We start from the raw sequence: 72,089 nt of genomic DNA, 5'->3' as shown, positions 1-72,089 counted from the left end.
CTCCATTTGCTGCCAGCATAACCTTAACACCTCTTACGCTTGCGAATCTCTCTTTATAACAAAGGGTCTCAGGCTCAGAGACTTACAGATGCAACAGTATCCACCTAGCACTGAACATTTTTGTTTGTATTGTGCCGATTTTGGGTCCCTTTAATTATGGCAAATGATACCAGCTTTTACTTATAGTGCTGATGAAAGATTTCCTTATTAAACTTTTTTTAAAGAAAAAAGTCAGTGTCCATTTAAAGGAAATTATTATATAAATAATAGTGCAGGTGGTTCATGGATACGGCAGAAGTCATCAGTGTAGGATGTGAATGATGGGAGTTGGAGACTCAGTGCTCTATTCCAGGGGTAAAACGGGCTGCAGCATCTGGGCTGGGGCTGAACCTGCAGGGGAGAGTTAAACGGAGGCTCAGTTGCTGACACATTGGAAAGGGAGGGGGAAAGGTCTTGAGAATGACCTGGGCATTGGAATCCTGGCTTCTTGTCCTGGGTTGGCCACTTACCAACTGTACGGCTTGGAGCGTTCTCTTCCCTTTCAGGACTTGCAGGGTCCCCATGGTAAAATGAAGAGTTTGGACTTGATCATCTCTAGTGTTCCCTTCAACCCTGACTTTCTATGACTCTGTGAATGAGGCAGGCATGATAAAGTCTCGATAATTTTGATTCACATTTCAGTATGTTGCTATGAAAAAAAATATCTCCATAGCTGATCACTGACAGCAGGGTTTCTCAAATGCTGCATTATTGACATTTGAAGCAAAATAATTCCCTGTTGTGGCGACTGCCCTATGCATTGTAGGATGTTTAACAGCACGCTTAAACTCTACCCACAGACGCCAGGAGCAATATCCCAGTGTGATAACCAGAAATATTTCCAGACATTGTCAAATATCCCCTAGGAGAGCAAACTCGCCCTAGTTGGGAATCACTGATTTAGGGAAAACTCATCTGTTTTTGTGTGATCTATGTTTCATTGGTTCTAACAGCAAAATGTTACTCAGACTTTCCAGCAGTATTTTTTGCCTTCCACGGAGCAATAGAAGACACTAGGTCACTGGATCAATTGATTGATCCATTGATTAATTCACCTGCTAATCATTTACTGAGCATGATCATACTAAACACCAGGCGTACAATGGTGAACAAGAACATTTAAGAACTTGCAATTGGCCACCATTGACTTATGCATCATTTCTTACAAACTGTATTAATTAAGCTATTGCTTACATGCTTATTCTTCATCTCATGAATACTTTTTGCATGTGTAGTTTTGTTAGCTCTATGCTGAAGCACAGAGCGGTGAGAAAGACAGACGGGCTACCACTCCTTAAGGAGGTTCCAGAATGCAAGGCACTTTGCTAAGCATTGTTGGGCACTCAAAGTTGACCATGATGAATGAATATGAATATAATGAATGGAGGTTGCCTCAGGTAAGCTCAATTTAATGAGGACAATGAGACACTTACCTAATAGAGTCTATCAGAAAACAAGAAGGGAGAGATTCCCTCTGGCTGGGAAGATTATACCAATCTTCATGAATGCATTTGAACCGGATAACTAAAAACAACATTTATTAAGAATTACAATGTACCCATTTTAGAGATGGGAAAAATCCTTCAGAAGGCTGAGAAATTTACCCAAGTGGAATGCAGTAGATGGAGGGAAGATGCAGAAGGAACTTGAATCCACGCATAGATGTCTGGCAACAGAGCCCCATGAACTTGTCTACTTTCCCAGGCTCATACTAAAGGGTGTTGAGAGATTTCTCAGATGGAGAGAGAAGTTATAGAAGGGTGACAGAACAAGGGTAGCAAAAGATTTGCAGACCATCATCTGTAAGATAGCTGCATAACAGTGAACGTATGACCTTTTTGTCCCGGAATTCGAGGCTCTCTGAAGAATCTATTCCCAGTGGGAAAGAGATGCGGTAGCTCAGAGAGAGAGAGAGAAAGAGAGAGAGAATATGGTGGCCACATCCAGAAAGCTGAGCACAGCTTGAAAGAATAAAATTTAGTGGCCAAATTCAAAATGAGCTACACAGAATATGGTATTCTCTCGTTTTCATTGTTTAGACCTTTGAATCTTTATAGGATGTGCCATCAGAGAATGGCTTCTTCTTAAGGAAACTTATTAAAGGAAGCCTCTCTTCATCCTGACTTTTAGTCTTGGTTTTCTCCTAAAATTTTCTTGCAAGACAAACCTGAACCTTAAAGACTTCACCTATTACCGGAGACAGAAATCTCTGCAGGTTCTAAAGATTACTAGTTTCACTACTGAGTGAACTGTATTACCAGAGATATCATTTTACATGTTCGACTAGGGAATAGGGGAATATTTTCAGTACGTGTTGTACATAACATCAGCGTGTGTTCCTGTAACATGCTTTCATCTCTATTTGCTGCCCCCTACCCCTGTGATTTGTGATTTGTTCATAAATAATACAAAATCTGAGAACAAATAGAGGAATTTTATCTTCTTCCATTAAAAGAATTTCTGTTGGAGTGGGGAAATTTTTTTTTTTTTTTTTTGCTAATGGTCTTTAAATGTCTTGAAAGACTAGTTGTGTCTAGCACAAATGCCTTCATGTTGAAAAACAAAATTAACCAAGAACTCTATTAGAATGTGAGTCTTGAAAATGTAGTAAGGTAGAACATTTAGAGTAGATGATATTATAGCTGCATTATTACAAATTGGCAGCCTAGCAATCTCTGAGAATTAAACCTTTATGCGAAGCTCATTGTATTTACCTTGATGGGTTCCAAATAACAGTAAACACCAAAGCTGATGCATATTTCTTTTGAATTGATCAAAGTTAATATGTCTGTGTCTCCACTAGATTATAGGCTCACTGAGGTCAGGGAGAGGGGCTTTGTATCTTTCACAGCACAAGGCACAGTGGTTTGCAAAATGGGGTGCTGGAACTGATTTGTCCTGGTTTATGCAAGCTTTGGAAATTTTGCGAGTCAATTGTAAAACCCAGGGTAGATTGAAATTGGCTGTAGTGGGAATATTTACTCCATGGAAATTGACCAACACAACAAATCAGGGTTTTGTTTTGTTTTGTTGAGCGCTGGTTTTCCAGGAAATGTTTGCTCATCTAGAATTTGGGAGCCTCTATTTTGAGGAAATAACAACAACAAATCCTAAACTAAAGCTTTATGATCGAGTTGGAATTTCTTCCTTTGTTGACTGGAGCTCACTCTGGACTCTGTCTATCCCTCAATAATAGTATTTCATAATATGCATGAAGAGACCAGGGTAGAACATGTCCTAATTTTCCAAGCATAAATAGATCCTAGTCATATAGGCTATATCTATACAAAGAAAGCATTTCCAACTTTATTTTGTGGTACACTCTTTTCATACTGCCTTCCTTCTTTAAATTAATACTCTGACACTGAACACTTTAGAACTAACACTCTGATATCCATTTTGGGACCCTACAGCGCACAAGGCACTTTGCCAGGGACTATGGGGCACTCAATGTGACTAAGAGCTACTTCATGCTGTCTGATATTGTTCTTCTGATAGGAGGAGGAGGAGAGTATAATATACAGAGAACTTGGGCAGGGCCATTCTGTCTTGTTACTGTGATGTGCGGCGCTAATATCCATAGGACGTGATAGGTCAGAGCCAGTGTTACCCACTTAACTAGAGCTAGGACAGAAAAAGGGACAAGGTTTAAAGTCAAGGAAGGTGTGGATCGAGAAAAGTCAATGTAAGAGGAGGTCTAGTGGGGATGATGGGAAGCTGAGACTAGATATTCTAGAATTGAAGTCTGAGCAATGGCATAATTCGGGAATTGCATGGTGGGTGTGGGAATTTCTATATTTCGAATCTGGTGACTGCAGGCATGAGTGTGCTGAGACCATGGAAAGAGACTTTAACGGAGCCTAGGATCGCAGTGAGATGGCGGATGACTTAAAGAGTCACTAAACACGCAGGAGAATGGAGTTCATGACGAAGTCAGAGGAAGCGAGTGTTAAGTAAGTGGCATGGATTGAAGTTTAGCACATCTCTGGATGGAAGGGTGATTGTGACTGAGCACAGGGCCCCGTTCGACTGTCCATGTCACACACCTATGAAGCCAGCCTTGCATTTATGTTTCTCCAATTTGCCTAATGACGAGAATTACCTTGGGGAGGTGTATAGATTTTACAGATTTTTCTGTCTCTCCCCTGAAGAATCCAATACATGGGTTTGGGGTGGAGCCCGGGAATCTGAATTTTAACTGGGGAAATTGCAATGGGCTGTGCATCCTGGCTTTTCTGGAGGACCTGCTCTGTGCTTAGCACTTTGTGTATGTGTTGGGAGAGAGGGAGAGGGAACAGCAGGTATTTTGTGGGGAGTCAACTGTATGACTTTTGCAGAATCCCCATCTTGCAAACTTGCTCCCTTCAGCACCAGGAATGGGCTCCTTTATTCCCCTGAGTTGGAACTGCCTGAATTTTAAAGCACGGCACGATTTATTCAGAGGAAGTCTTTCAAGACGGAGTGGGAGCTAGGCCGCAGGATTCTAATCTTGAATATTCAGGGAAAGCAGCATGTCCTATTCAACACGGCTGATCAATAATGAGTGCATTCACACTCTAAATGTGTGCATTATGTACAGATACAAAATATACAATGCCCCCAAAACGGGGAAAGACATTTCTGATTGAATTTTTTTGTTTGGGTTTATAAAAATAACTTGTGGTGCATCAATTACTCTCCATTTCCATGGATACAGGCAATACTTTATTATGTAACTCTACAGCTGTGCTGGTTTTTAATATAAAACCCAGATTTTTTCATCTATTTCTCTTTCATACTTACTGAACTGAGATAATAACATCTTTTACCTATGAATGTATTCAATTCCCTTTTTTTTTTTTCACCATCCTGCAAACTCTTATTGATTAGAATTTCATTTTGTGGCTTTTGTAATAAAATCTCCAGTACATGTTACCATTGCAGGCAGTGGAAGGGCGGAATGGGAAAGGAGGTCATTCTTTATGTATATTGTGTGTAAATATGTATGTAAAGAGACTACAGTGTGTGTGTGCACATTGCTTCCAGCTCCAACAAGTGAAGTCTGGACATTGTACTGGTTTCCAGTTTCTTCTAGGGCAGTTTTCAAATGACCGCTTATGACACGTTGAGAAAATATTCCTTTACTTTTTTCTTTAGAGAACCCACCACCCTCTTTTCTGAGAACAAAACTCTATCCCTGTACTTCTACAATTCATAATTCAGTGTCATTGTTTGAACTCCCTGGTGATGTTCAAAGTTGATGAAACCATGTAGTTCTTTCCAGGTGTTCCTGCATGGAAATGGCCTCCCATCTTCCCAGTGGGGTTGGAGTACTGAGTGATAGGAAGGGGGAAGGAAGAGAGGATGGGGCATACAAATCCAGGGCAGACTGACAAGGGGGCAGATTAGGAGAATGGAGCTGGATTAGATGTGAGGGGCTACTGGGAGGATTCTGCCCCACAGATTATCATCAGCCATTTGGAACACTTTCACTAGCTATTCAAATTCTTTGGTAAACAGGGTTAAATTAGGGGACTGGAATGGGCCGGAAGGGTCTACAAACTCCTTGAGATTTTATGTGAAAAACTGCATGTATATGAGTATGTGCGTTTTTGGAGGAAAGGGTCCGTTATAGGTAGATTTGGGGGTGGCTGCCTGGCTTAAAACAATCGTTGGAGAGGTCACTCCCTCTTTTGATGACAGAGCCCTCAAAGAGAGTGGGGCGTAGCTAAACCGTCCATCACCATCCTGGTCACAGTGAGTGACCTAAGAGGTGGGCACCTGACCTGGGCTGGGCTAATTAAGAGTCCTTCCCTTGGAGTTTTCCAACTCAGCTGGGAGGAAAGAGCTCACTTCCCTCTCTGGGTGATGGTGTGAGGATTCAGCCATGATCTCCACCATAGGGCAAAAATCCATCTGCAATGGGAGGGGATATTTAAAAATGATTAATTAATTCACAAGATCACCATGGAACAGAAAAGAATGACAGGATATCATGGGATACTCAGTGTTGGGCCTTTCCCCACACCTCTGTGGTCTTCCTTCTTAAGAGGAGTCAGATGCACAGGAATTCTGGTTCCACAGCTTTTCATTTCCCCCTCATTCTCCCCCATCTATCAAATGGTCATAATAATTTCAGCCCTACCTACTTCATCCAGGTGTTGTGAGGACCCAATGAGATCTTTAAAATTAAATGTTGTTTGTATACTCCCAGGAGTTGTATCTGGACCTATGTTGACCTGTATTGGTCTGAGATGGCAAAGATGCACGAGTGATGTCAATGCTCTCTTTCTCTGCCTGTGGCAGACATCACCAATTGATCCTAGCATTCTTTCTGGCTCAACCCAGATATGACTCTACAATCTTTTTTCAACACAACTCTCCATGCAGCCTCCAAGACTGATCAGAGTTGGCGTGTAAAGTGAAACCCCTTTGTGGTCTCTGATCTAGGTTCTTGAATGGGCTGATACTAGGGTTGCAAGCTGGGGATCAATGTCCCACTTAATCATGGGGGAGGGATAAAGATATAACAATATCTTACCACCGTTTTGAAAAGGACAAAATGGTGTAACTGTTAGAAAAACATAAACAGGAATTTGGGGGTTAGGAGAAAGGGATTGTTGTCTTAGTTAGTTAAACATCTCTGTTATCATTAATAACAGAGAGCAGGAAGGTTAGCCAAAATCACTCTAATTACTTTCCCGCAGCATCCCAGGCTGTGAGCCTAAAACTGAACAATTTGACAAGTCAAAACAGGACACAGCGTAAGTAAGTCATTATTACTTTTTGCTTCTGGGAATTTAAGAATGTGAGGCTATAAGAACAGAAACAAAAATGAACAAAAGATTCACTTAAAAATAACTTTTGAGTAGTTGCAGAGAGCAGCATTGGTATTCCTGTTGGTATGTTTACCCAGAAGTGAGCAACCCTATGCAAAACCATAGTTCCATCAACAACTGATTAGAAGACACAAGTGGCCTCTAGGCAGGGGCCTGAAGCAAGGAGCAAGTCACAGGCCCATAGCAACTCCATTACCTCAGGCTCTCCCCACCTTGCCGGTGGCTTTGCTGAGTCCGCTGGACAGAGATAATTGCCTAGGTTTCCCGGTGGCTTCTAGGCCACTAGCAAACTCCCTCCAAGGCTTGGGCTCAGTATCTTCGGGGTGCCTGCACACAAAGGTCCACACCCCACCTGGCCATGGCTGGCTGAGTCAGCTAGTTTCCTCACGCAAGATGGGCCAATAGGATTTTCTTTCCCCACTTTTAGAATTAAATTAATGGATCTCTAGTAGATATCATTGGACCTAGCAGGGCATTTAGATGCGAGGGGTAAGAGTTCCAGGCAATTGCGATGGGCTGCTTGCAGGCAGAGCAGAGCAGCCTTCTGGAGAAGGGTGTGGTGGAGGCTTTGGCTCTGCTTTCTTAAAATAAAGCCCTTGTCATTCCAGCTAGCTTAACTGGGCTTCCGTTCTCTGCCAGCAACCTTGTCCTGACCCAAACGGCTCCCCCAAATCTGGGATGTCTACCTCCGTGGTGCACAAGCTGCTATTTATGTGGCAGGAGAGATGATTTTCCGTGGTGCACTGTTACAGACTTTTAAAACATCACCATCGATCTCCATCATGAGGAGGAAATTCCCTTTCAGCCCTTTTGATTATCTCAGTTCTGTGCTTGTCTTTAACACCTAAGACTTGTTAATTTCCTATTTCAACTAAGAGAGGATAGGACTTAAGCTAAGAGCCTTCAGCAATCAACGTTATCTTGGTAGAATTTAATAATATTATCTTGCATTTAGTTTTAGGTTGCTTTCTTTTATGGCAGGTGATCTTACTTTTCCATTGCCCTCATTCAGACCCACAGAAGCTGTGAGAGATATTAAAAAGACTGCTGTTGTTTAAAGCCAGTAAGTTTAGAGGTGGTTTGTTACACAGCAATAGATAATGGGAACAGAATCCATGCCAGATAACTCAGTAGAGGGCAACTAACGTAGAGAACCGATTAGAAAAATGTTGGAAGAGCTCAAAGGGCTGATAAGGAATGGTACAGCCACCCAGGGTTAGCAGTGGCAGGAAGTCACTTCTGCTCATAGGACTGGAGGGACCCAGAGGGTAGGAGGTGTTACCTGTGCCCAGGAGCCAGGGCCACCTGGCAGGAGCTGGAGCCATGGTGGAGATATCTGGTGGGAGAGGGAACTTTAGCTACTGCCAAAGACAGAGTCCAAAGTGGGGGGCGGTATAAATATTTTAGCTTCTTCCCTGCTCCCATCATCCAATCTCCTGATGGGGCTTCTCATGAGACTCTTACCAGAATCCTGTTGCTAAGGAAGCATGAGTGCCATAATTTGCAGGGGTCAGTCCCCTGGGATACAGAAGAGGGCAGGACAGGGGGTCTAAGCATAAATGGGGCAAGTGACAAGCACTCAGGGTCATGTGACCAGCACTCAGGGTCACGTGACACAAACCAAGGCAAAGTACTTCCAAGGAACTGCTGTGACCATGTGGCTCAGAATGGAATTGAGGGCATGAAAGGCACATGAAGTGTCACAGATTGCCCTTCAACCAGTTCATATGCCACCGGCCCTGTAGCCATCCCTGATTCCTCGAGGTCTGACTTAATCCTTTCCACATTGTACTAGTAGCAAACAGGACCCTTATCAGTTGCAAGTGATTCACTTTCCTGAAATGTCCAGGGTGAAAAGGCTTCAGGCCCAGGTGGGTGCAGATATTCAACCGTGTTGAATTCAGGTGACTTCCTCTGTCCATCTCTCAACTCTCTGCTCCTCTGTCTTTATTCTCAGGGGCAGCTCTGGACTTGCATCCATTGGCCAAGCAGCCCTAGTGAAAACTCAGCACCTCTTTCTCAACCCTTCCAGCCAAAGTTCCAGAGTGGAGTTTCATTGGCCTGGCTTGGGTCAAATGTCCATGACTACACTGACCTCTAGGGCCAGGAAAGTGGAATATTCTGGTCGTGTCCATCAAGGTGTCCATCAGTGGAGGCAGGAAACCAAGTTGGATGAGTAAGGCAGGGAAAATTTGCTTAAATTATGGTGCTTGTCCCCAAAAGAGGGGATGCTGGGTGGGCATAAATAATCGATGTCTCCTTGAACCCTTCCAGCACTTCTACCATCTGCCTTGTTCCTAGTTCCCTGTGTCCCTACTATTCAGGCAAATGTTATGCCTTATTCATCTCTATATCCCAACAATGTCTGTCATGGTACCGGGGACCAAGTAAGCGCTCAGTAAATGTTTATGGAATTGGATTGAGGTATAAACACTTGCATTATGCATTTATTTCTAGAGCACAATGGGCATTTCCCATACCCTGGGTGCAGGGGTGGGGCAGACTGGATTGCCTGTATTTTCCTTGTGGTGGGTGGGTGATAGGCAGAATAGAGGGGAGCACTGCTGGCCCAAATGCAGCCCTGCTCCCATCCTGAAATCTTTTCCCTGCTGCCAGGTCTCTTGGAGACCCTGGCCAACCCAGATGAGAGCTCATCTCCATTTGCTACAAATTAGAAAACCAGCATTTTCCTTTCAGTTGGCCTGAGGCACAAGCTTTCCCTTCCAATTTGAACTGCATATATAAGTACGATTTCCTCCTGTTGGATGTTTAAGGACAATCTGACACTTCAGTAGTTTTTCCTCATCTTTCAGATTTAAAAGAGAAAACACATTTTACAGCCCTGGTTGTTAGCCTAGCCCCTTTGAAAAAGTACTGTCAGCATCACACTGCAAAACCAAAGTTCTTCAATTACTCTGCACAAATTAACTTCAGGTTAGTCTTTGCACAGGGCCACCACATAAGCCCAGACTCCTTTAGTCACTGGCCCCAAGCCAATCTCCCACTAAACAGAACCATTATGGGGCCTGTTTATAACAGTGCCATTAAAAATGAAGAGCTGTCAAGAATCCCTTATAATGATATTGGAAACTGTATTCACAAAGATTTTTTTTTAATGACTGGATGGTTTTTAAAAAGGCAATGAAACACTGTTAAGGAACTATAATGTAATAAATCAATCGTGGTCCCTCTGACTTGACTACACTGTCTTCATATTTATTGCAGCATATGGAAAACCACACTTAATTCTTTCCTGCATTCCCCACCCCCGACCCTGGCAAAACTTAAGGAGGCATCTAAGTAGAGCATATTTATATTTTAAGAGACCTATATTTGCTTTTAGTATTATTTTTTAATTTAATTTTTATTTTATATTGGAGTATATTTGATTTACAATGTTGCGTTAGTCTCAGGTGTACAGCAAAGTGGTTCAGTTATATATATATATAATATGTCCATTCTTTTTCAGATTCTTTTCCCACATAGGTTATTACAGGATATTGAGTAGGCCCTTGTTGACTATCTATTTTATATATAGTAGTGTGTATATGTTAATCCTAAACTCCTACCAAATCTACACTTCCAAGTATTTACTGGAACATGGGCTCTTTTAAATTTTATTTTCAAAGTTTCTTCCTTTGAGGGGATGGTTTTAGTTAGGGTTCCTTGATTGTAGGCAACAGAAGCTGACTCCAGTTAACTGAAGAAGAGGAAATTCATTGGAAGGATATCAGGAGCTCGCAGAATTGTTGAGAGCCTTGAGTTTGAATGAGAATGGGCAGGAGCCAGGGCAACTCTGAAGGGCTGGAAAATAGGACTTAAAGTAAGTCTCTTGTAGCAGAAGAGTGTGGCCAGAGTGCTGCCACCACCTCCAACCATGAAAGTACCTCTCCCTTTATTTCACTCTCTCCAAGGACAGGACATCTGACTAACTGAGCTTAAGCCATGTCTCTGTTCCCTGGCTGTACTAAAGGAGGAGAGAGAAAAGGTAGTCTCTTCAGACTTTCCGTAGTGGGGAATGGGCACCCAATTTGCTGTGCCATCCAGGTGACACATAATGGAAGAAGTAATTTCCTGAAAGGAAATCATGAAGCTGTTCGAAAGTGATAGTCATTGGGATAATGCCAGCTGCTATAACAGATAATATTCCTAATTCTGTTTATTGGCTTAACACAGTAAAAGTTTATTTCTCCATTACATAATAGTCCACTTTAGTTTTCCTAATTGGATTTTTCCTTTTTAAGGTATTTTATTGAAGTATGATTGACATTTAAAAAGCTGTACATATTTAATGTATACAACTCGAGTTTGGACATAATACACACCCATGAAGACATCACTACCATCAACATCATAAACATATCCATCACCTCCCAAAGTTTCCTCTTCCTCTTATTATTATTATTATTATTAGTAGTAGTAGTAGCAGTAAATACGCAACATAAGATCTACCCTCTTAGCAACTCTCAAGTGTACAACACAGAATCATTAACTATAGGCACTATGCTGTATAGTAGATCTACAGAACTTATTTACCTTGCATTACTGAAACTATGTGTCCTTTAACCATCACCTCTCTATTTCTCCCTCCTCCTAGTCTCTGGTAACCACTATTCCACTCTCTGCTTCTATGAGTTCAACTGTTTCAGATTCCACATATAAGTGAGATCATACAGTATTTATCTTTCTGTGCTTGGCTTATTTCACTTAGCATAACACCCTCTAGGTTCATCCATGTTGTTGTAAATGACAGGATTTCCTTTTTTAAGGCTGAATGATATTCCATTGTATGTCTATACCACATTTTCTTTATCCATTCATCCATCAACAAACACTTAGGTTGTTTCCAACTCTTTTTTTCTTCCCAGTTTTACTGAGAAATAATTGACATACATCACTGAATAAGTTTAAAGTGTACAGCATGATGATCTGATTTACATATATTGTGTAATGATTATCGTAATAGGTTCGAATAACACTCATCATCTCATACAGGTACAATATAAAGAAAAGAAAGAAGAAAAGAGAAAAAAAGAAAAAATAATTTTTCCTTGTGTTGAGAACTCTTAGGATTTACTTTCTTAACAACTTTCCTATATATCATACAGCAGTGTTAACTATAGTCGCTATGTTGTACATTTATATCCCTAGTACTTATTTATCTTATAACTGGAAATTTGTACCTTTTGACCACATTCCTCCAATTCCCCCTTCCCCAGCACTTCAAATATGGTAACCATATGTTTTATTTCTTTTTCTATGAGAGTTTTTTTTTTTTTTTAGATTCCACATGTAAGTGTCTGACTTATTTCACTTAACATAATGCCTTCAAGGTCCATCCATGTTGTTGCATATAGTAGGATTTCCTCATTTTTAAAAGATTGAATAATATTCCATTGTATAAATATATACAACTTCTTTATCCATTTATCCATCAGTGAACACTTAGTTTCTATGTCTTGGCTATGATAAATAATACTGCAATGAACATGAGGGTGCAGATATCTTTTTGAGTTAGTGTTTTCATTTCCTTTGGATATATTTCCAGAAGTGGAATTGCTGGATCATATGGTAGTTCTATTTTTAATTTTTTGAGGAATCACCGTTTGCTGTTTGCCATAGTGACTATGCCAATTTAAAATCCCATCAGCAGTTCATAAAGGGTTCCCTTTTTTCCCACAGCCACACCAGCATCTGTTATCTCTTGTCTTTTTATCATGGCCATTCTAACAGCACTAGGTGATATTTAATTTATTTTATTTTATTTTTATTTATTTTTGGCCGTGTTGGGTCTTTGTTGCTGTGCGTGGGCTTTCTCTAGTTGTGGCCAGCAGGGGCTACTCTTTGTTGTGGTGTGCGGGCTTCTCATTGCGGTGGCTTCTCTTGTTGAGCTGTAGGAATGCAAGCTTCAGTAGTTGTGGCACGTGGGCTCCGTAGTTGTGGCTCGCAGGCTCTAGAGCACAAGCTCAGTAGTTGCAGTGCACGGGTTTAGCTGCTCCGCAGCATGTGGAATCTTCCCGGACCAGGGATGGAACTCATGTCCCCTGCCTTGGCAGGCGGATTCTTAACCACTGCTCCACCAGGGAAGCCCTCTCATTGTGGTTTTAGTTTATATTTCTTTAATGATTAGTGATGTTGAGCATTTTTTCATGTACCCATTGGCCTTTCAAACATCTTTAGAAATTTTGGATGGTAACCCCTTATCAGATAAGGGGCTGCAAATATTTTTTAGTTTGATGTTTGTCAAGTTGTCCCACTAGTTTACTTTTTATTTTGTTGCTTGTGTTTTAGGTGTCATATCCAAAAAAAAAAAAAAAAATCATTTCCAAGGCCCATGTGAAAGAGCTTTATTCCTATGTTTTCTTCTACAGGTTTCATGGTTTCAAGTCTTACATTTAATTCTTTAATCCAGTTTGAGTTAATTCTTGTGAGTGGTGTAAGATAGGGGTCCAGTTTCATTCTTTTACATGTGAATATCCAATTATTCCAGCACCACTTATTGAAGAGACTTGTCTTTTCTCCACTGAGTATTCCTGGCTCCCTTGTCAAATATTATTTGGTCATATATGCTTGGGTTTATTTCTGGGTATTTGGATTCTGTTCTATTGGTCTATTTGTCTATTTTTATTCTAGTACCATACTGTATTGATTACCATAGCTTTATAGTATAGTTTGAAATCAAGGAATGTGATGTATCCTGTTTTGTTCCTTTTTCTCAAGATTTCTTTGACTATTTGGTGCTTCTGTGGTTCCATATAAATTTTAAGAGTGTTTTTTCTACTTCTGTAAAAACTGCATTAGATTTTTGATAGGGATTGCACAGAATCTATAGATGGCTTTTGGTACTCCTGACATTTCAACAATATTAATTCTTCCAATCCATGAACATGGGATACCTTTCCATTTATTTATGTCTTCTCCAATATCTCTCACTGTTAGTGTATACAAATGCTAATGATTTTTGTATGTGAATTTTCTATCTTGCCACTTTACTCAATTTATTGATTGGATCTCACAGTTTTCTTGTTGAGTCTTTAGGATTTTCTATGTAGGAAATCATGTCATCTGCAAATAGAGACAATTTTACTTCTTCCTTTACAATTCTGACAACTTTTATTTCTTTTTCTTGCCTGATTGCTCTAGCTAGGACTTCCAATACTATGCTGAATGGGAGGGCTGAGAGTGGGCACACTTGTCTTGTTCCTGATCTTTCAACCTCTCACCCTTGAGTATGATGTTATCTATGGGCTTGTCATATATAGTCTTTATTATGTTGACATATGTTCCTTTTATGCCTAATTTGTTAATAGTTTTTAATCATGAATTGATGTTAACTTTTTTTTTTAATTATGCCTTTTTTTAAAAAAATAATCTATATATAGAATTTCATAGTCACTTGAATCTACTGATTTTTTTTTTTAATTTTATAGCTACTTTATTTATTTATTTATTTATTTATTTATTTTTGGCTGTGTTGGGTCTTCGGTTCGTGCGAGGGCTTTCTCTAGTTGCGGCAAGCGGGGGCCACTCTTCACTGCGGTGCGGGGACCGCTCTTCATCGCAGTGCGTGGGCCTTTCACTATCGCGGCCCCTCCCGTTGCGGGGCACAGGCTCCAGACGCGCAAGCTCAGTAGTTGTGGCTCACGGGCCCAGCTGCTCCGTGGCATGTGGGATCTTCCCAGACCAGGGCTCGAACCCATGTTCCCTGCATTAGCAGGCAGATTCTCAACCACTGCGCCACCAGGGAAGCCCGATGTTAACTTTTGTCAAATGCTTTTTCTGTATCTATTAAGATGATCATATGATTCTTTTCTTTCACTCTATTAATATGATGTATTACACTGATTGATTTGTGTATGTTGAACCATCCTTGCAACTCAGGGATAAATCCCACTTGATCATGGTGAATGATCCTTTTAATGTGCTGCTGAATTCAGTTTGTTAGTATTTTATTGAGAATTTTTGCATCTATATTCATCAGGGATACAGGCCTGTAGTTTCCTTTTTTAGCAGTGCCCTTTTCTGGTATTGGGATCAGGATAATGCTAGTTAGCCTTGTAAAAAGAGCTTCGGAGTGTTCCCTCTGCTTTGAATTTTTGGAAGAGTTTGAGAAGGATTGGTGTTAATTCTTTAAATATTTGGTAAAATTCACCAGTGAATCCATCTGGTCCTGGGCTTTTCTTCATTGGGAGATTTTTGATACTGAAGCAATCTCCTTACTAGTAATTGGTCTATTCAGATTTTCTATTTCTTCCTGATTCAGTCTTGGTAACCTGTATGTTTCTAAGAATTTTTCCATTGTTTCTAGGTTGTTCAGTTTGTTCGTATATAGTTGTTCATAATGGTCTCTTATGATCCTCTATATTTCTGTGGTATCAGCTGTAATGTCTTCTTTTTCGTTTATAATGAATCATACCTCTGTGGTGTCTAGAGGAGTTTGCATGTATGCATTCTTCAGGGGAGCATGGTGCACTGGCCACAAGGTGGGTGGACATTGGGGACTGCTGCGAGCATGAATTGGCTAGCTGTGGGAGTTCCCTAGCTGGTTAGTAGGGCCTATGGTCAGTTGTTGAGATCCACATTCTGGTTGCTCTGAACCATCACCTCTTTTCTCTGTTCCTAGTTGTCCCCAGACTATTCAGCCATGCCAATCCCCTTAATGTTCTGGGTAGGGCAAGAGACAAATAGGCCTCTTGGGCATGTTCTGCAAGGCTGGGGAAGCCAGGTGCTCACTTCACTCTCATTTTCCCTGGTGGGAGAAATTGTGGACCTAGAGGGTCTCTTTGGCTCTGAGCTGTGCCGCCTTGGGGGAGGAACAACAAGGGTAAAGTGAAACTGGTCTTAACTGCTTCAATGCATCTATTCTTGGATTTTTTGCTACATCGAGGTGTTGGAACCTCTTAGCTATACTCCTGGGCTCCCATAAAGGTATTCTTCTTCACAGATGATTGTTAAAATCAATATTTCTATTGGGGTATGAGGGCTAGAATCTCCTATTTGGCCATCTGATTGATATCCTCTGGTTGTTCCCGACTGAGAGGCTCACTTCCAAGGAGGGATTCAGGGATCTAGGTTCCTTCCATCTTGTAGCCCTGCATCTTCAATATGTGGCCCCTAAACTCACTCTGTAGGTGTTCTATATTTCAGAGAAGAAGAGTATGGAAGATTGCCCTACCCCTTTTTAATGGGCCACATCGGGGAGTAGTGGGCATCATTTCTGCTCAGATTCCATTGGCTAGAAGTCAGTCTTATGGTCCCATTGAATTTCTAAGGGGAGTTGGAAAATATAAATCCCAGCAGGGTAATTACTTCCCAGCAGTGCTCTGCACCATGGAAGGAAAGCATAAACCTTTGGAGGATAGAGAGAAGCCTTTGCCATGGAAGGGGAAATGAGGGACAGCCTCCCCCAATAAATAAAGATCCACTCTTGAGTTTGGGCAGGTGTTAGATTTCTTTAATTTGACTATGACTGATTGCAGAAGTGAGACTTTTTCTAGTTTTGCCACTATACCTTTTCCCCCCATAATTGGTTTCTGATCTAAAAGTTCCTAGTGAGACTGGAAAGGTATTGCTATCTCAATTTTGCAACTGGGAAATTTGAGAATTAAGGAAAATAAGAGCATGCATTTAGTGCTTTTTGACTCCTCAGAAAATGATCCTTTCACTACACAACCTTGTATCCATAGTATGTTGACATCTTGTTGTTTCCTTGAGCAAAACAGGAAGTTCCATACTAACATTGGAACCAAAACTAAACCCTATTCTCCACTCTGATGTAAAAGGTTGCTGTGTACTTTTCATACCTTGAAGTAAACAAACCCTCCCTCATTTTCCTCTCCACTTAGCCCCCATTTAACCCAACTCCCCAATTCAATTCTCTGTTTGGGCTTGTTTCACAGGTTTATTTTTTCCCAGAGATGAAAGTTTCTTACAACAACCCTAAGTATTTTAAAACAAAGATCTTAGTTGTTATGCAAACACAGTCTCATTTCCACAAAAGAGCATTTCAAAAAAGAAAAATAAATGCACATTTCAAAATGTCAGTTAAAGAAATGGAAAAAAATGAAAAAGAATGTAAACCTACCAGGGAAAAGATGCAATATAATGCCAAGTTGCCTGAAGAGTTTTCCCATGTCATTAAGGTAAGTGAAAGTGACTGGCTTAGGAACAGGAATTTTTTGACAATTTTAGAAGTGTGTATATGTGAGTGTATAATATAATATAATATAATATAATATAATATAATAATATATATAATTTAAACCAACGCAGTATATTGGTTAAAAGAGTAGACTGGCATCAGTAAACACAGCTTTACTACCTTAATTTCTTGCTTCTGTATCATGGGTCTTTAGCATTAAATTCACATTAAATACACTTTTAAGCAAAGTAATAAGCTAGAGATGTAATTCTGATCAATGCTGTGTCATTTCATGGTGAGGTGGGGAAGGTCATTCATCTTGAGGCTACATTGTACTAGAGTGGGTTCTGCCTTAGGTTTAAGGTTGGAAGAGCTGGGTTCAAGCCAGAGCTTTGCTTGGGACTGTGGGCACTGATCTTCCCATGTGCTCTTGAACCCCTCTAGTGAATTTTTCAGGTTAGTTATTGTATTCTTTGCTCCCTAATTTCTGTTTGGTACTTTCTTATATTTCTATTTCTTTGTTGAAATTCTCACTTTGCTCATGTATTGTTTCTGGTGAGCATCTTTATTATGGTTATTTTGAATTCTCTTTCAAGTAAATCATATAACTCCATTTCATTAGGGGGATTTCTGGGGATTTATCTTGTTTTTTATTTGGAACATATTTCCCTGCTTCTTCATTTTCTTTGACTCTCTGTGTTGGTGTCTGTGTCCTAGACAACAAACAGCCATCCCTGTATGACACCAGATTCTGGGGACTTCTCTAAATTTAGTGCTAGTCTAATCTGTTTCTTTGTTCTTAGCTGCCCCCAGACATCTGGAGTATACTAGATCTTGTCAGCTCTCCAAGACAAATGAGACTAAAGCCCATTCCTCAGGCAGCCCCCAGAAAAGTTGGATCATTAGATGCTCTTTTCAACTCTTTCTTTCCCCAAGAAGAAGCTGGGGTCTGGAGTTATTCACCTATTTGCACTATGCTTAACCAGGGAAGAGGCTATGGTAACTAGTTGTGTGCTAGTACCATATCTGTTCTCACTGGCCCCCAGGAGGCTAGATTATTCTGGGCTCTGTCAACACCCCGAGAGAGGCTTGATGGAAGCAAGTCCTCTGAGTAGCCGCTGGAAAAGTTGGGGGTGTTGGATGTGTCTACCTCTTTCCCTCCCCAGGGAGAAGCTGAGAACTGAAGAGTTTTCTCTCAATACTGTAACACTGTGCCAGAGGTACGGATTATGGCCAGAGGGCATCTTGAATTTCCCTACCAGCCTCTATGTGGATAGTTTCATGCTCTCCCAGGGTGCAGGAGCCTCCAACTGACTTCTGGATTTCTCACAAGGGAATTTGGCTGTAAATTGTTGTTGACTTGGTGTGTGTGTAGTGGGGAGGAGGGTCCAGGGCTCCTTAGTCCACCGTCCCCCCTCCTTTCATTAAATGAAGGGGTTAAAAGAGATGATTTTGGCAGCCCCTTCCAGTTACAAACTGTGGAAAAGCAAGTATATTGTCCTTCTTCCAAATCATAACTTTCCACATAAACTTACTTACATCTCTCTTCATTTCCTCTTGCCATGAGTCTTCCTATTAACTCAGTGATATCAGGTAGACTATCATTGACGTTAGTGCAGCAACAAATTGATGCACCTCATTAGATTTGCTTGGCCCTACCTGCCTATCTGGTCCAAGACCCTCATCATGAGACGGGATCTCCAGCACTACCCGTATGGTTTCTCACTCTCCAAAAGAAGGAACAGACGTGAAGCATCTGCTCGGATCCACAGAACTTCAGCATGCAATGGGGTCTCCTGCATTGCTTACCTCACCTTGTCACTATAGAGAAGAAGAAGTAGAGATGTCTCAGCCACCACCACCATCCCCTTATCTCTTAACGTTGGTGACCTCATGCTCTCCTGAGAATGAAGCTGCCTTTCAGCGTGGCCTCCATCGTGCTCACTCTAGTAGCTGCGGTGCCCAGGTCTAACCAGATTGGACCCACAGCGTCCAAAGATGCAGCCCAAACCAGAAGGGTTGATGAGTTTGTGAAGCAAACTCCATCCAATGAGAGAAAAAGGATAGCGAAGAATCTGCGGATAAATTCCTCATCTTTCCTTCTTCCAATAGATAGTTCTGAGTTGCAATGATTTCATAGTTTCTCCAGGGATGTCCGACATGACCAAGAAATTGTGTTTCTTTTGAGGCTGTGGCCAGCTCAGTGATGCACCCACTTGTATTTGCTTCTCCTTCATCACTGCCTTGCAACTTTTTTCCCTCACTCTTGATGCCCTGGTATTGTACATTCTCATAAAGCCCTGGTGGGCAAACTTTGCCTCAGGCTGTTCTCTAAGGAACTGTGCTAAGACAACATCTTTCAACAGCATTTCCCCCAATACCGGACAATCAGCACTTGCATTTGGGAGATTATTTTAGGGGTCCCCCACTGATACAACACTGAATCCTTTGATGAGACAGTTACTTCTCTATCAATTTGCTTTCAGTCCTTTTAATTACCCCATGGAGAAAATTTCTATTTGGAGTGACTTTTCTTAAATAACTCTCCACAATTCAATACATTCCCTCTCAGCAGAGACCAGATTGAAGGCACAAAATCTTCAGCAGAAATTGTAATCACATCATTTCATATCCAGTGTATTTATTCTGTTTAGTTTCTCTTTATGGTAAATGACACTCATTTTCCAATTACACTAGTGATATACATTTCCCTTTTAAATAAAATGAACAGAAGAAGTCAATTAAAAATAAATAAGCAGATAAAACAAGGAGGTGATCTGAGATAGAGGAGAAGCACACACATGGTACATAGCACAGGGATTTGGCCCAAATGATGAAAATGGAACATGGTCAGCTGAAATTTGGGAAACTGCCTTGTAACAAAGGCTTTTGCTTGGCACTATGGGGGCAACGAAAACCTGTCTCAACCTCAATTTCAAAATCCTCTTTGTTCCTTGCTAACATTTCCCTGAGATCCTCTTATGCTCTATAGCCCCTTTCTTCCCCAGGGTATAGAGGTCTCCTAGTCTTCAAGTGGATTTTGGCAACTGTGTTTGATTCAGTGCAGCAATAAGATTCCTACTTCCTGCTGTCTATAACTAAAAGCACGGACATGAATAACAAGAATGCCAAAGAAAAAAGAACCCCCCAGATCCACCCATGAGACCCATCCTTTCATCCCCCCAACCACAGTGAGGTCTCTAAACCTGGTCTGGTTGCTGCTGTGGCCCCAGCCTTATCATCTCTTGGCTCAAACTGCAAGAGCTTCTGGAAGCCACTCATCATCTTCATTCCAGTTTAATACACCTAGTCTTGGCACCAAAGAATGCCATTATGTTCCCATAATCTCCGTTGCCCCCCATTGTTTGAAATGGCAATGGTATACCTATTACTTACATAACTATACTATACCTATCTAACTTCAAGATTGCCCTCCTGCCAGCTTGCTTCTCCTAGTCCCCTCCTGTCTAGAAATTCTTGCTGTTTCCACGGAATTCTTCCCTTCCTCCTTTGTAGCTTAGTTGCTGTAGCTCATCTTCACTGCCTGCCATTTCTTGTTTCTTTCTCTTCCCTCCCTCTCCCATTCCAGGCTTCTATCACTTGGTTTTCTTCTTTTATGTTCTCTGGTCCTCCTTTCAGGCTTACTCACTGAAAACGCAGTGTTTAAATGTCACCCTTCTTCCATAATTCATGGAGAGAAGTTTCTCAAGGTTTAGGAAATGCCATTGCAAGACACCAAGTCCCCTCTCTAGAACCCATCACCCTCTTCTCCTGGCACTCACACATTGAACCAGATACGGAGTTCCCCTTTGCAATTTGGTATTCATTTCTAGGACAAAGGGCCCAGGAGCACAGGACCTTTACCCTCAAGCAATTCTTTCTATGTCAGAACCAGGAGAGGACTGCGGTCAGGAGGGCAGTGCAGTCTCGTTTTCTGCTCCTGTGCTCTCAGGACTGAGGCCTCCCTAGACCCGCGGTCCAGCCAGCTCTCAACACAGAAGGAGTTAAGGTGATCCACAGTGGGGATGCGCAGCTAAGAGCCACAGGCCTTGTTCATCATTTGGAGGAGGTTCCCAGGAGAGTCCTGAGGACATAGAGCTCCCGTCCTGGGCCCCCCTCTCCCAACCTCCTTAAGTCAAAAGAGAAAAGAAAGGAAAGGAAAAGAGAGAAAAGAAGGGAAGCAGGAAGGGAGGGTGGGAGGGGAAGAAAGAGCAGAAAAAGTAAAGGAGGCTTTGAGCTTGGTGCTGAGTATGTGAAAGGCAGGTCTTGGATCTAACGTGCAACAAAGTAGAGCTCTGTCTCTACCCCCACTGCCTCTAGGGATTGAGGGAACATGGCATCAAATTCTACCCTAAACTCAAGGGGAAATGACCTCGGTGGAAATTTGCTGAGGCCTCTGTGGAAATTAGAACAGCAACCTTGAACTCCAGGTTTGGAAAGAATTAAGACTTCCTGTCCTGGGATGGGCTCCTCAAAGAGATGAGGGCAAGAGTTGGGGGCAACGCCCCCTCTCCTCCATACTTATACACCCAACAGTCTCAAAGGAATGGAGCTATTTTTCTGTATCTCCTTGTGATGCAGCCCTAGCCCCACCACCTCCTGGAAGCCTTCCTGGATTACTATCCTGTCTTTCTGTTAGGGACATTGCCTTGTTTTCCTTCCCTTCTTGTTTTTCAAACCTGCCCTCCAAATGGTGTCTCACAGAGATGCCCATAGGAGGTGCTCAGTAATTACTACTTGTTGAGTGAATAAGTGAGTGATGTACTGTGGTCCAGGTAGGAAAGAATGCAGGAATCTTTGGAATTCTGAATCCATTTCCAGCTGCACCATTAATTTATCTGTATGGTTCTGGGCAAGTCTCTCCAATTCTCTGACCCAGAGTTTCCTCATGTGTAAAATGGGGATAATAATACCTGCCTTACAAAGAAGTTCAACATTTACAGGTTGTGGTAGGCAGAATTATGTCTCCCCCCACAAAGATGTCTACATTCTAACCCCTGGAACTTGTGAATATGTTATGTTATACAACGAAGGGGAATCAAACCTGCAGATGGAATTAAGGATGTTAATCAGCTGATCTTAAAATAAGGAGATTATCTTGGATTATCTGGATGGGCCCAATGTAATCACAAGGGTCTTTAATAATGGAAGAGGGATGCAGACGTGAACCAAAGAGATGGTGCTGAGAGAAATACTCAGCCTCAGGTCGCAGGCTGTGGAGATGGAGGAAGAGGCTAAGAGCCCAGGAATGCAGGCAACCACTAGAAATTGTAAAAAAACAAGGAAATGGATTCTCCTTCCCCTAGAGCACCCAGGAGGAATGCAACCTGTGGATGCCTTGCTTTTAAGCCAGCGAGACCCATTTCAGATTGCTGATCTCCAGCACTGTGAGAGAATATGTTGCTTTAAGCCACTGTGTGGTAATTTGTTACAGCAGCAAGAGGAAACTAATGCACAGGTGTTGTGTGTAAAGTCCCTGGCACACACTGGGTACTTTAATGGCTGACATCAGAGAATGACTGACTGACTGAATGAATGAATATTAGTGTGTCCCACTAGACTATCAGCAAAGTGAGGTGAGTGTTTCTTCTCTTATATTCCACCCAGCATCTAACAGAGTATTGCGCACACACCAATGCTCAAAAAGGCTTCTAGACTCAGCCTGAATTTCACCTTTGGGGATTGAGCTATGCCAGAAGAAGAGATGGGATAGAGACTCAGCACAGAAGAGGATGTAGGAGCTTATAAAAGGCAAATTGACTTCTTGCCTGAAGTGTCGGGGTGGTGAGCGCAGGTTACCTCCAAAAGCACATAACACAGAAGCCAGGTTTTAACGCCACCTTGCTGGGAGTCTCCAGGCGAAGATGCTGGAGAAGATGGGAGAGAGGACTCTTAACTCATCTCCAAGACACAGAAGAGGCTGTTTCTCTGTATGAGAGATGCTATTCATCGGGTGGAAATGCTCATTATGAGCAAGCCCGTTTCTATTTACAACACTGTTTGCTGAGGCATGAGGCTGAATTCACCCAGGGTATCCAAAGAGCCAAGCCCTGATGCAGGCAAAGACAGGGAAGGCCATTGCAGAGCCGGATTTTGCAAATTTCCTTCATGCACTTGGGCCCTCCTGGGAGTCCAGGTTCCAAACAGGAAATCTTGCTTATAGGGGTCCCGCTGATCGATTATCAGTCTGACGCTGCTGCAAATCACGGAATGTCTTCCTCCATTTAAAAGAAAGGAAAAAATTTGGTTTCAGTTCTGAAAGCACAGGGTAAGAAACCCAGAGGTCACTTTCTCTTTCTTTCGAGCTCTCTCTCACTCTCTTAAATAAGGAGAAAGGCTATATTTTTCCATGGATTAAGTCCAACACAGAGAAGACTGTCACTGCGAAAACAATAGAATTTATCTCCACTGATATAGCTTGACACTGGGACAAGTGCCTGAATTGTTGCCATAGCAATAAATGTGTCGGACTTATGCATGCGTTTTCTACTATAGGATTTTGATTAATGGCATTGACTAAATGGTGTAAAGGGGGAGAGACCATGCAGAAGGCCCGAGGAGAGAGAGCCAGGCTGCAGAGGGTCTGCCACAGCCCACTACAGATGGGTGGCAAGTGGAGTTGACCAGAAACCAGTTAAACGGGAGGTGGAATCTCTTCAGTGGAGCAGCATCTGCACACCGGCCGCAGCGCCTTGTCTCAGGGGTCTGAGAGCCGGAGGGGAGGATGCATGACAGTGAAGCCAGAGCTCCATCAGGGCCAGAGAGCTAATGAAATCTCACTTCCATTGAGTGCTTCCTGTGTGCCTGTGTGCTTGGGGTTTGATGTGTCTCAGTTTATTAATTCCTTACATGAACTCTATGAGGCAGCTATTGTTGTTTTTTCTGATAAAGAAACTGAGGCACAGAGAAGTTAATCAACTTGCAAAAGTCACACAGCTAGTGAGTGGCAGAATCGGGATTCAGACCCTCAGGCTGCCTGGCTTTGGACGCCGAGCTTTACCACTGCATTGTGCTTTGCTCCAGGAACAGGTACCGCCCTCCTGATTTTGCCTATCAATACTGGCAATGAGCGTGGAAGAGGGGGGGTGGCGGGGGAGAGAGGGGATGTCTCAGTGAAAGACATCCCCACCTCTGGAAAATCAAGGCAAAGTGCTCAGAGCTCTCTGCAGGAAGGGGGCACATCTTACTCGTTACTAACATCATAGGCACCAGTAAGTGGCCTTTGGCGTGCTACCTATCAGTATGTACTGAGCACTTCACATTCACCAAAAGGCAGGGTGGGACAGTTAGTTGAATGAGGCCTGGAAGCCAGAAAGGTTTGACCCCTGACAGTGTCAGTGTGACCCTGGACTTCTCACTGGATCTCTCCAGGCCTCCATTTCCTCATCTGTGAAAGGCATAGAATACAAGTACCATCTCGTCTGCGGTTGTAAGGATTCAATGAGAGGGTGTATTGCAAACACTGAACAGAGTGATTGGCGTACTCACTCAAGTAACTCCTCAGATTAAGTTAAATTTTTCAAAAGACTCACTTTTCTAATTTGCCTGGTGTTCAGAAAACCCCTTCTGTTTTCAGATTTGTTCTTTCCTTTAGTTCAAACAAGTTTTCTACTGTCATTTTCCTGGACTTTTGCTTCTGTTCCTCTTATTCTTTCCTTTTGATATTTTTTTTGACTTGTAAATTGGGTCTCCTGAGTATGCCTGCCCACTTTCCTTCCCTCCTCTTTTCATTTCTAAGGTCTATTGTCCTTTGAGATCAGGCTGAAATAATCAAGTTTGTCTTCCACCTCACTCATTTGATATTTTTCTTCAGTATTCATTCTATGGTACACTCCTCTGAAATGGCTCCTACTTTTAAATTATTCCTTTATGACAATCTAGTCTAATTCTACAGATGCAATGTTATATTAAATATTTTTGAAATCACTCTTCAGAATTCTTTTAATTTTTTTTTTTCAGTTTTCAGCAATAAATCTATGTGAGAAAGGCTGTTTCTCCAAGGTGTCCCTGTTCTGCTGGGCCACAATGTTACTGGTCTGATTTCATTCATTCATTCACTCAAGAGTCATTGAGTGTCTACTATATACCTATATCATTCATCACATCAGATGGTCATAGGAAAGGAAAATATAGCAGGGTGTTGGGGAACTGAGAGTGGCAGGGGTAGCTATTGTTTATAGCATTGTCAGGGAAGGCCTCTCCGCAAAGGCAATATTTGAGCAGAGTCCCGAAGAAATTAAGGGAGCAAGAGATGTGGCTATCTAGGGGAAGAACCTTCTAGCAGAGGGAATAGCCAGTGCAAAGGCCCTATTCCATTTGCAGAAACAAGCCTGTTTTCTGTAGAAGACAGCTTAAGTGGGAAACTCCACAGAGATGGCTGTCACCAGGGTACCTCTTTCTGCCTCAAGCCTAGCCTACGCCATAGGATAATTTTTGGAGGGTTTTCTCTAATTCCCAGAAATAGAGGGTTTTTTTCCCCCAGGAGAGGAAATTTTGAGTCGGTCCATGATGTCTCCGTCAATAAAATGCTGCTTGCATTCTAGCAGAAATCCTTTGAGCTTTGAGAGGTGTCTGACACTTATCCTAGTTTCAGGGATTGCTGCTGGTATGATGGAGGCTTGGAAGGAAGGATGTACCCCATACTCCACTGCAGGAGACTAAGGAAAACAAATACATACCGCAAGTGCCCCGATCCCATGGCAGGTAGTACTTGTTGATCATGGTGCTCTTTCTTGCTGAGATTAGATGCCACTTCAGAATCCTTCTTAACACTCCAAGTTAGTCATAATAGCGCTCAAAATGAAACCTGTCCATCATCTTTGATGATGGTTTCTGATAATATGCATATAAATGGAATTTTTGTATTAGGTCAAACCATATGAAATTGCTATTAGGTAACTTTTTAAAAAAAATGACAATTTCATGTGGTTCAATCTAGTCCATTGAATTAAATACAGCTCTGTTCAATGGACGTTTGTTGAGAAATCTTTTGCTAAGCAAAGGTTTCTTGCTCTCTGTGAACACTTCAACCTGAATATACCTGCAACTTTTCATACATTAAATATTCTTAAAGCGGGACCCAGCTGTATTGATTAATATCCTAACACAACTACCTTGGAACCAGCTTCATTTCCAGCCTTTGTCTAATTTTTTTTCACCTTCTGGGACCATGAGGTGGCTGAACCTAAAATAAAGAGCCCCCCAAAGACATGCCAATAAGCCATCATTTTCCCTCTAACCTCTATGTGGTAGCTTGTGTTATTGTTCTCATTCATTCACTCCCTCCCTGTAAGAGGTTTATAGTTTCCTCATGCATTGCCAACTTGCAGTGCTTCCCTGTGAGAGACGTGTACTTCCTGCCCCCTTGACTTCAGACTTGGTCATGTGACTTGTTTTGGCCAATGGAATGTGATGTATGGTACTCTAGGCAGAAGCTTTCAAAGACACTGCATGGTTCAGTCATGGTGCTTCTTTTCCTTCTGCTACGAGTCCTGGATATCGGGTTTGGAAGACACATGGAACAGAATTGTAAAGCCTCAGCTTTTCTGTAGCAATATATAGAATGAGTGAGAAATAAACCTTTGAAAGCCACTGAAATGTTGGGGGTTATTTGTTACTGTAGCTGTACCTGGCCAAGGCTGACTAATAAACTTTGTCAGCATTAAATACCATGTTAAGAAATAACTTTCCCAGGGCTTGCCCAGGGTAAGTGTCATGTAGCTATAGAGCTTTTGGTTTACATAAGCTGTTGATATCAATGGTGTGGAGGGTGTAAGACCATCCAGCCTTTCTAGACACAACCTATGATAGATGTGCCAGAAACTTTAGAAGAATGTGTCCAAACCACATGATCATAGGTGTTTTGTGGAAAAAAAAGAGACTTGGACTTCAAATATGTTTGGAAACCCTGGGTTATATGAAGTTAAACAGGATTCTTTCCAGCCAGACTTCTCAGAGTCTTTAATATGCTGAGGTGCATTGTGAGTCTCCTAGGGAAGAGGGTGATACAGAATTCATTGTTTTCCAAAGTTGTTTGATCATGGGATTTTTTTTTTCATAGATTATTACATGGGCTTAATGCTCTGCAAAAAAACTCAGCAAATGCTGCCTTTGGTGGCAGCAGAATTTGCATTTTTCTCCGAAATTTCCCATCTCTTCCAGCCACTGATCTATTTCACTGTTTGTCTTCACTCTCGCCTTTGTTTTGCCTTGTCTTCTTTTGTGACCTGCTCCTCCATCTCCTTTCATCATTCTACCTTTGCTTCCTATTTCTCCTTCTTCCCTTCCTCCTTCTCTTCTTTCTTCTTTCCTCTCCCATCCCCTTCCAACCCCCATTGTCTCCTCTTCTCCCCCCTTCTCCTGTTCACTCTCTTCACCCTCTTTTTCTCACTCTCTCTGGCTTTTCAAGAAGCCCAGAGGGTTTTCTCTGACTGGATGACCCAGGGGAATGTCTTGCTGGATTGTCAAGTACCATTCCTGAAAATAAAGCCAGCGATGGCGCTGCCTGCTCTTCCCAGGTGTGGTGTTAATTTTAAAGCAATGGGCTTTAACACTGCATCAGCCTCCTTAAGGAGAGATCCTTTGTTCTAGACTCAGACAAAGCAGCCCAGTCGGCCTTAAAAGAAAAAAAAAAAGCTGTTTCATTTTATATTGGAAAAATACAATGTGACATCTGGAGAATAAATTGTTCAGTCAGCCAGAAATACGCCTTGTAAAAATTGCTTAGGTTTCTGTAACAAGATTATTTACTGCGAGCGTTCACCTATAATACAGCACACTTTTGAAATGGACCTTTTATGAAACACATCAAGAACTGTAGAAATGTATTCAGTGCATTAATCTACAACACTGCACACTTTACCACATTTTCAGAGTAGATTTCAAAACTCAGACCATCTAATGAGATAGAAAAAAGTTATTCTTGTCCTATATTCATTCCGGTCATGTTCTATATGGAGCCCTTGGGATATTTAACATAATGCAGTAAGTTTTTCAACACACACACACAGACACTCCCTCTCACACACAGTCATACACACTGTTACACACGTTCTCACACACAAACGAAATATATGACTCTTCAGACAAGTATTCAGTTTAGAATGCAGTAGGCCCATATTTCAACAGCCTGTGTGCAAGGCAAGGGCTGGCTATTTTAGAAACCAGAACTTTATAAATATTTAAAGATCCTGATTTAATTCAAATGAGAGATCTCTCAGGTGCTGTCAGTTACTTTCCATGACTCCTTCATTTCTGATCAGGGGGTGACAGTTTGGAGAGCAATCTCCTGGCAATCTGAGGAACTGCCTCAGTTAGAACCTGGCAGCTGGGACTGGGCCTGAGGTGGCTGAAGCAGGTGAATTGTGGAGAAGTGGGTCAGGTGGGGCAGGCAGGGAAAAGCATGGCCTACGCTTGCCTGCTTTACTGGCCTTGACTTTTCTTTGCCACCCTGACTACAGAAATGGGTTCTTCCAGCTGGGCGGCTCCACGTGAGGTGGTCCAAACCCTTCTGCCTCAAGGTCAAGTCAACTGCTCCCTTGGTTCAATGGATATCAGTTCTAGAACATACAGAGCAGAGAGGAGACCTGCAGGATCGTTCCTCCACCAACCCAATGGATGGTTCCTCCACCAACCCAATGGATGGTTCCTCCACCAACCCAGTGAAAAGCCCAGGCTCTCAAAGTTCACCTTGGCCTGGAGATTTTAGCGTGTTGCTGGGAGAGCTAATTTGGCCAGTATGGAAATTCAGGAGAGGAGAAAAAGAGGGTGCCAGAATTCTCTCTCCAGTGCCAAAGATCAACTCATCTCTCAGCCATCACTGCCCATCCTCTCGGCATCTCCACACAGCAAAGTCTGCATGAAAGTCAAGGCAGAGCTGGTGGAAGTTGTGCATTATCTACATCTTGGAGGATGGAGTTCTGGAAGACTTGCCAAGCTCTGCATTCGGAGGGTCTCTCCTCTCAGAGACTGAAGCTCTGGAGGAAGCCTGCAAGAGGGCCTTGCTGTTCTTTGTATAGAGCAAGACCCTTCGTTCCACTGCTTCTCATTTACTTGGATGAATTTTAGACCTCTCTTCTGGCTCTCAGGCTCTCTCTCTCCTGCCCTCCTGATTTGGCAACGAATGAAGAATGACATTTTTCTACTGTCTCTGCTCAGCTTTCTTGGACTTTTTTTTAAAAAATGGGCTTCACAGTTTTCAACTCCAAACTCTCTGTTACAGAGAGTTACATCATAGTTTCTTGTTGAAGAGGACAAAGGCTTAACTGCATGGGAACTAACATGCAAATTAAAAGTGAAAACATTCTTCCAAAAATCTGAAGAGGCCAAAAAAAGAAAAAAAAAATCCAGATTTTTTTAAACATCCAGATTTCATCAAGATATTTTGATGGAAAGAGCCAGAAAATCTTGGGAACCAATTGGACAGGCTAGATCTCAGTTGGCACATATGTAAAATGAAGTTATGTCTAATGGTCTTCACTGGCCTTATATTGTATGCTTATGATGAAATATGGTCTTCGCCCATTAAGTTACATGCATAATTGAAGCTAGAAGTCAAGTACGGGGATAGATTTGAGATCAATTTCTATTCTATTTTAATAACAAAAATAAAAACATATTTATTCTCCAAAAAAATGGGCTTTAGCATTTTTCAGTTTTGTTTTCTTCTAAGTCTCACACTCTGGGGATCTACCAGATCCTCAAGGAGAGGATCTACCTCTCCTTGAGGTACCTCCTTGAGGTACCTTCTTCTACTCACAGGTTCCATTCCTTTCATGGGAATGTTGTCTTTCTTCTTGATGGTCCCACCCAAGACACATGTCCTCCCTGAAGCCTTCCATGACCCTTTGGTTCACACCAATCTTTCCCTCTTTATCCTCTTGGGCAATTTATGGAACCCTGTAGTTTAACACTCAATCACACATGGCCTTGCCTTGCTTCACCCCCTTGCCTTCCCCTGTATGTTAAGTGGAGGCACGGGGGGATGGACAGACCAATGCACTAAGGTAAATAAACAAGGGGCTCTCGTCTCTACAGCATCATGTATTCATCATGTGAACATCAGGCAAGCACCTCAACCATTTGGAGCTTCAGTTTCCTTGTGTATCAAATGGAGGTGTTACTCACATTGCTTGTCACATAAAAAAGTTGTAATACTAACTGTAATAGTAAGTGAACTAATGAAGCAAAAGCACTTCATAAACTGAAAATCCTGGAACATATAAGGAGTATCAATAATATTGAACTTCTTGTCTTCCATTTGCTTCCACCTTCCCACAGCGGCTAGAAGAGTGTTGAACACACAGTAGGAAACCAACAAACATTGATTACATAGAATGTCTCTTTTTGCTCCAGGGTAACCTTTACAGGTTCCAGCTTCTGGAAGGTCTACTACAAAGCACAAAGCAAGACTTAATGAGGATGAAAATGATTTGCGGGCCCTGTCTGTTCTTTACACAAGTATTTGAAAAGCTAAGTTTAGATTCTCCTCTACAATTTTCTAGGAAGCTGGCTTGAGAGCTCTGTTGTAGAGGATTTTCTGGGAAGATGATGGCAGAAGCCTGAGAGTTTAGCACACACTGTGAGATAATTTTTTTCCTTCTTTCAGGAACAGAATACTAACAAATTAGGATCATTACTTAATAGGTCAGAGGTAACTATGTTATTTCCTGTAAAATAGATTCATGCTTATACTAAGGGAAAGAGAGAAATACCTACGCTCTTGGTGAGAGCCCATTTGATTAAGAATTTGGTTAGCTTGCTACTTGGTATTTCTCCACAAATAAACTTTCCCTTGAATTCTGAAGACGGTGATGGACTTGACTGAGGTCCAGAATGAGTACACTCCTTTCTTTTGTTGCACTAGTGGCCTGGGGGTGGAGGGGGACTTAGTTTTAACCCTGAGGCTCCAAGCCACTCAGATACTTGAAGAATTCACCTTCAGGCTGAGGTCTGAAACGAATGTGTGATATTTGTGCATATGGTTTGGCTATTAAGATAGTGGGTAAAATCAACTATTCTTCAATAAAAAAATAAAAATGAAAAAAGAAAAAGATAGTGAGTAAAGAACAGGTGAATGCTTTCAGTCAACCTCTCCTTCTAGGAGTTCTACAATCTCTATCTCACCGTGATGGAATAAAAACTAAGTGTGCACTGTTCCAAATAGGGGAGACAGCGTCAGGATTTACAGCACCCAACAGAGATCCTGGGCTCTGCACCCTGACTGAAGCAACCCTGTCCCTCTTCCCCTGTTTCAATGAATGGACATGTATCTAAACATCAAACTGGTGTGGGGAGAGCTGCAGGCTCCAAATTGAGGCCCCATCCATCAGAAGCAGTCTATTCTCCTTCAAATGCTGTTTAGAGGGGATCGAGGAAACCATATCTCAGTGTGCACCTCATTCAGTGATGAAAATTTCCCTTTAAAGACATTTTAAAGGCATTCATTGAAAGGCTTGTCGGTTCAAGATTTTGTGAGAAAACTGTGGAATAAATGGAAATAAGTAAGATATGATCCTCTTCGCGATAACTCCCTATCTGCTGGGGGAGCCAGAGCCGTACAGAGGCAATGATGGCGCTAGACTATTGTTAAGTGTTGTAATACATGTGCAAGAATTCATTGAAAGAGCTGGGAGGAAGCCATCTGTGTGAGCTGAGGGAGTAAAGCAAGCTCCTTGGAGGAAGAAGACAATCTAGCAAGGGCTATCCATGGGGATCAAACCAATATCTTCAGCCACTACACTTTCGCTTCACAAGGCTTCGGCACCAGATTGATCAAAGAGGACTTTGAGGAGTATTTGACATGCCATGTTGGAGAAAAGGTCCTAGAAATCATGTTCAGTTTTTAGATACGGGACTTGGTTCAGCACTATTAGCCTTTGAGATTTTTCTCATCTCCTCCTGTATATCTTTTTGGTCTTTATGATTCTCGTTGGCCACTAGCATGCGGGGGCTCTGATCTAGGTACTGTCAAAACTATTTGAGTTTCAAGTAACATAAGCCAACTCAAGAGAGCTCCAGCAAAAAAAAAAAATGAATTTGCTAAAAATGCGAATGCCTTATGAAACCCAAGGGGAGGAATATAGTTGAGCCTCAGAACAGAATTGCTATCAGAAACTGGAAAAGCTGCTAGAGATCCAGGCATATCTCCCTCACTCTCATTTCTGCTTCTCTCTGAGCATCTTTTTCATTCTTCTCTTTATATATCTGTTCATACTGCTTCTCAGTCCATATAAAAAAGAGATGGCTGGCCCAGATGTCAAGTTTTTAATGTGTCTGTCATATTCTATCATTCACATGAATTAACTGGTTATCTCTGAATTCCTATTTCACATTCCATGTAAAGAGAACCTATTTTTTCTTTTCAGGTTTTATTTTTAATTTTATTGAAGTGTAGTTGATTTACAATATTGTGTTAATTTCTGCTGTACAGCAAAGGGATTCAATTATACATATATATTATACATATATATACATATATATGTATAATATATATATATTTTTTCATATTCTTTTCCATTATGGTTTATCACAGGATATTGACTATAGTTCCCTGTGCTATACAGTAGGACCTTATTCCTTATCCATCCTATATATATCATACTTTGCATCTGCTAATCCCAAACTCCCAATCCTTCCTTCCCCCACCTCCCCTGCCCCTTGGCAACTACGAGTCTGTTCTCTATGCCTGTGAGTCTGTTTCTGTTTCGTAGATATGTTCATTTGTGTCACATTTTAGATTCCACATATAAGTGATATCATATGGTATTTGTCTTTGTCTTTCTGACTTATTTCACTTAGTATGATAATCTCTAGGTCCATCCATGTTGCTGCAAATGGCATTATTTCATTCTTTTTTATGACTGAGTAGTATTCCATTGTATATACATACCACATCTTCTTTATCCATTCATCTCTCAATGGACGTTTAGGTGTTTCCATGTTTTGGCTATTGTAAATAGTGCTGCTATGAACATAGGGGTGCATGTATCTTTTCGAAATATAGTTTTGTCTGGGAGAATCTGTTTAAACTAACTTGAGCCATGTGTCTCCCTTTGGTCCAGTTAAGCATCTAAATCCCAATTCTAACTGCAGTGGGTGTGGGGTTCCCAACACATTCAAGCTATTCTCTGACAGCAGCTGGGTGTCCTACAATTCAACCCAGTTCTGACACTATTTACCTGGAGAGAGCATCAGGTTCCACAGGTTCAGGGCTCAGTCCCACAAGACTGACCTCCACTTCAGATGCCAATCTGAAGCCCAGGTTGTTACCTGTGCTACATGACAGACTGGCTATAGATTGTAGGTTCCAGTGACCTCCTCCTTGGGTTATAGCTTAAGGGCTCAGTGCTGTGAGACTGCTCCCCTCCTTCACATCACAAGCCCAGGTAGTCACCTAGGCTTCTGACCAGCTGGCTACAAATCAAAGGTTCCCACGATCTCCTCTTCGGGTTTGATTAATTTGCTGGAGTGGCTCACAGAACTCAGAGAAACATTTTACTTACTAGATTACTGGTTTATTATTACCATTATCATTATTTTTAGCAAGGAATGGAAATATCTGGAAAGTTTCGTTTAATATGATCATAAAATGAGTTATCATTTTGTGTTTCTTGATATATAAGTGCTCCTTTACAGCAGAGAGATACCTGTGCCTGGAGCCTCTCGCGGAGCCCCCAGCCCAGGGTCAGGAAAGGTGGACCCCTCTTCCTGGGATGCACAAAGACTAAGGTGGTGGGTAGGGACGGCAAAGCACCCAAGGCCTTGCCCTTACAGTGATGTGGCAGCCATTCGTCCCCCCGATGGTCTCCAGGGAGCCCTCCAAGTGCTGGCTGTCTGCCTGTGGGATGAGGGGCCTCAGCCCCAGCTGCTGGAACTCACGGCTGTCCGCATAGAGCTGCCCCGCATGGACGGCGAACGCGTGGACTGAGGTCCTTTGCGGTACTGGCGCCCCACGGTGGCCGACTGCTGGATCTCCTGCGAGGAGGGCTGGGTGCGCGGGGTCAGCCTGGAGGCCGCCAGCAGCTCGGGGTCCCTGGTCTCGGAGCGCCCTCACTGGTGGTCTGGGCTCCCCGCGACATCTGCACGCAGCAGGCCAGGCCAGGTGCCCCCAGCGCGCGCGCACGCGGGGAGTAAGGTGCCCGCGTCGGGCTCCCGGGATCCCTTAAGGTACTTTCCTGGAAGAGCCAGTCACTTCTCATGAAGGTACAGGTGGTGGAGGGTGTCGAGGCCCCCTTTCCAATATTGCTCTGCCCGGAGAACCCAGGGTGGACTCCGCCTAGAGAATCTGGGAAACTCCAGCCGAGCGCGGAACCGGGATCACCAGGCAGCTGCCTCTGCAGGCCCCACTCGACTCTCGGACACAGAGCCTGCCTCGAGGCCTCTAGAACTTTCCACAGAGAGACTTGGGCTGGAGAAATGCCGAGGTCCTGGGCTCTTCAGGCCCACCAGGTGCAAGGGGTCATCCTGGAGGTGGGAGACGGAGGCAGGGTCACGGATGGGACCTGAGATGGGGTCCTTGCCAGGCCAGCCTGACATTGTAGGCGGACAGGTTGGGCACAGCCTTGTGCTGCGGGGGTCACGTGTCGGGGAGCTGGTGGACGCTTTGCACCGTCAGTGAAGTGCAGGATTTCCTTCCTACTGAAGGCAATCGGGGATCCACGTATGCATGCTATTTTAACTGACCTCAGCGCTTCCCTTCCTTTTTTTCCTACTTGCTCAGCAATCCGTGGGCGGTGCGCTCAGGCCGGGACAGCATCACAGTGTGCAGACGATGTCTCTCTGTCGCCTTCTCCTAGGCTTCCTTTCCTTTTTAAAAATTTTATATTGGAGTAGAGTTGATTTACAATGTTGTGTTAGTTTCAGGTGTACAGCAAAGTGATTCAGTTATACATAGATTACTGGTTTATTATAAAAGGATATAACTCAGGAACAGCCAGATGGAAGAGATACATGAGGCAAGGTATGGGGAAAGGGGGCGGAGCTCCCATGCCCTCTCCGGGAGTGCCACTGTCCTTGAATCTCCACCCATTCATCCACCTGGAAGCTCTCTAAACCTAGTCTTTTTGGGTTTCATGGAGGTTCCATTCTATAGGCACGGTTGATTAAATCATTGACCATTGGTGTTTGACCTCAAACTCCAGCCCCTCTCCCCTCCCCAGAAGTCGGAGGTGGGACTGAAAATTCCAACCCTCTAATCACAAAGTTGGTTCTCCTGGCAACCAGCCCCCATCCTTAGGTATGGTCCAACAGTCACCTCATTAACATAACAAGAGACACCTTTATTGCTCTTAGCATCAGAAATTCCAAGGGTTTTAGGAGCTCTGTGACAGAAATGGGAATGAAAACCAAATATACATTTGACTCTCGAAGTACTCAGGGCTTATGGGTGCCAATCCCTGTGGAGTCAAAAATCTGAGAGTATAGCTCTCTCTGCCTCAGAAACAAAGGAATTGATAAATGACTTACTCAAGGACAGGAAACTGAAACAGTTTGGATAGAATCAGGACTCAATTTTGATTCCACCTATTTTGACTTCTAATTGAACACAAACTCTTCCCCACATTTAGTTAAAGATATGTAAAATGAAAATACAGGCATTATATTTATTGGGGAAAAAAGTCACGTATAATTAGACCCACGCTGTTCAAACCAATGTCGTTCAAGGGTCAACCGTGTATTTCTTTTTACAAATCACAATATCACACCGATCGACTTTGTCCATAGGCTGGGTCAAAAAGTATAAACACAACTGTCAGTGTCCCATTCCTGTGACAGAAAGAAATTCTTTAAAAAAAGAAGTATTGCTCAGACACTGGGCAGATCACTCCCTCCCACCTCATCTCTGAAAAGTATATACGGTCTATCCCTTTCCAAGTGCCAGTACTGCAGGAGAATCACAAATGGCCAGGTTAGGGAAAGCTCGTGTATAGGGAGAAACAAGAAAAAAGAGCATTACTAATTTGAGATGCCATCCTTCAGAATAACAGTGATGTGAACCTAATCTTTGTGAACTCAAGCTTTGGCCATATCAAGGTTGTGTTTCTGGATGTTCCTACAGGGCATACAATAACTTCATTTTCCACCAGGTACATCATTCTGCCTTACAGATGTGTATATGACGCTCCCAAACAAGGCAGGGTCATGAAGGCCCTAGGAAGTCCAAACTCTTTGGTATCAAACACAAGGCCTTTTAGACTCTCAAGGCCTTTGCTCCTTCTCCGGTCTCAACTATGATCACCTCTGATCTTGCAATTTATGTTGCAGACATTTAGAACTGCATGTAATTCCTGAAACAATGCATACTGTTTGTGACTCCATGCCTCTGGACGTCCTATTCCCTCTTTCTGGAACCTCTTTCTCGTCACCTGTCCATATCACAAACTCCTAATCACCTGTTAAAGCTGACTCAAATATATCCCCCTCCAGGAAGTTCTCCTTGAGACTTACACACACACACACAGACACACACACACACACACACACACCACTGAATGGGATGACAAAGTGGCCGAACCCAACACAAAGTGGCACTCTGAGGCTGGGGGCCTCCATGCAAAGCGCCACCTCTAACCCTTCACTTTTTCTTCATTCATGAATTAGTCACATATACTAGATGTGACCCTAAACTCCTTAGGACCGCTTTGTTTTATTTATCTTCATGTGTATTCCCCTGTAAACACATCTTTGGACAGGAAAGTAGTGTAGCTTGGAGATTAAGCACAAAAACTCTCGACAGATGGTCAGATGGACCCATCTTTGTTCAAATTGTAGCTTTTCCAACTCTTAGCTGTAACCCTGTGCAAGGTATCTCAATCTCTAAGTCTGTGTTCACACCTATAAAATAGGAATAATCTTAAGACTTACCTGTAAGGGTTATAATGTGGTGATTTAATGAGATAATATGTGTAATATAGAAAGCCTTCAACAAATGTTAGATATTATTATAAAAAATCTTCTGAACAGAATTTCTCTGTGGTTTGATGACTTGGAAGGGACTCTATCTCAACAACAACAACAAATCTTGTGTACCTTGGGGATCCTTCCTAAAAACAATGATAAACCATTGTCCATTAGATGGGCTAAAGTGCTGGTTACCAGAAGGTTCTGGTCAATAAATTCAGTTTCATCTCCTGAATGCTTTTTAGCTTTGATTCATTTTCCTTTTTCCTAGATGGGTAAGAATTGGAAATACAGGCTGAGCTTTGATTTTGCACCTAGGGATTCTCTTCAACAGCCACGAGACTACTGGGATGAAATGTCCTTCCAGAGCTCTCTCATCCTTCTCCCTGCTTACCAGCCAAGCCTGTGTTCAATTCATCCCAGAAGAGTGTCCAACTTGAAACAACAGAGGAGTTTCTGTAAAGTTCTAGAACTCAGAGCTTCTCAACCAGAACTCCAGGGGGAATAACCTCTTATTCTGAAAGAGAAAACAGAGATTGGGGGAAAAGAGCAAAGGAAAAGAAAAAAAAATCTCTCTCTCTCTCTCTTATACATACAAACCCTGCTCTGTATGTGAGCTATAGGATTTTTGAATTTATAAGAAAATGCAGCTTTTTGTTAGGTCTGCTGGTGACAGCTCTACTTTCTGGATCTCACTGGAGGGTGATCCGTCTTGAAGCGTGCCCACATCCTCAAAGGCACTAAGACCAAAGGCTTGGAGCATCTCTGCACGCTTACCCACCTTGTCATGCTTTCTCCAGGCCACTCCTATACTGGCTCATTGTTTCGTCCATTCTTTCATCTCTTTTTCTCTCTGTATTTCTCCCCTCTCCCCTCTCCTGTCTTTTCCTCCTCCTACTTCTCTCTCCACCCCCATCATTGGAGGAGCCTATTCATGCCTGGTCATAATTCTGTTCTCAACACTGAGATGGGACCCATTTCCACCTACACAAAATCAGCCCCAGGACTGTGTTCATCACGCTTGAGCACAGCTTTTGTGGGCAGGCACATGCCCGGAGGGATTCTAGCCCTGAAACACTGCCCGGCAGCCTCTTGCCTCGCGCTCCATCCAGAAAAGCCTGCACTTCCAGAGCTGCTGCTTTTGGGTCCCAGCCAAGCTCCTCTTTGAGCTCTTTATTTTGAAACCATTTCTTGTTGGATTCTGCAACAATCAGTCTCAAAATTTAAAAACAAAACAAAACAAAACATAAAATGAAATGGCCTGATCGCCACACACTGATCAACTGGCCCGGGAACACGATAGATCTCTGGCATGATGCAAATAACTATTTTAAATCTGCTGCCACTTTTCTAAATATTAGCATTAGGATTAAAAAGAAATGTCTCCTACCCCAAATAAAAGAACATGAGGTTTAGGGCTGAAGGGAGTTGATTCTGATATTGGTTACGATGTTTTTAAAAAAATATTTCAATCTGGAGAAAATGAGATAGGGGATAACTGGGTAGAGGAGAGAGTTGGGTTTGTTTCTTTTTTTTCTTTTCTTTCTTTCTTTCTTTTTTTTGAGAGGGGGTTGGGTCTGAAGCCGTGCATGTCAGAGAATTTACCCAGGAGGATGGCAAACCTGCGGCAGAGTCAATTTAGTTACAAGATCAAAATCTCTTGACTCACAGGAGACAGTGTTAAAATGTTGGGAACAGCTACAGATCTTTTAAAATCATGCTTCTGCAGCAAAATCAGATTCTGAATTGCTTTACAGGCTCTTCATTTATAAAGCCCCTTTCAAGCTGGCAGTTTTGGGCCCAAGCAGTCAGGATGTTTAGGAAGCTGTGAAACCAAGGCATTGACTTCATGCAACCCGCCTCCCCCCACCTCCGCCCCAAATCCCAGCCCCGACCCAGGTCAAGTCCAGTTGCTAGAAGGATAAGAAGAAAAAGCAAAGTCCCAGACGAGGGCTGATTTCCAGGTGTCTGTGGAATGATGGATTGCAGGACTAGGAAGCCACTCCCTGATGCTCACTTGCTAATATGAATAACAAACGCGTTAACATCAGCTACTGGGCACGCACTATATGCCACGCATTGTGCCACATATTTACGGACAGGGCTCAGCAAACTATGGCCCATGGACCGTGTCCATTCCATTGCTCCTTTTTGTATAGCCTCTGAGCTCAGAATGGTTTTGACAGTTTTTAAATGGTTAAAAACAATCAAAAGAAGAATATTTCATGACTCATGGAAAATTTCATGAAAATCAAATGACGATGTCCATAAGTAAAGTTTTATTGGCACGTAGGTGTGTCCATCCATTGACATATTATCTACGGCTGCTTTGGGGCTACAAAGGCTGAGTTAAGTGGTTGTAGCAGAAATTGTATGATCCACAAAGCCTAAAACATTGACTCTCTGGCCCTTTACAGAACAAGTTTGCCTACCCTCATTGGTATACGACATCTCTTTCCTACAACAGCCTTTCCACAGTAGGGACGAGGATAGTTGTTGCCAATGGAGAGGGACTGGGGTGGGGGGAGGGAAGTCATTGTCCCCAGGCACTTGGCATGATTTCCTTCTTTAAAAGTCACTTTTGATGAAATTTCTTTTAAAAAGAGGCATTTCTTAGGTGTCCGGGAATAGTAGAGAGTAACAGGCAGAGTCACTGACTCAGAAGAGTTTCAGTCTAAGGTGGGAGCCTGTTATATGTAGTTGGTATAATTCTTTTAAGTTATAAAACACTGTTCTTTCATTTATTTATTTAACACCCATGTCTACAGCATTCAGTATGTGGCAGGTCCTCTTCTAAGTGTTTGACACATATGAATTCATTTAATTCTCTCAGCCACCCTATGAAGTAAATACTATTACTACCCCCATTTTACAGATGGGGAAACTGAGGCACACACTCAGGTTTAGTAACTAACTCCCAGTCATGCAACTAGTCAGGGGCAGAGACAGGTTTTGAACTTGGTTGAACTTGGTTGGAATGCCCTCGGCACCAAAGTACCATGCTGTTTTTGCTTTTCCAACAGGTCATTTGATCTTTAGAGCAATCCTGTGGGAACTGAAATGTGCCTGCTATTCCCACCTAACGGATATGGAAACTGAGAACCTAAGAAGTAAAATGATCCAAGGATGAACACTTATTTCGTTGCAAAGGCACTCATGCTCTGCCATCCCCTGCCTAACTTCACTCCACGCCACCCTCTTCTTGCCTTTTGCCTGTACGTCACCCTCATTTTCTTTCAGGTTTACTTCAAAGTTCTTGCCTATGAGGTTCCCATGAAGAACTACACTCTTCATGTACCTGGCTCCTTTACATCTCTCAGATGAGGTGACCTTAACAAAAAATAGGTCCTGCCCTCTCACAAAGACATCTCCAAATAGCAGTATTTATTTCTTCTTCAAGCAAAAGTGTGTGCAGACATTAAAGGCTGGTAGGCACCTCCATAATCATGAAGGACCAGGCTCCTTCTTCAACATGGCTGCTGTCTTAGAGTCCAAAAACATTGCTCTAGCTCCTGCCATCACATTTGACTTCCAGTCAGCCAGAAGGAGGAAGAGAAAGTAGAACAACTTGCTTCTTTTGCTCACCTTGTGTTGGCCAGGATTTGGTCAGATGGCCACAGCTAGCTGCAAGGGAGTTTAGGACAACTAATCCTTTTTCTAGAAGGCTTTATGCCCAGCTAAAAAGTAGAGAGTTCTGGTGATGAGTGAGAAGGGGGGAATGGGCGTGAAAAGACTACTGCCATAGAACCTTGTACTTTTCCTTCTCCAACTTGTAGTTAGATCTTTATTTGTTAGTATTTTTGAATGTCTTTTTCCTCTCACTAGGCTAAAACTAAGACCTTCTGACCTGTTTCTGCTGTGTCCCCAGCACTGAGCAGAGAGCCTGGCCTGTTGTTGCTAGCTGCTCAGTATTTTTTGAATGGATGACAAGCAGAGTCAGGCGTGGAACTCAGGACGCCAAGCTCTCAGCCACTTTCCCCAGCTCTAAGCCAAGGTGTAGGTAAAGGTCACCTTATCTTTGTTAAGCTACAAGATAAGAGAATTCCAGGCAGAGAGTATACAGGTGGTTGATCTATTCCTGACTCTCTGGGCAAAGTTATATTGTCTGATGAGTGATTGCCCACTTGATGAGAAAGACACCCAGTGAGAATGTGATATGATGAACACATGCACAGGTCAACAGCAAAGGCTTAGCTCAGTAGCAAGAGGGCTGGTCTCCTGTGTGCAGCCCACTGCCCGAGTCACGCTTAGCGGTGTCATTTCATGAGCCCCAGACAACAGGGATGTAACCATGGGTCCATTATTTGAGCACAATTAACACCAACCCTCATACTCTTGAGTGAGATCTCTGCTAGCCAAGATCATTTTTATAGCTTTCTCATAGAGAAATATCTTCTGTAATCATTTAGATTTTTCATTTTGCAGAGTGCTAAGTAGAGACGTCATTTCTCAACTGCCTACTATGTGCCTGGAACACCCAGTCTCTGGAACGTACGCCGCCAATCAAAGCACTCAACTGCTATGAGAGATTGTCAGTATAACCAGTGGAAGAAACAATGTCCTGTGTTCACCAAACCATTTCTTTTTCCTCTTGAGCTCACAGGAAGGTTACATTTCTTATCTTCTCTTTGATGGGAGGGTGGGTGGCAGGGAAGGGTACGTAATCAGATCTGGTGAGTGGAACGTGGGCAGAAACAACATATGCTATCTCCAGACCAGGCTCCTTCTTCTTCTCTATCTTCCCCTTCCGTGATGTGGTGGTCATGTGTGAAGATGGTCAAGCTACAATATGGAAGAAGCCTATGCCCCTTAATCCCTGAGTCTCTGTGTGTGACGTCCCAGGAGCACCTCTTCAGATTCCCCTGTACGTTATTCAAGTCATGCTCTGATTACCAGCTCGCCAAAGGTTCAAGCCTGCAAGTCTTACTTACACCAAAGCTTCATTGTTGATGGTGAATATATAGATAATTCAAAAGTGTGGAGGTGTGAAGGCTCCATTGGGGAAAATTTTTTGTTTGTTTATTTGTTTTTCCAGTTTTATTGAGAAATAAGTGTCTACGTCATTGTATAAGTTTGAGACATACAGTGTGATGATTTGACTTACATGTACTACTGTAGAATGATTATCACAATAGGTCCAGCTAACATCCATCATTTCATACAGATACAATATAAAGAAAAGAAAAGAAAAAAAACTAAAGAATTTTTCTCCTTGTAATGAGAACTCTTAAGATTTACCCTCTTAACAACTTTTCTATATATTACACAGCAGCGTTAACTACAGTCATCATGTTGTACATTACATCCCTAGTACTTATTTATCTTATAACTGAATATTTGTACCTTTTGACCACCTTCTGCAAATTTCCCCTCCCCCACCCCTTCACCTCTGGTAGCCAAATGTCTGATCTCTTTTTCTATGAGTTTGTTTTTTTTTTGTTTGTGGTTTTTAGATTCCACATGCAAGTGAGATCCTACAATATTTGTCTTTCTCTCTCTGACTTATTTCACTTAGCATAATGCCTTCAATGCCCACCTATGTTGTTGCAAATGAGAGGATTATCTCATTTTTTATAGCTGAATAATATTCCATTGTGTTTGTGTGTGTGTATATATATATATATATATATATATATATATATATATATATAGCCAGCTTCTTTATCCACTTATCCTTTGATGGACACTTGGGTTGTTTCTACTTCTTGGCTGTGGTAAATAATGCTGCTATGAACATGGCAGTACAGGTATCTTTTCGAGTTGGTGTTTTCATTTCCTTTGGATATATTCCCAGAAGTGGAATTGCTGGATTATATGATAGTTATACTTCTTTTTTGGGGGGCTCCTCCATACTGTTTTCCTTAGTGACTGTACCAATTTACAATCCCACCAACAGTGCACAAGGGTTTCCTTTTTCCCATATCCACACCAGCATTTGTTATCTCTTATCTTTTGAGGAGGACCATTCTAACAGGTGTGAGGTGATATCTCATTGTGGTTTGAGCATCTTTTCATGTACCTGTTGTCCTTTCATACATCTTCTTTGCAAAATGTCTGTTTAGGTTCTCGGAGTAAACTTTTGATCCATGGGGGTGGGAGCCAGTGGATAAATGCTTCACCCTTTTTCTATCAGATACATAGTCATGAGGCCCATTTCGCGCACTTTCTCAGAGTCTGTGGCATCACACACCCCATCATTCTCAGGGGCCAACAACTTGGTGAGGCATCCTTGTATTCACTCTTCCTTTTAACCTGCTTCACACTCCTTGTTCTCACTCCTGCTGCCTCGTATCATGCTCCCCAATAAAGTGCCGGCACATAAATCCTTTCCCCAGGCTCTGCTTTCTGTGGGACCCCATTTAAGACACCCAGCTGCATAGAGAGCTTTCTGGGAGAGCCACTCAACCAGGAACATCAATGTCGAATTTTGTGTGAACAAGAAATAAATTGTGATTGTAGTAAGCTATTGAAACTGGGTTTGTTTATGACAGCAGCTAATGCTAATTGCCCTCACTAACATATTACTCTCTTTTTACAGATCTGAGGACTGAGTTCAAGGACGTGAAATAACTTTCTGTTAGTCGCACAGTTTGTGTTAGGTTCAACCAAGATTCACATAACTTGCACTGACACGCTTCTGTAGAAGTTTTGCTTAGCACTGAACGTGTTTAATTTGCTCTGCAGAGTTCTGTTTAATTCCTATATGTGTGGTGGTGATTTAAGCACTTGAAGCTAGCCAAGAGTGGTGTTTCCTGAATTTCTCTTGGTCAAGTGCCATTGAGGTCTTTGGGTGCCAGACTGTTCCTCCAGAAATCTCCAAATGAAGCTTTTCCCCGAAGATGCTCCCCACTATGTAAAAGGTTTTAACAATGAAAGGGAAGAGCAACTTGAAAAAACCCGACTCTGGGCTCTGAACAGTTTTTTGGTTAAAGAATTAAACCATAAGATCCAGTAATCCCACTTTGGGGAAAACCATAATTTGAAAAGATTCATGCACCCCAATGTTCATTGCAGCACTATTTACAATAGCCAAGACATGGAAGCAACCTAAATGTCCCTTGACAGAGGAATGGATAAAGAAGATGTGGTACATATATACAATGAAATATTGCTCAGCCATTAAAAAGAATGAAATAATGCCATTTGCAGCAACATGGATGGACCTAGAGATTGTCATACTGAGTGAAGTCAGACAGAGAAAGAGAAATATCGTATGATATCCGTTATATGCAGAATCTAAAAAGAAATTATACAAATGATCTTCTTTACAAAACAGAAACAGACTCACAGACTTAGAGAACGAACTTGTGGTTACCGGGGGGGAAGCATGGCAGGAAGGGATTGTTAGGGAGTTTGGGATCAACATGTACACACTGTTATATTTAAAATGGATAACCAACAAGGACCTACTGTATAGTACAGGGAACTCTGCTCAATGTTATGTGGCAGCCTGGATGGGAGGAGAGTTTGGGGGAGAATGGATACATGTGTAGGTATGGCCGAGTCCCTTTGCTGTGCACCTGAAGCTATCACAACATTGTTAATCGGCTATACTCCAATATAAAATAAAGAGTTTAAAAAAAAAAGAAGTACCAAATTTCACTTAACTAATTACCCATAGGTAGGCATTCTAGATTGTTTCAATTTTATTTGTTGTTATAAAAATTACTGCAATGAACATTCTTGAATATATATCTTTACATACTCATGCTGTTATTTCTGTGAAATAGAAGCCTAGAAATAGAATTATTAGGTCACATCTAACATTTTAAGATACTGTTAATTTACCATCCAAAATATTGTACCAATATTTAGGTAGAGTCTGGATCTGCTCTATTCTCTTTACCCTCTCCTGCACTTAATGTTATCAAGGTCGCTTTTCTTCCCCGTTTTATAAAGTGAAAATAATATCTCATTGTTGCTTTTACGCATTTCTTTAGCATGTGGCAAGGCTGAGCGTCATTTCACATGTTTGCTGGCTGAATGTGTTTCTTCTGTGAATGGCTGCTCATATCATGTATCACTTGTCTATTGTGTTTTTTGGTTGTTGCTATTTCTTCTCATTAATGACTATTGAACCCCTACTGTTGTGAACCTGTCAGATAGATTGCCCTCGTGGAGTTTCCAGTCCAGCAGGGAAGAGAGACCTTGAACAATGGTAAAAAGAAGCAAATGCAGCCTATGAAAGTGTTGTATCCACTTCTGTGGGAGCACCTAACAGTCTTGGGTGGGATGAGCAGGGAAGGCTTCCAGGTCGATGAGCTATTGAATAGTAGGAGGAATTGGCCGCGTGAAGGCAGACAAGGGGACTAAATTCGAGGATAGGGAAGAGGCAAGCATGAAGGCAATTAGGAGCCTCTGGTTTGGCTTTATTACTTACTTACATATCTATAGAAATATAACCGCTTGTATCCACAGACTGATGAGACCAGGTGATATTGATTGTAATGTAATCGGTCCTTTGTATTATTAATAACAGTAATAATAATAATAGCTAACATTATTGATCACTTAGTATGCTCCAGATAATTCTTTGAGTACCTCATATGTATTATCTCATTTAGTTCTACACTAGATACTATTTTATTATTCCCATTTACTGATGAGGAAACTGAGGCACAGCCAGGAAGTAGTGAAGACTGTTGTTTGCACTTGTGTAGTAAGTACTCCCTGTGTCAGGAAATTTCTATTTCTGTTGTGTTCCCCTTAGTATCCACTTTAAGAACAGGGGGTTCATTACGCTTCCATCACATTATTGCCGTGTGATGTTGGGACCAGTACTCTGAGCATTAGATTCTTCTTCTGTAAAACAAACATAATGATGATAATGATACTTAACATTGCTAGATCACTTTGGTAGGCAGGATTATGTTTCAGTTAAAAAAAGTTAACCTTATAATCACAAAGTGTTATTTCTCACTCATGCTCCATCACGAGTTGTCTGGGAGCTCCGCTCCACATCTCCTTTCTCCAGGACTTCAGCTCTCAGGGGCTCCATCATGGCGTGGGCTTCCACTGTCCCTGTAGCAGGGGATGGGGCACCATAGTGTCCTGCACGAGCAGCCATGTGCTTCCATTCGGCAGTGATGCATATTCTTCCACTTCCATTTCATTGGCCGAAGGTAGACATGTGGGCACACCTGAGGTCCAGCATAGGAAAAGGCAGTCCTTCCAGGTGTGTGGAGGAAGAGGAACGAGACCATTGGTGAACTACCATCATCCACGTGCCAACTCGGTTCTGCATTTTACTGTAACAACTCTGCGTAGTAATGATGATTGCTGTGCCCATTTTAAAGATGAGGAAATTGAGGCCCAGAAAGGTTGAGGAACCTGCCCAAGGTCACTCGGGTAGTAAGTGGGAAAGCCAAGTTGCAACCCCATCAGTCAGTGCCCAGATCCCATACTCTTAAGCCACCCTCCACGTTTACCTTACAGGGTTATTGTGAGAACAATAGATAGGAAGAGATTTGAAAAACGTAAAGTACCATAAGGAGATCTGCACTTTTGTTGGTGTTGCTACTGCTTCTTCCTCAATGTGCAGGTCTCAGGAAGTCCTTAGGTGAGGAAGTTGATTTGACTCAGCCCCCTCCAGTGGCCTCCTCCCTCTCCACTACCCAGCCATAAAGACATAGATTTTTCAGGAGTTGTTGCTGTCTTTATCATGAATGAGTCCCACATGAACAACCCTGCACACAATCTTTTTCCAGTCCGGGTCCCATTAACCTAAAAATCTGAGGCAAGTACGGTGATTAGAATGAATAAACATCAGTCACCAAAGGGCCAGCTCTGTGAATAAGTCAGGTAGCACAACGTAAAGTGGGATAACACATCGTAAATTAATGTGGTTAAAATGAATACTTGATAGTGATCCCAAGGAAGGCTATTTACCATCAGCACTTGACGCGACAGGAGCAGTGTGGAAGCCAAAGCAATTTGCATCGCATGGAAACACTCAGGTTTGCCACTGCTGACAAATTATCAAACACTTTGGCTGTCCTCCATGCGCAGTGCTGTTTAATGTTTACCTAAAGAGCAGTGGGGCAGGGATGTGCTCTGTGTGCCTTGTAAATGGGGAATGATAGAGGTCAGTGGTGATGCACGAAGCAAAGCAAAGGAAATCTATTTTAGTAGCCATTCCCCTCCCTGGACTAACACACCTGGCTTTTATCCTCTCTGGAATTTGATGGGACCATTCCATCCCGGAACTGGGTGAAAAGAGACACGGTCAAGACATCAGCACTCACCTGCACTCTCTATCCCAGCCTCCCTGTCCTGGTCTGTTTACTCCAATGAGCAGCCTCCATTTTTTTGGTGCTAAGATTTCTTTATGCCTAATCAGACAGCTAAGGAATGGTACTTTCCATTGGTGCAAGTCTTGGGTAAAAATTACATGTCTCTTTTTAAAAATATCCAGCCCAGAGCCCCAGGGTCCTCACCTCACCTTGAATGCCTTGGGTGCCACATAGAGAATGACACATAACATCATTGCCCTTCTCTCCTTCATCAAAAGCTAACATTCCCCTGTACCTATTCTTAATGTTCTAACGATGTGTACATAGCTTATCTATATTATAGGCACTTTTATCTTAGGAGAATTCAACTAGAAAGCAGGCAACCAAAAGGAGGAGGAAAAGAAAAGATGTAAAGAATGCTGAAGACTTCAGAGGAGGTTGAGAAGGGGAAGGAGAGTCTGATGGTCTCAGTACCTGCTGGCCTCTCAATAACATGAATGGCTCTCTACACCGAACGCAAGGGTTAGGTTTACAGATATGCAGTTTTCACGGAACATGGCCCTTGACTTCTTCTTAAGGGGGTGTGAGGATAGTAACTTGCTTTTCATCGTCAAAGGTAGAACCTATACCCACTGTAATGGGGGAATACAATAATAAGTTAATAGCATTGAAGCTCATTCTTTAAACTGAACTTTCAGTAGATTTTGCACCTTTGGGGAGTTGTACCAGGAAGGACAGAGGATTGCTCTGCCTGGGGCCCCTTCTCTCTCATGCCACCAAGGAAAAAAATGTCTTGTAGTCTAGAATAGGGCAGACCGTTGCTTAATTTTCATTTGGTTGAGACCAGGATTTCTCAAACTTGAGTGATATGTAGACTCTTTTTAGAGGAAAGTAATCTTCATAGATCCCAATGAGAACATAAAGTATTTTTATTAAATGTTAATATACATGAATGTAAAATCAAATACAATCTCCTTGTGCTTGTTGTTTTAGTCAAGTATGAAGCCAAAACAAATTAGATATTAAATATAAACATCATTGCAGATCCAAATTAAAACTGTTCAATAAATAGGATGGAACATGTTGTTTGGCTGAAATGGATTCCTGTCTTTGAACGTGTTTGTCATACTTTGGGCTTTTGTGCAGTCTCTCCTGGAGTAGGAGACCTAAGCTACCAACAATACTATCTGTCTTCTCTTTCTCATCTCTTGGCATGAATTTACCGTCTCATATGAAAATTTATGCACTGAGTTCTCCTGTATTCTTTTCTACAGAGAGAAAAGGTAGTAAGTAGTACTTGGAGCCTGCATGATGGTCAGTAAAAAATGCAAAGGTCTTTTCTGAAATAGTGTGGTTGAACTCCATTAGAAGATGGACATCCAAATGATCCACAGTCTGTTCCTATCGATTACTTTTCGCTTCTCATTGAAATTGCATGTGACAATGAAAATTTTTTTTGCAGAGAATAATGTGTGTGGACCCTCAGGGGCTGTGGACTCTAGTGTGAGCACAGTATTCTAGATGAATTCACCTAATGACCTTTCCATTTCTCTGCTAGTCTTCTCCCTTTGCCCTGTGCACCAGCAGAGCATAGTCAGTTTAGCGGATCCAGTTGGACACTGGAGACCTGGTGTCTAGCTCTGGTTGTAGCCCTAGCTATCTCTGATTCTGGCCAAGTCTCCTCTGAGGTCTCTATCAGCCCAAAATAAGCCACCATCATCTCCTGCCCCAACTGAAAAGGCATCTCAACCAGACAATCTGCTTCCACTCTTGGGCCCCTTCCCCATTCATTCTTCACCCTGCAGCAGAGGGTGATCTTCTTAAATTGTAAATTAATCATGTCAATTCCTTGTTTAACACCCTTCCACTGGGGTTCCAATTTTACCTAAAATAAAACCCATGATGACCAACCAAGCTGTGTGTGACCCAGCTTCAACCTAACTCTCAAGCTCCATCCCCACCTCACTTCCTCTCCTTCCCCATGATCCAGGCCCCGAGTTTCACTTTTGTTCTTCAAACTGCCCCAACTCTTTTCTACATCAGGCTTTTGAATGGGCTTTTTCTCTACCTGGAACACTCTTGCTGCTGCTTCCACCAGTCAACTGGTGTTCTCTCTCTGTTTTCTTATTATCCTTTAGATCTCAGCTTAAATCCTTACTTTTTCAGGTAGACCATCTCTGATTACCCTACTTAGATTAAATTCCCCCTAAACATTGCTCTCTGTCTCCATCTTTTGTTAAACTTCATCACACCGCGATTTAGTTGTGTGATGTGGGTGGACTTTCCTCTTGGGGTCTGTCTTCCTCCCCTGGAAGGGCAGAATCACTGTCTGCCCTGTTTATCGTGCTGTCCCCCCACACCTAGGGCAGTGCTGGCATAGAGTAGATGCTAAATTGTTTAGTTAATATTTGGGAAGGAATGAAGTCTTTCCACTGGGCTCATTTTCTTGGTTTCATTTTCCTTAGCTGTAAAGTGGAGCTAACAACATCTGCTTTATTAGACATCCTTCACTTAACACAGAAAAGCTGCTTGTTAAGTACCAGGGACACACATTATCTTGAAAATGTTCAAGGGGTCTTGAGGAGGGTCAAGTGCTGGAGGCTTGGTGTCAAGGGCTGGGTAGAGGGTGTGTGACTTGGGACTGACTCACTCTGCCCCTCCAGAGCTCTGCCCTTTGGGCACCACCAGCCCAGCACCCCAGGGGCCTTCTCTTCCCCACTCCCGTTGGTCTGGCTGCCTTTGATTCAGAACAGAGTGTACTTTACGTGTGCTCACTGAATGACCATGGTCATGTACTTAGGAAACTCTGAGGTCTTTCTACCGTCTTCCCACTCTGCATCTTATTTAACATAGCTTCTTGTGTATCCTCTTCCCACTTTCATTCTGGAGATCCTGATAGAGTGAATGTAGCTTGGGTCATCAGTCCAGCCATTCAGTGAACACGGAATGAGCACCTGCTATCTTCTGAGCAGTGTTCTAGGTGTTTCTAAGCCATTGAGCACTTTGTTTCTGCTGCCTCTGAGACAACTCAGTTCTTGTTTTTTTAATCGAAGTATAGATGATTTACAACATTGTGTTAGTTTCAGGGGTACAGCAAAGTGATTGAATTTTTTGGCAGATTATATTGCATTATAGGTTGTTACACGATATTGGATATAATTCCCCCTGCTATACAGTAAATCCTAGTTTCTTCTCTATTTTATGTATAGTAGTTTTTATCTGTTAATCCCGTACCCCTAATTTCTTCCTCCATCCCCCTTCCTTGGTAACCATAAATCTGTTTTCTATGTGAGACAACGCAGTTCTGGCCCTAACATAGGCTTGGGGTATGGTGTGCTAGTTGTTTTTTTCTGAAACACATGTCCCTTACAGGACGCTGGGACATAGTGACCACATGGGGAGGTACAGGGAACGTTGGAGCAGGACTTAGGAGCCTCGCCTTCTTACCTCATTCTACATTAACCATATGACATTGGGTGGGTCTCTTTACCTCCCTGAATCAAGGACTTTCGCTCAAGTAAAACAGGGCTATCAATTCCTGCTCCACCTACTTTTTTGGGTTCTTTTCAGACTTGAATAAGGTAATAAGTAATTATAAGGGAGCTTAGATGAATATTATGAGCAAAATGAAAATATAATGAACTCAATGGCTGTACAATGCTAAGCAGAGGGAAAGATAAAGAAACTAATGTTGATTATGTATTTCCTGGGTGCCTGTGCTGAACACGGAACGTACAACGCCCGAACCCTCCCCCAAACCATTTTATGAAGAGGAAACTAGGACCAAGAATGTTTAGGTCACTGGTTCACGATTGTTCAGGCAGTAAGCAAAGAAGTCAGTTTTCACACCAGACCTGGGTGATTTTTAAGGCTAAGATTCTCATTTCTCCAGGGAGTTCAGAACAACCAAACACTGTGTGCCATTCTAGATTACATTCCAGAGTACGTTCTACAGTACCCTCCAGAGTACCATTCAGCCCCTAGTTAAATGTTTCCATGTGTTCATGGTCTGATTTCTTTGAGGTCTTGACCCTGAGGACAGGTAGGATGGACCCAAGGTCAGAACATCTCTCCACTGGTAACATTAGATATTCTGTCTTCCCTCAGTCCAACTGGAAGTACCCTTCTAGAAGTCCCAGATTTGCAGGCAATGGGGAAATGTCTTGAAAAATCAGTTTCAGGCAATCCAAGTTCCTCCAAGTCACTCTTGTGGGCTGTCAGCCTTCCAGTTCCGGGAATGCCTCCCTCTCTGCTGGAAACTCCATCACACTGACAACTGCTTTCTGAATTCTGAGAACGGCTCCCCATTCCACTGGTAATGGAATAACGGGGTGGTGGCTGCATCCAGAGATATGAAGCCTGTAGCAATTTGGTAGCAGCTAACACCCCAAATACCCCGAGCTTCATCTGTATTCATCCTCCCCTGGTGCCGTGGATGGCTCCCATGGACTTGAGTTTATCTCAGCCTCAAAGCTAATAGAGTTAAACCAGCTGGTCAATTTAAACAGGAGCAGAGCCAGTGAGATGTTACTGTATTCTGAGACGGTGCTAATAAACTTTAATAGATTTCAGCTAACAATTTGGTATAAATTAGACATTGCACTGCAGCTGAGGTAATAACTTTTGGCACTAAATAACAGAAAATCAAGCTCTGAGATGTGCTTCAAAAGCACCTTCATTGAGCCTCCGAGATGCGGGCAGATTTCACTATTGATTACCGCTGACTCTCCTCCAAGCTTTAAGAAAACAGCAAACTGCTCCAAAACGTACCCCCAAAGGAGCTCAGACTTTTTCTCCCGCTGGCTCAATAGCTCAGTTACATGAAGGACTTTGGAACCAAAATGGGGGACATGATGGCTGGGGGGCCTCTAACAGGTGACTCAGGAATGCTGTGGTTAGATGATTCTTTCAAGGGCACACAAACGCGTGTTCATACTTTTCTGGAATCTTCCAGAATGTTCATCGGCTGAATTCATTTCAATTCAATTCTGTTGAATACTAGAATTTGTAGTTAGCAAGCTCTGTAGTTAGCTTGGGTTAGGCACTAGAGTCAATTGGGTGTCTCGACATGGCATTAGGAGAATTTGTTCAGGTCCTGGCTATGGCACTAATTATCCATGGGACCTTGAGTGAGTCATTTAACCTCAGTTCCCTTACCTGCCTTAAAGGGTTGCTGTGAGGTGGAAGAAAATGTGGGAATCCTTGTGAAAGTGTGTTGTAGGCTGGGAAGTGCTATCAAACATAAGTTGTGAAATTCAGTAGGCCACACGACCTTATGCTGGGATTCTGAAGTTCAGGGATGTCATCGTGAGCTTTGGAAGTGGCCAGAATTTCCCTTGTTACAGACGCATTGGTCCCTACCCACAGGTCCTAACACCCATCCTGCTCTCCCCCTCCACTCTGCATGTGTGGGACCTTCATAGCCTTGGAACCACACTCAGGGTCAGCACTGTAACTTGTGTGGGTCTTCACGGGGATCAAGAGATTTCTCCAATTGTTATTGAAGTCATTGTTATTGAAACATTTACCATATGTCTTTGCATCCAAGACATGCTTTTTTTTCCCCCATAATTTAACATCTCTGGGTTGGGATGTGCCTCTCAGTCATTGTCAGGCCAGAGTTTCATTAGCAGCATCTTCTTCTTTCTTAGAGGCACACAATAATGCTGCATCTTGCAATCAAGGTCATCTTAGATGTGATGGATTATGGAATCGTGTGCCTGTTACAAACCAGGTTCTACTCTGGGTGCTGCAGAGAGTGGGGCCCAAGGCAATCTGTTCCCTCTCTCGAGGTATTCACATCCTGCCGCAGTGGAGTGGGGCAAGCCAAATAGGCAAAAAATTGCATACAGTATTGTGTTTTGAAATGACTCAACAGAATAAAATGATAAAGAATGCCAAGAGGCTTGGGTTACTGTAGTGTGGATGGTCCATGAAAGCCTCTCTGAGGAAGAAAAGCTGAGTGCAAGAAGAGAGGTTACATGGTAAGATCTGGGAGCTTTCCAGTGTGAGGACAGCAAGATGGACCCTGAAATGGGAATGAGATTAGTGGGACACTGGTGACATAATCCTTCCAGGCATAATTATCTCAATATGTTCAAATGAGGATAGTTATATATGTTTCCAAAGATCTAATCTCCCTGTCCTTCCTTGATTATTTTCCCCAAACCTCCAACTTGACCATAATCAGACTATATTAGTTTCCCAGGGCCGCTGTATCAAAATACCACAAACTTGGATGGCTTAAACAAGAAAAATTTATTCTCTCCACAGTTCTAAGGGCCAAAGCCTGAAAACAAGGCACTGACGGGGCCACGCTCTCTCTGAAGAATCTAAGTGAAAGTATGTCCATGACTTTCTCTTAACTTCTGGTGTTTGCCAGCAATCCTTGGCATTCTTTGGCTCGAAGACATATCACTCTAATCTTTGCCTCCATAAGCACATGACATTCTCCTTGTGTGTCTGTGTCTTTTTTCTTCTTATAAGGATACCAGTTATATTGGATGAGGGCCCACCCTAGTTCAGTATGACTTCATACTAACCAGATTACATGTGCAAAGGCCCCATTTCCAAATAAGATCATAGTCACAGGTACTGAGGGTGAGGATTTCAACATATCTTTTGGGGGGACACATTTCAACTCATAGAAGAGGCACTGATGACATATCTCAGGGAAATTTCTTAAGGGAGGTCTAATGCTACTTTGATAACACGGGGACCACACCCTCCTACCACCAGACAGATCTTCCATATTTTGCCTACTTAGGGCAAAAGCCATGACCCCGTCTTCAGCATGAAAGACTCCAATGCCTGGCTTCCCTATGGACATTTTCTTATTTGTCTTTTAGCCTAAGTGATTTTGAAGCCTTATTTTGGTGGAAGCAGGTTACTACCATCAATGTCTCTAAACTGAATCACTTATTTAAAATGAATGTTACTACCATTGGAGGGCATGGGTGGCAGCAGTAGCAAATTGAGAAGTTTCAGATAACTTAGTAGCTGGTTGTCATCAGTAGTATTGGCATATAAATAGGTAGTTAATTCCTCAGTTTACTCCCTTTACTATCTACGGCTACCTTTGAAAGTCATCATAAAATAATAATAGTGAACATTTATTGAGTGTGTACCATGTGTTATGCATTATGCCACACAGTTTAAATGGATTGGGAGCCCATTTAATTCTCGTAATAACCCCAGGAGGGAGGTACTATTATTATCCTCCCTTTACTTAGGGGAACACGAAGGTTAGGAGAGCTTATGTGCCTCACACAGGGTCACAAGGCTGGTGAGCGCTAGAGATGAGAGTCCCACCTAGAAGGCCTGGCTCTAAAGTCCATGGATGAAACGACTCTGTTCCTTCTCTTCAACAGGGCAGCCCCCTCATTCTATACCAGAAGTGGGAAGTGGCATCCCCAAGGTCCCACAACTAAGAGATACCAGAATGGGTAGAAGAGCCTCGATTCTTCTGATTCCCAGGCCAGTGCTTGCTCTTCTCTCCCTTGCTTTCTCAAGGCTTTTTCAACATCCACAGCCCAGTGAAATGTTCCAGCTTGGCATCCGACCCTCATCACCAGGAGAAGGACTCAGATGGTCCATGAGAAGGTCTATTCGGCGAAGACTTGCCCAGCGGTATTGATCCTGCTTGGTGGATCTCAGCCTCCGGGAAGCCCAGACTTTCCTCTGGGTATTATGGACACAGAGGTGCCCAAAATTGTTATCATAGATTTAATCATTGCCCCGAAGCCAAGTCTTCTCTGACCCAGCTGACCACTGGGTGACAAGAGACTAAAGCTAGGAATATTTTTCTGGGCCACTTTTCTGAAATCAAAAGACTAGATTCTGAATGGGAAATCAGTTTCATCTCCTGTGCCACATCCTCTCAAAGCTGTCGGTTGCCTTGAATGTTGTCTCATAAAGATTCTGAGTCTGAGCACCTTGGTCCCAGTCTGGGGAAGGGAACTGGGTGTCTGGGGATCAGGGCTGTGAGGGAGATTTCTCAAGTATATACTTCTGTATTTTCCCCTTGTGAATGTACTGGAGAATACATTTTAAAAGAGCTGAAGCCCTACCTTGGGATCATGAGAAAATACTAAATACGTTGTAATCAATTCATGGGGTCTCCCATGACACAAGATAAGGCAGCGTCTGCACATGAGCTGCGCATTTCTTATGTCTGGACACTGGTCATAATTTCCATAACTTGTACCTCGTGAAGATAGAGCTTCTTATTTCCCAGGGAGAAGATCCTGCGGCAGTTGCCAATGTTTTGCACATTTCCCATTCTTCCTCAAAAACCCATCACGGCTACATGAGTGTCATAAATGGGTTTTCGCAATTTCTCAGCTATAAGAGGAAAAGTATAGACAAACCCATGGGGATCTTCTTTGTGTCCAACCTCACCCCTCCCTTCACTGAGAATAGGAGTTGGCATCATTTTGCCCCCGGGGGCATCCTTCCCTGTGCTCCCTGGAGCCACCCCTTTCTCCCTCCCGCAGGAATTAGATAACAGCTGTGGAGGCCCCTGCACAGTGTTTGGGATCTCAGCCTCTGTTAGATTTTTCAAACAGAAGAGGAGCCCAGGTGTGGAGACTCAGGATGAGCCTCTTTTGATGCTCCTGCCTGGGAAAACTGCCCTCAACAAACACATTTGTTGCTCACACATTATCTGTTGGCTGTCTACCCACGTGCCCATCTGTTGAAATGGCAGTGTGCCCCAAAGCCAGTTCCATTAAACCTAGGTGCCAATCACCCACGAGCTGGCTGCAGGAGACTTCACCCTCTGGGGACCCTTCTCCTCACCTCCCCTTGAGAATACTGAGACCACCCCCCCCCCCCCCCCCGCCAGCATGCTTCTGACTTTCTCACCTGGTACCTGGCTGGACGTATAGTCCCCTTTGGAGAGCTCAGCTCGGGATGAGACAGGCTCGTTCTCTGGAGGGCAAGGTTCTGTGTAAGCCGAGACTCCGTGCTGGGGAAGGGGAGAGGTGGTGACATTGAGATGTGTGTATGAGCTGGGTGGGATCCTGCCTGCCTGCTCTGGGGACACAGGGGAACATTCATGTAGAATAGATAGAATTACATCCCTTCCATTGAATCTCATATGTGTGATTGAGTGAGTGTGTGTGTGGATGTGTGTGTATATGTGTATGTGTGTTGCAGGAGGACTAAATTCATCCACGTTGTCAGTAATACACCAAATGTCTTTATTCCCTTCTTTTGTTCTAAAATGGGTTTGAAGGGACAGATGACATGTTAGGTGTCTGTGCAACCTGCTAACGACGGTGTGTTCTCATCTCCTGGGATACATTTAGGCCCCAAAAGTGTACCTGGCAGGGATGAGGAAGTGGATTAACTATGGCTTGTGGCTGACATGATGTGAGGCACATAGTAGACACTCAGGCAAAATTGTTGAATGACTGAATGAATAACAGAGGTCCCCTCACAGCGTAGTTGTGTGAAATGTGATGATGTATTTGTTTACATTAACTTTTGAGCACCTTCTATATGCCGGGCACCACTCTAGGCTATTGGGAGTTAGTGGCAAGCAAGATAGACAAGATCCCGGCCCCTATAGAGCTTATCTTCCATCAGGGAATACACAAAAACAAACAAACAAATGCACAATGAAAGCTGCAGAGCTCAATTACTTTAGATCTCTTTCTTTTGCTCCTTTGGAAAGTAGCAAAAAAGGAGGTGACTTGTAAGCACATATATCATCAGGCTCATTCACCTGTATTTGCTGGGTGGTTTCCAAAGAACTTCCCCTTCCATGGACACATACTCATATATATATAAATATACACGTGCACACAGACACACACCATCTTCTTGGACTTGTAATGCTCCTGAAATATACATTATTTTTTCTTGTAAAATCTGCAAGAGACAGATACATGTGATCTTCCTGAGAATATAGTCAAGGATCCAGAGAGATCTTGGTTTGTTTGGAGCCATTGTCGGGTCATTGGCCCTCAGATCAGAACATCTGGGCATTTCTTTTTCTTTTCATTAAAAAAAAATTTTATAAATATAATTTTTAAAAGTTACTTTCCATTTTCAGTTATGACAAAATATTGACTATATTCCCTGTATTGTACAGTACATCCCTAAGCCTATCTTACACCTAATAGTTTGTGTCTCCCACTCCCCCAGCCCTATATTGCCCCTCCGCCACGCTGGTAACCACTAGTTTGTTCTCTATATCTGTGAGTCTGCTTCTTTTTGTTGTTGTTGTTGTTATATTCACTAGTTTGTTTTATTTTTTAGATTCCACATATAAGTGATAGCAGACACTATTTGGCTTTCTCCGTCTGACTTATTTCACTTAGCATATTTCTCTGCAGTTCCAAAACCTGTGTCTGACTCTGGCTGCATCTGGGGAAGGATCATGGCTCCTAGGTCACGTCCCCTGTGTATCTAACCTAGAAAGCTACAGACCTGGAGGATGAGGGTATGTGAAAGGTGGAGAGATTCCTAAATAGGAGGTGGGTTGTACTCTACTTTCTCTAAGATTTCATCTGCCTTAGAGATTCTGTGATTCCTGGAATATTCCAAAGCTCTGACCTCCTTGGGCTGGTTAGATGCTCAGGAATGGAAGGGTGGTGGGACCTATGGCTTTCCCATATGGTCGAAGTCATTTGGATGTCAGAGAGAATACCACCTACAGTTGAGAGACTGCACGCAGGAAAACTTAATCTTTTATGAGATTAAGACTGAGTCTCCTCTTTAGCGTATTTGGACCACTCTGACATGTCTAATATGCAAATTACTCACGAGTTGCCCATTATAGTGTTGTCATGGTGACCATCTCCAATTATGACCAGCAGGATTAAGAAGACAGTGTCTGTGAAGCTCTCCAAGGCTGGTGAGTGAGTACCTATGGGAGAGAGAGGAGGATCTGGGATCAGTCCTGCCTCTAGTGTGCTGAGATGGAAGCAGATGGCGAGCCCCAGGCAGTCTGCGATGTGAACAGTGGCAGGGGCCATCTGCTACCTGAAGACAGGGACCTTGCCAGTCTCATCCATCACTATATCATCAGCACCTACATCAATGCTGGTACAAAGTGGGTGCTCAATAATATTGGATGAATGAATAAATGAAGGAATGGTTGCAACTTTTTTCTTCCTCCAAATGAAGTAAATGTGGTAGAAGTATAACTGGTGCTGGTACCCCTAGTGCAGAGAAATTGGTCGTGTTGGTAGTGGTGATGGGGAGAGGAGAGTTATTATTAGACTAAGAGATAACGCACTTCCTTGGCTCTGGTTGCAAAAGCCCAGCATAAATTGAATGGTCAAAGATAAAAAATAATCATCACCAGTGTGCTGAGAGTGTCAATAAACAGACGACTTCTTGCAAGTTTTGTAGAAGCATACTTTGGTACTATCTCTCTGGAGAAGAATGTTGGCAAAAAGTTCCAAAATTTTTAAATATGTTCAATAGTTTAGCTGCACGCAGGTAAACTGGTGTACATAAACTCATTTAGGAATTTATCCTAAAGAGATATCTGAGGATAAACATAGATGTTTAACTACTAGGGTGTTCATCAATGCCTTGTTTAACATAGTGAAACATTGGAAAGAGCTTAAACATTCTACAATAGTAAGTTGTGAGTAAATTGTGGTCTTTTCCTTTCCTGCTGCCATTTAAATGGTGTTGTAGACATATATTTGTCAACACAGAAGCTTGTGTATTCATGAGGATTAGGTTAGGCTCAGGTAACAGAGAAGAAAAAAGGTGTTGCTTCAGTGTCTTATGTGAAAGTTTAGGGCTGTGATGGGGCTCCTCAGTCTTCTAGAATTGAGCTTCTAGATTGTTGCTCTGTCAGGAATGGTAAAAACCCATAGCACTGAGTAGCCATCAGAGAGTTGTAAAAAGCACATGGCTTTCCTCTGCACTTCTCCTTCTTTGTAAAGATGTCCTTATTCTTCTCAACAAAGTTTGGAGCTTTCTTGTTTGTGTGACTTGTGTGAACTTAGGCAGGGCTAATGAAGACTCTAGACAATGGGGTTGGGAATATGGGACTCCAGATGGTCATGACTCTGTCTCCCTGATTAAGCTGCTTTTAATGTTTGTTGGCTCTTTCACTTCCATGATATTCTAAATTAATAAACAGTCAAAGTTAGGAGAAACATTGTTTTTTCACCTTTGATGCTACAATAATAAAAGGCATTTGTGGAGGGTAAATCAGGTTTATTTTAGTCTTTCTCAGCATAGCCCCACGTGTAATTGTGTTGGGTGATCTCTGAGACACCGAGAAGCATTTGTAAAGATTTTCTTTACAAGCCCATATTTGTGGGCTTCTATGAAAAGGAGGCAGAATTTGTTCATTAGGATGGACCCTGAAGCACGGAAAACATCACTAGTCTTACTGGAACACTCGATTCAATCAAATTAGATAGGAGAGCATGACTTCAATTCCAGCATCACAAGCCCATAGCCTCAAGCCAAAATAACTGGCACTAAGTGTCGACTGTGATTACTTCTGAGAGGCAATAGATTTCTGGGAATCTGGGTGAGGTCTGAGATTTAGGGGGTTCCAAAGGAACCCTGAAGTCAGTGGTGAAATGGTGACATGTTCATGGCAGGCAGAGCCCTGATTTCCTGGGCAGGAAAGAGTTAGACACAGCATTGGTCCTGGTTGGGGAGCAGTGTATCAGTTTATACATTTTCCCCAGTTTTATTGAGATACTATTAACATAACAGAATTTTATTCATTTAAGGTGTATAACGTAATGATTCGATACACGTATATATTGCAAAATGGTTACCACAGTAAGTTTAGTTAACAACCATCACCTCACATACAACTTTTTTTCCTTGGGATGTGAACTTTTAAGAGCCACTCCCTTAGCAACTTTCAAACATTCAGTACAGTATCATTAACTATAGTCATCATGCTGTACATTACATCCCCAGGACTCATTTGTTTTGTAACCTGAAGTTTGTTTTTGAACACCTTCACCCATTTCTCCTACCCCCACCCCCTGCCCCTGCCAAGCGTCAATCTGCTCTCAGTTCATATATTTTTGATAGCATCTTCCATTTTACTGATGTTTTGTAGGTCCTTTAAATGTGCATTTTCACCAGAGGCATTTAAAACTAAAATGGAAAGAAGTCAATGGTGAGAGTGCTTTACTCTATGAGGGGCTCATTGGATTGCAAGAAATGGCAACAAACTTGAGTGAGTTTCTGTACAAGGAAACTTTTGTAAAAGAATCAGAGGTATCCTATAAGCTCCCAAGTAAGAAGTATGACTAGGGGAAAAAAATCTGGGATCAGGAATTGTAAAGCTTTCAGGGGTCTGGTAAGCTTGACTGACCAGATGTCTCTGATTGCTGGCGGGAGTACAAGGTTCAAGATGGCTTCTAGAGATACAAACTACTATATATAAAATAGATAAACAACAAGGTCCTACTGTATAGCACAGGGAACTATATTCAGTATCCTGTAATAAACCATAATGGAAAAGAATATGTATATATATGTATATATATATGTATAACTGAATCACTTTGCTGTACATCAGAAACTGACACAACATTGTAAATCAACTACACTTCAATTAAAAAAAGAAAAAGAAAAAAAAGATGGCTGCTACAAAATGGCTGCCCTGGCCACCTCCAAGTCTACATAATCCTACAGTTTCATCATCCAAAATTAACTGATACTGTTTCTTCATGTTCCAAAACTCTGATAAAATAGAATGTGATTGGTTCACCTTAGGTTATATGTTTGTTCATTGTCCAGTCAGCTGTGGTTGAGGGGTAGGACAGAGTCTTTGAGAAAATATAAAGGGCAGATCTTCTAAGAAGGAATATGGAGCAGGTAGAAGTGATTAGCAGAGAAATGATTTGCATCTCCAATATATTGATATTAAACCCAGAAGGAGAAGAAAAGGTGTTGAGCTCAAAAGCTAGAGGGTAGATTCCTGGGAGAAAGGAATGCATGCTCTGTTCTTCCTTCTTGTGGCTTCTCCATTTACTTCTCTACCATTTTTCTAATTACTACCAGCAGAGCAATCAATACAAGGTTATCAACAATATGGACAAGTTAATTAAGATGAGCAAATTAGTCAGGTAATTAAGTGGCCTTCCCTGAGAAGGTGAGCCTGTTGAGGTGTTAGTGACATTAGGTCACATCAGATTGTCTTTATGCAGATTCTTAGGAATCGTGGTAACTGTGGGTCACGCCAGACAGAAATAAAAGTTTATCATCTTCATTAATGGGCACACGATTTCTCTTGGTCTTATCCATAATAAGTCCATATTCTAATACACTCCCAGAGCCTTGGTCTCGTTCTCACTGTATGAGCCCTTTGTTTCAGTGGCAGACATGGGTAGTTAATAACCCAATACTTATTCTTTCCTTTTACTCAATAAACAAAACGCCAATCTATTCCTGGTGGCCCTGCTTAAAGGCTACATCTTCCAACCTCCCTTGTAGCTAGAAAGTAGCCAGTGAGATTAAGTGGAAATCACTGAGTGGTTCTTCTGGGGTTCATTGAAGAGGCTGACCCAGCTGGGAGATATACTCTTTCTGTTTCTGTTATTATATTTTTCAGTCTATAATTTCCTTTTGGTTCTTTTTTTAAAATACTTCTATCTCTTTGCTGAGATTTTTTATTTTTTCATTTGTTTCAGGAGAACTGTGGTTGACTGTTGGGGCATTTTTGTGATGGCTGCTGCAAAGTCCTTGTCAGATGATCCAGCATCTGATTCATCTCAGTCCTGGTGCCGGTTGATTATCTTTTCTCATTCAGATTGTGATTTTCCTGGTTCTTGGTATGGTGATTTTCAATTGTATCCTGGACATTTGGGCTATTATTGGTAGGAGACTATGGGTCCTATTTAAATCTCTTATTTTAGCAAGTGAACTAGACTCAGTCCCTGGCATGCTTTCATGGGCTGGTGTGAGGGGGAGCTGATATGAGTCTAGGATGAACATGTCCAATGGCCGTTTAATTTTCAGAGCCTTTGTGGTGTGATTTTGGTCAGCTTGGTACACCTGGTACTGCTGGGGCTCCCACTGGCTTCTAGTAGAGCCCCCTTAGGGGATAGAGGGATTTCCCCAGGCCAGCGGAAGAGTGGCACTCTGTGGGGTAGGAGAGTCTCAAATCCTCAAGACAAAGAGGGTTTCTGGGCTGGGCTGCTTCTTGAAGCTGGATATCTCTCAGTGGGGCTGGGAAGTTTCTGGCCCTATGAGGAAGGGGAGCACTTCTTCCAACTGATTATTTTGGGGGGCAGAAAGTTAGAAGAAACCTGGTTCTGCTGATTGAAACCTACCATACCAGCTTTAGATAAAATATCTCTGTTCTTAAGTAAGAGGAAAAAGGTGCTATCATATTTTAGCCACTGTTATTTGTATGTCTGTAATATGCTACGGAACTTAATCTTAATTGACATAGTGTCTAAAGGAGGGAAGGACAGAACTAGTAGTCCCCAAAGCTGGCTGACCCCTGCTCCTCTGGACCGAACAGTCTGACAACCCCATATCCGTAACTTATTCTCTCCTCCTTGGCCACAGGCATTCTCTCCTCTACATCAGAAAACACCTTCTTGGGTGAAGGGACAGAATGACTGTTTTGAAAGAGCTTAGAGGCTTATAAGCTTGAGTCTGAATCCCAGTTTCATCACTTACTAGCTTCATGACCTCATGCAGTTACTTCAGTGACAGCTATAAAACAGTGATGAAATGACAGTGATTCAAATCTGTGTTGTAAAGATTAAAAAGTACAATGCGTATAAGGCAGCTAGTCTGATAGTTATTTTATCTTCATCATCATCACCATTACCATCATCTTCTACCCATAGCAAACATTAAGAGTAATTTTATGAGATGAGTCACATAAAATAATGCATATACTGTACACCTGAAGCTAACCCAACATTGCTAATGAACTATGCTCCAATATAAAATAAATTTTTGTTTAAATACTGCATATGAATAGTCAGAGAGAATGTTTTCAGAGCACTTACTATGAGCAAGACAATGGGTTACTGTGTTCGCTCATTTAATCCATACAAACCAGTAAGGTGATTATTGTAACTATAACCATCATTCTCCTTAAGTAAGTTGAAGAGACTGAGGCTCAAAAGCTGAGAACGTCGAGTAAGTCAAGGACAAGAGTTGGCGCTGAGACATGATCCTGGGTCAGTCCAACTTCAGAGTGAAAGCTTTTACCAAGTAGAGTATAGACCAGGAAGAGGTATCTTAGAAGTTGGGATAGTATCCATCGAGCTCTTATTCTGTGCCAGTTCATATATACAAAGATGGACAAAATGTGGCCATGCCCTCAAGGGGCTTCCTGTGTGATTGCAGGAGATAGACATGTAAAGAAATATACACCCTAAAAACTTTGCATTGTGTGAGATATGTGTGCTTGGGTTTCATTTGGGGCAAGCAGCAGAAAGCAGGCAATTCTAGAGGAGTGGAGGGATGAATTAGCCCTACAGCTCAGAAAGCCCAGTTCTGCATTTCCTGAAAGGTCTATTTTTTAATAGAATTTTGAAGGATCTCTGTTTTCTAGTTCTGCTTTTGGGAAAGCAGCATGACAGCACTTAACAAATCATACCTTTAAAAAAAATGTGATGGTTGTGAACGAAGGAACTGTTTGCTGTCAGTTTAAAGACAGAAAGTACTAGAAGGTGCTTCAGCAGACATGGTACTTCCCTTCCTAGAGGTCAGAGGAAGCGCCAGGGCAGGTTCTGCTTTGCTTTTGTTTTTGTTGTGGCTTCCCTGACACCTCATTTGCCTTTTCTGCTAGCAGCTTCCACCAGTAGGCGCCAGTTGGTTGGATTAATGAGGAAAAGCCCATGTGGAAAAAGAGATAGAAATCAAGTAAGAAAACCAGAGGCTCAGCTGAGATCGAAAGGCAGATGCTCTTGAATTCACATGAGGTACCACTGGTCATGTCTTTTTCTCAGAAGCCAAATAAATTAAAAACTTCTGCTCTTTGAAAAATACCATGAAGAAAGTATAAAGAAAAGCCACAGAGAAGAACTAAACAGACATTTTTCCAAGGAGGAAATGCAGATGGCCAACAGGCACATGGAAAGATGCTCAACATTGCTAATCACCAGGGAAGTACAAATCAAAACCACAATGAGATATCACCTTACCCCTGTCAGAATGGCTATCATCAAAAAGACCACAAATAACAAATGTTGTCAAGGATGTGGAGAAAAGGGAACACTCGTACACTGTTTGTGGGAATGTAAATTGGTGCAGCCACTGTGGAAAACAGTATGGAGGTTCCTCAAAAAAACTAAAATTAGAACTACAGTAGGATCCAGCAATTCCACGCCTGGGTATATATCAAAAAAAAAACCAAAACCACTAATTCAAAAAGATACATGCACCCCAATGTTCATAGCAGCATTATTTACAATTGCCAAGATATGGACGCAACCTAAGTGTCCATCAACAACAGAAGAATGGATAAAGATGTGGCATATATATATATATATATATATATATATATATATATATACACACAAACACATATATATGTATATTACTCAGCCATGAAAAAGAATGAAATTTTGCCATTTGCAGCAACATGGATGGACTTGGAAGACATTATACAAAGTGAAGTAAGTCAGAAAGAGAAAGAAAAACACTGTATGATATCACTTATATGTGGAATCTAAAAAATACAACGAACTAGTGAATATAACAAAAAAAAAAAGAAGCAGACTCACAGATATAGAGAACAAACTAATGGTTATCAGTGGGGGGGGAGGGGCAATATAGGGCTGGGGGAGTGGGAGGTACAAACTACTGGGTGTAAGATAGGCTACAAGGATGCATTGTACAATATGGGGAATATAGTTAATATTTTGTAATAACTGTAAATTAATGTAACCTTTAAAAAATGTATTAAAAAATTTTAATGTAAAAAGGGAGAAAATAAAAAAAAAAGAAAAGCCACAGCCTGGGAGAAAATATTGCAGTACATGTAACTGACAAAGACGTGTATCTAGAATATATAAAGAACTCCTAGTAAAGGACAGATCACCCAAGAGAAAATGGACAAAAGGTTTGAACAGACAGTTCACAAAATAAAATATACAAATGACCAATAAGCACATAAAAAATGCTCACATTCTTAGTCATTAGGGAAATGTAAAAACTACAATGACACACAACTGTATGTCCACTAGACTGGCTAACATTAAAGACTGGGAGGGCTTCCCTGGTGGCACAGTGGTTGAGAGTCTGCCTGCCAATGCAGGGGACACGGGTTCGAGCCCTGGTCAGGGAAGATCCCATGTGCCGCGGAGCAACTAAGCCCATGCGCCACAACTACTGAGCCTGCACCTCTGGAGCCTGTGTTCCACAACAAGAGAGGCCGCGATAGTGAGAGGCCCGCGCACCGCGATGAAGAGTGGCCCCCGCTTGCCACAACTAGAGGAAGCCCTCGAACAGAAACGAAGACCCAACACAGCCAAAAATAAATAAATAAATAAATAAATAAATACTTTAAAAAAAAAAAAAAGACTGGGAAACCAAGTTTTGGGAAGGATGTGGAGCAACCAGAATTTTCATACATTGCTGGCAGGGCTGTAAAATGGTATAACCACCTTGGAACCCAGCTTGGCAGTTTCTTAAAGTTAATCATTCACTTCCCTTATGATCCAGCTACTCTGCTTATGAATATTTACGCAAGACAAATGAAAACATATGTCTATGAAAAAAACTTGTTCAAGGATTTCACAGTAGATTTATTCATAATAGTCCAAAACTGGAAACAGCCTAAATGTCCATTATCTGGTGAATGAATAAACAAAAATGTGATATAGCCAAACAATGAAATACTACTCAACAGTAAAAAGGAATCATCAAGTGATTCAATAATCTACCGATCTACAAGATAACACACAGCAAGAAGGATGAATCTCAAAAACACCCAGGCTGAATCTGAGCCACAGAAACCAGGCTCATACACTGTACAATTCCATCATATGAAACAAACAAAAAAAAAATCATAGTGACTTTATTAGTTTGCTAGGGCTGCCATACAAATACTATGGACCGGGTGGCTTAAACAACAGAAATTTATTTTCTCATGATTCTAGGAACTAGAAGTCCAAGTTCAAAGCGCCGGCAGAGTTGGTATCTTCTGAAGACCTCTTTCCTTGACTTGTAGTTGGCTGTCTTCTCCCTGTGTCCTCATGCTTCCCTCTGTGCACGTATGTGTCCTAATCTCCTCTTCTTAAAACGACAACAGTCGTATTGGAGTAGGGCCCACCCATATGACCTCATTTTAGCTTAATTACCTCTTTAAAAAGCCTTATGTCCAAATACAGTCACATTCTCAGGTACTGAAGGTTAGGACTTCAACATATAAATTTTGGGAGGGACACAATTTAGCCCATAACAGTGACAGAAAGTTGCTTTGAAGCCAGAGGTGAGAAGGAGTTGGGCTACAAAGGGGCATGAAGAAACTTCTTAGGGTAGTAGAAATTATATGATAAATCTATAATTTAATTGTTCTGTATCTTAATTTGCTGCTGATATGGAGCACATACTTGTCAAATCTCATTGAAATGAATACTTAAAAATGAGTGCATTTTACTGTATGTAAATTATACTTTTATACAATTGATTTAAAATCAAAACCTTGGGGCTTCCCTGGTGGCACAGTGGTTAAGAATCTGCCTGCCAATGCAGGGGACACGGGTTCGTGCCCTGGTCTGGGAAGATCCCACATGCCACGGAGCAGCTAAGCCTATGAGCCACAACTACTGAGCCTGCGCGTCTGGAGCCTGTGCTTCGCAATGGGAGAGGCCGCGATAGTGAGAGGCCCGCGCACCGCGATGAAGAGTGGCCCCCACTCGCCGCAACTGGAGAAAGCCCTCGCACAGAAACGAAGACCCAACACAGCCAAAAATAAATAAATAAATAAATAAATAAATTTATTAAAAAAAAAAAAAATCAAAACGTTCACAATATTTTCAGAATTTTTGGTAATAAAAGTAATACTTGTTCACTATAGAACACTTAATTATAAAAATTAGCAAAAACAAATTATAACTATGCATAATTGTACCACTGTCATAATATTTTGTATGGCATTAAGATATATTCATATTACATATTTGTACATGTATATCTTTTAATGGCAAGACAAAACATGGGTGGTTTTTTTTTCTATCTCCTTTTTGTCCCACTCAGTAATATAGTACAAGCACCATTCACTGTCATTAAATTTTATTCTTTACATCATTTTGAATAATTTTATAAATTGTGGACCATCATTTAATTAGCTGGTCTCAATTGTTTGACACTTAGGTCATTTGTAATATTTTTTTTCTTATCATAAGCAAAGCCGTACATTCTCATAGTTAAATCTGTGCACAAATCCCTAATTATTTTCTTAAGATGCATTCTAGAAGTAGAATTTCTGGGTCAAAGGTTAGACAAATTTTAAGACTTTTGATAACTATATTTCATACATATATAATTGTTATACATATCATGTCTAATTGAGGAAATCTGAACTATGACAAAGGGGGTATTTAGAAATATATTTGCCAATGGAGAGGAGGAAAATGGTATGTCATTGCTGTTTTAGTTTGCATTTCTTTGGTTGCTTTCACCAACCTATTCTTCCTATCTCGGCTGTGATGCGATTGGACCCAGAAGTTTAACACGACTAAGTTCAAAGGATGGAGTGGGAACAAAGATGGATGACTTCTGATTCTCTAAGTCCCCCCACGCCAGGGTCAACCGGCTAATATTGGCCCTGACGCTGAACAGATCCCTAGGCAAAGGGATTTTCTGAAGTAGATCCCTAGTTTAATTACAGCCCTGGCCAGTGGGTAGAAAAAATATCTCTGTGCCCAACAATCCTGGCCCTATTTTAGGCAGTTAACACCTACAGAAAGTGAACTAATTCACATTCAAGGGCTGTGAGCAATTAGGGCCAACGCCCATTCTGTTACCATCTCCTTCACAAGCTCAGAGATCTATTAACACTTTGATCCAGTTACTGAGCTCGCCCTTGGGGAATCATCATCAACAACAATAACAAAAAGAAAAATGTCGATATGCAAAGAGGATCACTATTTCTACCATATCCTTCTAAAAGGAAGGGAGAGTGAGACCAAATAAATGCTTTGTAGTAATTATGGAAAAACAAAGCGCTTCCTGTTGGTAGAGGGGCAAATTTTTCTTTTCTACAACATTCTGAGCTCTGGCTCATGCCCCTGACTTTTGCTCGACTTCCCTGATGAGGGAGAAAGTCTGTTCGTCCTTCAATCTTAAAAAAAACCTTGAGGCTGGAATGTTCCATAAAGGCAGAGCTGTTGGTGCCGGTAAAAGAACAATGTTGTGTATTGTGAACAGGGGAATTGATGAGGTCAGAGCCACCCCAGGGACATGAAAATATATATTTATGTAAGAGGCAGTAAAATTTGTCTGCAATTAAGTTTTACCCAAACCCTCAAATCTGTTGTTTGGTTTTAAGCAGATGTTGAAAAGGTTTATCCTGGATTCTGTCTTTATTGATAGGATGTCTTTTGATCTGCAGCCAAATAAAAAATCTGGATGTTATTTTGGATTTGGAAATTTCCTTTAAATAAACATATTAGTTAAGTATGTAAATCTGCTTATCATCACTTTGGGCATATTGCCAGAGTGGGAAACATCTGGGGCCTAGTGTCAGCCGACTTATTAATTCACACTTAGAGTATGTTTCACCCAGGTTATTACTGAATAATATTATCTTGATTGCTTAAGTCAGCTGTGTCTTGACAACAGTTTGTTACGAGTTTGAGGTTTAAATTTTGACTCATGAGAAATCCACTAACTAAGGTCTGTCTGGGCCTAGGGATTTGGGCTTCCAGCCCCCTTCAGGATTGATTTCGAAAATTAATTGTTAACATTTTGGATTATGAATGGTGGCGATCTGTGTTATTTATCTGAACTGGCCAGCATGTAATTCCGGGAAGGGATTATATGACCTCCTCCTGATAAGCACGGAAGTGGGGTCATTAATACAACTTTCTGCCATCAAGCTCTCTCCACTTTATGGAAGTGCCTCTCCCTCCAGTTAAGATGATACTCAGTTGACTTCAACCTTTAAGTCTAGAGTGAATCATTTTGTCCGGTGGGCTGATCGATGATGAATGGCCGCAGCCTGGTGTTCTCACTAATGCAGGTAATAGAGCGTAAAAATCCAGGGAGTCTTCTGCCCCTCACATGCTTATAGGCCAGGAAACCAGCACCAAGGGATGAATGGGTTTGGAGGGCACCCAATGAATGAAGACTTTGTGCAACAGAGAAAATGGTGTTAGCCGTTGGTTGATGGAGCAGCTGGAAACCATGTTCCAAGGCTCAGGAGACATAAATCGTGGGAAAGAGGAACTTCAGAGAAGCTGTGTTTATGTGGGTCTTCTTACAACACATCTGCAGGACTTTGTTGGCATAACAGCTAGGGTAAGTAGCACTAGCTGCTATAACAAAGACCCCTAATTGCCACAACAGAAGAGAATGAAAGTGTATTCCTAGTTCACATATCTGTGCAATGTGGGTTCCCAGGGTGGGAATGGGAACTCTGTTCCACAAGTCATTCATGGATCAGGCTCTTTCCATCTAGTGGCCTGGCATCCCTAGGACTTTGGAGATCTCCATCAGGCGGGAAGGTGAGAGAAATGAGAGTGTGGAGGGAGATTTTATAAGCCAGGCCAGGAAGTGGTCATTGTCCAGAACCCAGTCACGTAGTTGCATCTAACTATAAGGTAAGCTAGAAAATATAGTCGAGCCATGAGCCCAGGGGGAAAACATTTGATGCACACTTAGTTTTGCAATAGACATGTTGTCTATAATAATAACAGAGACAAAAATAATAGTAATAATAGTTAACATTTTCATTTAACATGTGCCGAGCCCTGAGCTAAATGCCTTGTGTGTGTGACCTTATTTAATGTTATTCCCATTTTATAGATGAGTAAGCTGAGGCTCGGGGGGCTGAAGTAATTTCCTTAGAGCCACATGACTTGTAAATAGTGTGGTTGAGATCCAAACCCAGAATACATCTGACTTTAGGTCATGTGATCTCAGTTTTTCTATTCTCTGCCTTCACATTTTCAAATTCCTCTGGCTGGTGTTGGGCCAACCCTCCCCCCACCCCCGTTTTTTGTCTTGGGCTTAAATAGTGCCCACTACTGACTGAGACGTACAAACTTAGCATCTTCATTAAATCCCCTGTCATTTCCATGAATACACAGTAAACCCCAGCAGGGGAAAGACACTGTTGGATCTTTAGCCATAACCAACACATAGTCCATGCTCTGGGATGAGAAATGGGTAGGCTGGTACCATAGATGTTTTTGTCCCACGTAGCACTTTGGTTATAATTTTCTCCTTTGCAAGCAGTGAAGTTTTTTGTCTGTTTGTTTGTTTGTTTGTTTGTTTTGGCGGCGCTGTGCAGCTTGTGGGATCTTAGTTCCCTGACCAGGGATTGAACCTGTGCCGCCTGCAGTGGAAGTATGGAGTCTTAACCACTGGACCACCAGGGAAGACCCTTAACAAACATTTAAATGACCCCTCAAGCCCCTAATGATTCTAAGAATATGGGCCACTTAATTTTTTTGTTTTATCCCAAACTTATGCCTTCTGGGTAAGTAATGTCTTTTTCTATGACCGCTTATATTCTCTTTACCCCAGTCTTAGCACCTGTCTTTCAGGACCAGCTTAAGTTCTTCTCTCTTTACCTACCTTACCCCTGCTCCCTCTTTCCTTTCCCCAAGCTCCCTCCCTCTCTCCATCCTTCCTCCCACCCTCCTCTTCCATCCACCCCTCCATCGTTCTCTCCCTCACTCTCTATCTTCTTTTCATTTAATAAATATCTTCTAAGCACCTACTTGGTACTAGACATACAATAGTAACAAAGAGAGTCAAGGTTTCTCCCTTCAAGGGGCTTACGTTTAGTTTTCCACAACGAATTCAAATTTAAATTTCTGTAAAGATGGACACTTAGGTTGCTTCCATATCTGGACAATTGTAAACAATGCTGCATTCAACATTGGGGTGCATGTATCTTTTTGAATTTTGTTTTTTATTTCTTTTGGATATATACCCAGTAGTGGAATTGTTGGGACATATGGTAGTTCTATTTTTAGGTTTTTGAGAAATCTCCATACTGTTTTCCACAGTGGCTGCACCAATTTACATTCTCACCAACAGTGTACAAGGATTTCCATTTCTCCCCATCCTTGCCAACATTTGGTATTTGTGTTCTTTTTGGTGATAACCATTCTGACAAGTGTGAGGTGATATCTCCTTGTGGTTTTGATAAAGAGGATGTGGTATATAAATACAATGGAATACTGCTCACCCATAAAAAGAAGGAGATTTTGCCATTTGCAACTACATGGATGGACTTGGAGAATATTATGCTAAGTGAAATAAGTCAGACAGAGAAAGACAAATACTGTATGATATCACTTATATATGGACTCTAAAAAATAAAACAAACTAGTGAATATTAAAAAAAAAAAAGGAACTGGACTCACAGATATAGAGAACAAATTAGTGGTTACTAGGGGGTAGGGGCAATATGGGGGTAGGCGATTAAGAGATACAAGCTATTATGCATGAAATAAATTAGAAGGCTGTATTGTACAACATGGGGAATATAGCCAATAATCTATAATAACTATAAATGGAGTATAATGCTTAAAAATTGTGAATTACTATATTTTACACCTGCAACTTACATAATATTGTACATCAACTATACTTAAATAGAAAAAAAAATACAAATGTGACAAAACATTAATATTTACCATTAAAAAATAATTTAAAAAAATAAATTTCTGTAAGGACATTGTTCATGTGAAGAGAGGTGAGAATCACAAAGTAGCTTTATAATGTGGGTGTGAGGAAATTCCACTAAGCTCTCCAACATAGTGACTTGTTCCGAGACACCAAGTATGAGGATTCAAATCCAAACCA

General features: G+C 42.0%; 1 pseudogene; it reads right to left on the bottom strand.

The window, feature by feature from the left end:
• Positions 1–34,273: 34,273 nt before the first annotated feature.
• On the bottom strand, positions 34,274–45,964 carry LOC132352951 (cerebral cavernous malformations 2 protein-like; annotated as a pseudogene).
• Between the last annotated feature and the right edge of the window lie 26,125 nt (positions 45,965–72,089).

The sequence above is a fragment of the Balaenoptera ricei genome, chromosome 19 (genome assembly GCF_028023285.1).
Source record: "Balaenoptera ricei isolate mBalRic1 chromosome 19, mBalRic1.hap2, whole genome shotgun sequence".
In the NCBI taxonomy this organism is placed as follows: Eukaryota; Metazoa; Chordata; class Mammalia; order Artiodactyla; family Balaenopteridae; genus Balaenoptera; species Balaenoptera ricei.
The sequence above is the reverse complement of the archived record's forward strand: the minus strand, read 5'-3'. Positions and strand labels throughout refer to the sequence as shown.